General features: G+C 25.7%; 4 protein-coding genes across 4 annotated transcripts in view; 1 reads left to right on the forward strand and 3 right to left on the reverse strand.

Moving 5' to 3' along the window:
- The window catches only part of LOC145843851 (60S ribosomal export protein NMD3-like), a 13488-nt gene extending 11546 nt beyond the window's left edge, over positions 1 to 1942 (reverse strand). The window contains exon 1 of the mRNA XM_082951095.1: positions 1867 to 1942. Coding sequence (XP_082807221.1) covers positions 1867 to 1913 — 47 coding nt within the window. The 5' untranslated portion in view covers positions 1914 to 1942. The remainder of the gene's footprint in view (positions 1 to 1866) is intronic.
- An 18337-nt stretch (positions 1943 to 20279) lies between these two features.
- Positions 20280 to 28385, forward strand: LOC145845211 (leukotriene A-4 hydrolase-like). Its single transcript, XM_082952635.1, has 11 exons — positions 20280 to 20389; positions 21164 to 21353; positions 21753 to 21974; positions 22526 to 22761; positions 23451 to 23562; positions 24248 to 24392; positions 25722 to 25825; positions 26261 to 26386; positions 26733 to 26825; positions 27138 to 27328; positions 28262 to 28385. The coding sequence occupies exons 1-11, from the start codon at positions 20292 to 20294 to the stop codon at positions 28383 to 28385; spliced, it is 1641 nt and encodes a 546-aa protein (XP_082808761.1). The 5' UTR covers positions 20280 to 20291.
- Positions 28386 to 41787: 13402 nt separating this feature from the next.
- Positions 41788 to 48259, reverse strand: LOC145844469 (presenilin-1-like). Its single transcript, XM_082951872.1, has 10 exons — positions 48165 to 48259; positions 47470 to 47510; positions 46944 to 47061; positions 46398 to 46571; positions 44553 to 44731; positions 43900 to 44046; positions 43458 to 43633; positions 42792 to 42928; positions 42360 to 42527; positions 41788 to 42081 (listed from the first exon to the last, which is right to left on the reverse strand). Exons 1-10 carry the CDS (start codon positions 48239 to 48241, stop codon positions 42021 to 42023), a joined length of 1278 nt encoding a protein of 425 aa, XP_082807998.1. The 5' UTR covers positions 48242 to 48259; the 3' UTR covers positions 41788 to 42020.
- Positions 48260 to 64941: 16682 nt separating this feature from the next.
- LOC145844443 (ATP synthase peripheral stalk subunit F6, mitochondrial-like) lies at positions 64942 to 70288 on the reverse strand. The gene is made up of 3 exons (XM_082951843.1): positions 70131 to 70288; positions 66753 to 66866; positions 64942 to 65108 (listed from the first exon to the last, which is right to left on the reverse strand). The coding sequence occupies exons 1-3, from the start codon at positions 70263 to 70265 to the stop codon at positions 65031 to 65033; spliced, it is 327 nt and encodes a 108-aa protein (XP_082807969.1). The 5' UTR covers positions 70266 to 70288; the 3' UTR covers positions 64942 to 65030.
- Positions 70289 to 72089: the final 1801 nt, after the last annotated feature.

The following is a 72089-nucleotide window of genomic DNA, read 5'->3' on the forward strand; positions in this document are numbered from 1 at the left end:
AACAAATTCAAAGTTTCCTTAGTTTTACTGAGCTGAGTCATCCTGGGACTTTTTTAAATTTCAAAACATCATGAGTTATTCTGAGTGTCAGCAACCCTGACATAGTCTGGTAGTTTTTAAAAATATAATAAAACACATCAGTTTATTAAATCAGGGTTACTCAACTTTTAAATTAATTAAGTATTCAAAATCAATAAAATCCAAGCTTTTGAAAAAATATATTATAAATAATCAAAATATTAAAACTAAAACAACTAAATCATTTAGAGTCTAGAAGAAAAACTTTACTCTGATTTTCTTAATACCTTTAAGTATGATTTTTTTTTGTTTAAATTACAAACTGGCCTGATTCATCTTCATGAGAAGTTTTTGAAAAATATCAAACTAGCTTAAGTTAGCCTGAAATATCTTGACATAAAAAAATTAAACTGACTTGAGTTATTCTGAAGTTGGCAACCTTGATAGATGTACTTTTTATTATTTTTGGTTTATCTGCTATCATTGATTATATAGTAATGCTTTTGGTGTATTTTTTTGTCAAAGTATTTTTTTACACTTGCTTGGGATTATAAATTCAGAATTTTTTGTTATTTTAAAGTTTTAAATGTTGATATTATGTTTTACTAAGCAGAATACCACAGAATTATCAGTCTATAATTTTTATCATGTTATTGTATTTTAAAACACAGAGTTCTGAATTTTAATTCTTGACTACATACTGACCATGCCATTTCCATTATATTAAAATTTCATTGACTATGAAAATAATGTAGCAATATTTTAGCTTACTTTTTAAATTGTGATTTACACTTGAAATTATCACTGTTTTATTATTCTTTAATATTTAATTATTTTAATATTTTGAACATCATAAATTTTTTCTGTAGCTTGATTTCAATTTTTCTTTTTTCTATTAAATGTAACTATAACAATGTTGTTTTCAACAAATTGTTGCAGTTGAAATGACATAATCAGTATTTAGAAAATATTTAAGATTGAAAACTTGATGGTTTTAAGATTTACCAAATGATAGTGGGTGGAAATTGACTTTATTAATAAATTTTTAAAGTTTATTTTTTACTTAATTTTAACTTTATTAATAAATTACTGTCACTTACTATTACTGCTTTATAAAATAAAGATTGAGATATAAATATATGAGATATGATGTTTGAGAGTTTTATTTATTTCTTAAGGAAGGCACATTTTAAAAAGTAAAAAAACTACTTTAAAATCATATATCTACTCCTACACTTTTTTGTAATCTTTTTAAAACTTTTTCAGTCTAGTTATTATTAAATTAAAAGTATACATCTAATCTTTGAATAGTTTATTATCTTATTTTTCAAAAACAAAGAGTTTACAGAAGACATGTCACAGGAGGTTTTTAATTAGAAAAGGTATATTCAAGGTTAATTGAGGGCAATCTGTTTGTAATTAAAATATAGATAAAATCACTACTCCTAATGTAATTCATCAAATCAACACATAATATTCTTACTTTATATTAGAGAAAAGTTATGCTGATGCTGTTTTTTTTAATATTATAATTATTTTCTTTGGCATAACATAAAAGTAAAGTTTTTAAAGGTAAAACTGCAAAGTTTTAATACGTGAGTTTTTAGTTAAAATTTTTTTCTTTTTATAAATGATATTTTTAACCCCTGATGGTATAGGGTCCTAATGGCGGATTTAAAAACTCTCTGAGCTGAACTTTGCAAGATCAAAACCCATGGCTGACAAATGTACAAAAAAATACAAAAAAAAACAATATCACCTAGATAATAATTAATTTTAACCATTTTTTAATTAAAATTAGGCCACATTTTTTAAAAATCACTTATAATTAAAAATAATTGAACTCACATCAAAAGTGCTTGACTATTACCAAATCCATTCGTGACATACTCCATCCTTATTATTTTCTTTAGTCTTTCTACTAGTATGTAAAAATAAATAAATTATTATAGAAACCTGTGTGTTTGACTAAAATGGGCTTTTTTGTATTAAAGCTTTGGTGAACAAAAAAAAAACACAGGGCAAAAACCAGAACTTAAGTTATTTTTACAAACTGTATATTATTAAAACAGTTAGTTTTATTAGTTTAAATCAGTAAGTGTTAGCTTTTAAAAAAATTTCAAAATTGAAACCATTATTTATTATTCCAAAAACTCAAATTCTGTATTTTTTATATATAAACAAAAACTATTAGCTGACTGTAAAAGACTCTAACTTGTCAAAATCTATAGTACCCAAGAACAAAAGGTGAGCAGCATTATGGCAGTTGTTTGTTAAAATATTTTTGAAGTATTCTTTTATTAAAAAGGTAATCATTTTGGAAAGAACGCACGAGCAAATTTACTCAATAGCGGAAAAGTATACTTAAAGTTCAGTCTGATTTATATATTTGCTGAGTCAGCATTTTTTGTACACCATGACCATGTCCTTAGACCAAAATTTTTGAGCGCTTTTTTTTTTTGTTTAATCGTTCAATAAACAATACTTTTAAAGGTTTTTTTTTTTCTTTTTTGTTTATACCATTATCCGTTACTGACCTTACCCAAACATGTTAGAAATAACTCAAAGAACAAAATTTTAATAATAATTAACACCAAATGTAACATAAAAAAAGCTTTCTTTTATGATTCAGCAAATATTCAAGTTAGACTAATCTTTAAGTATACTAGCCTACAAAAAGTAAAAACATATTATCATACAACGTTTTCTTCGCAAAATTAAACTTTATTTTTTTCTTTATCTTTTTTTTTTCATGGTTGCACAGGAAGCTAGCCTAAACACACCCCTAATATGTACTCATCATAACATTAATATTTAAAACGACAAAACAACTTGTTTAAATGTTTTATGTATACTTGGTTTATTAAAAGATTTAGTTTTACATTATAAGCTGTTATACTTAGCATTGCAATCTTAGCTACAACTGGTTTATAAAACTCCTTATTCTATAATACATTTGTGTTTTTAGATACTTTTGGTTAAAGTTTCCAATTAGTGTCAATTAGTGTACATTTAACTCTTAACAATGCATTGTAGTCTTATAATATTTTTTTCACCAAAAATATCAGTCTGAGAAAAAAACAAAAAATAATTTTCAAATTAACTATTATTGTGAACTGTTCAAAAACTATGTGATACTAGTCTATATATCTTGATAACAAATCCATAATATATTCTTAAAGTATAAAAATACAGTTGTATAGATTTAAAACTGTCAGTCAATCAACTTAATACAAATAAATATAAAGGTAAAAATTTAAACTAGTAAAAAAAATTATGACTAATGAAATCAAGAATACTTTATATTTTAATTCTGGATACAGTTCTTTTATTATGGAAGAGGGGGTTCAAAATTATTAAACTTGCGAACCAATATTGTAATAATGGTTGTAACAATGAAATATAACAACTTTAGTATAAGTTCTGTTCAAAAATACATCTTAACTTATGTAAATATTTATAACACAAGTATTAAAAATAAAAATAGAAACTTCATCTACACTTGAATTGTAAAACAAAAATCCAACTAAACATCATAAGATGTTACTCTTAGGACTCTTAGCTTTTTCAGGGGTCGCTCAGTGAACAGGAAACCATTCTAAACAGGCCCCTGCTGTAACAACCTCTAACATAAAAAAAATTAAAGTGCTCTAACAATAAAGATAGGCGGAAATATTACCAACACAGTTGCTCAGTTACGTTTATTTGGTACAACCAAGTTTACTGATTAAGTGCAGATCTTCAGGTACAAAAATATAAACAATGATCTAAAAAAACTTTGCATATGTAGGTATATTTTTAATTAGTAATGATAAATATCATAAGTGTTTAGAAGTATATTTATTTATTGTACAAAAACAAAACTAGTTTTCAAAATGTTTAGTGAAGTTTCAATGCGTTAAGCATATTAATTTAACAAATAGATTTTATAAAATAGTTCTTATGTCCTAATAATTCGCTTTATAAATAATCACAGTTATTATATAAACTTTATACATTGTCTATGAAGAAACTGTAACAAAAATTTTAAGAAAGGTATAATTTTATAAGTTTTTGTTGAAAAAATATTAAAGCTAGTATAACCTAAACTTAGAAAAAACAAAAAAAAAATTTTTAAGTGTTTAATAAAACTGTCTTTGTACAAAATAACACAAGCAAAAAAGAAGTTTTCTTGTGATAATATTTACGATAACTTTACTCTTTCTTACCTAAAAGGTATGTATAGCAAATTCTAATATGTTAAGTTTCTTTAAAACATGACAGTTTTTTCAGACTGGTGGTTGATTTTAAGTGGTCACAACTCACAACTGACTGATTAGTTTTAGTGAGAACCTAACCTTGGTGCTAGATTACCGAGATATTAGATTATGGGTATTTGTTGTTAAGAAAATCAAAAGCTTTATTATTTAATATATTTTAACCACCAAGAAATTAGGTGAAAGACTTTTGAATAAACTTATATTAAATAAGCTCTCCAACCTTTATAAAAGAGATAAAGCACTTAAGTTCATTTAGTTTTTACTGATGTATATCATAATCAGAAATTTGTATTTTCTAATAAACTTTTAGAGAACTGATAAAAACTTGAATTTAAAAATAATCAAAACTTTGTAGCAACCTGTAGAAAGTTAAATTATATTTATTTAATACTTTAGTTGTAAAAATACTGTACTATAATAAGTTATAATCAAATAAAAGTTTAGTTAGTTTGTCGTTTTTAAAGATTTAGAAAAAAAGTTAGTATAAGCAACATTCAAACATGAAAATAACAAGCTAAAAGTTTTAAACTTTATCAAAATAGTTATGAAAATTATTTAAAAATTAACATTGTTTTATTTATAAATTTATAAAAATGTACAAAAATCAGTTTTTTGAATCCAAATAAATTAGAACAAAGCTACCTCTAACTGATTCTATTATTTAAGACAAACTAAGTTATAAAAGTCTACATGTATTTAAAAAAAGCATCACTTTAAAAAATAAAAGGTAAGTAGACAACGAAATAAATTTGTTGAGTTTTTAATAAAAAAGAAAACTACTTACCTGTTATATTTAGTTGAAGCAAGGTACTCAGTAATTTTTAATTGCATTTTTGAAGCTTAGTTGTTCCTTTATTTGATTATTTAAATAATTAAAGACTGATTTTGTAACTTAAAGCTTCAAGCTAGTTTTAATGCAGTAAAAATATGTTTTAGAAAAAGTAAATATTAACGCATTAAAACTTTGAAAAATTATTCAACCCATAAATTATAACACAACCTTCAGTTAAAAGTATACTCACTTGAAAATTAAAGTATTTTTTTAATGAAGAAGCTGAGTATATTTTATTAAAACAAAAGAAAAAAGAAATTCAAGACGAGCTAAGTCACAATGAAAAATTATATCAAAACTTAAACATTAAAATGGTTCAATAAGTTTTTAAAATACAATAAGATGAGAAGTTCTTATTAAAGCTATACAAAAAGTAACAGCTTTAACAATTGAAAACTTTATTTGCTTTTATTTTTACATTTTTCTTTTATGTAGTTTTTAACAATAATAACACAAGTTTTTACTTTAGTCACCTGTAATTAAAAACTAGCTGTAAATTTTATAGTTTCTCTAGGAGAGCTATAAAGTTTGACAAAAAAGTATAAATCTACAGTAGAGATGTGTTATAACAAAAAAAACAGATTGTAAATGCTATGTTAGTATGATTGTTTTAAAAAAATTGACAGAAGTATAAGAATACCTGGTTTAAATGTCTAACAAAATAGACAACAAAAATTTTTTACATGAAGTAACTTTGATTAAGATTTTTGTATTTAATTTCCTTTTTTAGCTATAAGTTTTTAAATATTGTTTTTAATTATACGTGCATTAAACGTATGTATTAATTGACTTTTTTTATGTGTATGTATTTAAAAGTATACTGTAAATGTAATACTTTGTTTTAACCTTTATATTATTTCTATCAATAAAGGTTTAACATCTAATTTTGTTATCTTAACAAGTTTATTTTTAATACTTATTTCATTTAGATTTCCGTTGCCAAAATATTAATTATGTAACTATAAAAGTTATAAAGTAACTTAATTAATATTTTGGTAAAATAATATGCGTTTAAGAACTATGTTATACCAAATTATTCATTAAACATTAAATACTCTTGCATTGTGTAAAAAGTCTTATGCGTAATTTTTTCGTTTAAAGCACTAAAAATGCTTATTGAAGCTAAAACTGTTTCTATATACTTAGACTTTTACTCAGTATGAAAAAAAATTAATTAGCTTAAAGATGATAAGTTATAGAGATTTAAAAGGAAATATAGCTTTTTATTTATATCAAGTATCTCTATTATTTAATGTTGTCCAACTGTTTAAAGAAATTTTTCAACTAGATTACTTCGTAGAAAGCTTCATAAAAAAACATTCAATTTTCATAATTATAATTAAAAAGCAAACATAATAGCAATAATAAAATAACTATAAGCTGTTACATGGTATTAAATTAAACTAATATTAAACAGTAAACATATGGTAAAATATTAGGCATGCATATTTTTTTAAACAAACCTACGTATCGAAGATTTCTAAAAAGTGTAAAAAATCCGAACTGAATTTTTATTTTAGGAGAAAATAAAATTATAAATTGTTTTAGAATAGCTTGTTGTATTTTAAGTATTTTATTATTGTGAACGACCACATTACTATAAAAGTTTTTATTTCAGCATTTATATTATAGCATTTAGTTGCAAAAAATTGTGAAAGTTTGTTTTCTGCTATTAATTTAATAACATATTTAGTATTTTTTTTTTATAATACTGTACCTTTAAATAGTATTATATTTTAACAAGTAAAAAAGTAAAGGTAATAAAGTTGGTAATCACAAGGTTATTTCAATATATACTTTAATAACTTGTAAACAAACTAGTTTTTAGTACAATATTTTTTATTATATAGCTTGCTTAGTATATACTCATTTTGAAATATTGTTTTCTAGTAGAAACCTTGCTAAAACTTTGTAAAATGAGTTTAGTTAGAAAAATTTTTTTGAAATTTCATGAACTTACTTGTGTTAGTTTATGTAGTTTTATTTTAAAAGATCCAAGCAGTCAATAAGTTTTTACCTGTGATTTAAGCGTTTAAAAATAACTTTTAGAGGTTTATTTTTTCAACCAAAGATTATTATCACAACTTCTTGTTTATTTGGTTGCATGTAAGTTATGTTTTTGCAACTGAGTTTAATAAGCCTAAATCAAACTGTAAATTACAAGGTTAAAGTTTTTTGAACATTTTTTTTGTAAATAATTGAAAAGCAAATTAACACCAGCTTCATTTTAATTATTTTTTAAACTGTTTACCGTAATTCATAAAAAAAATTAATTTAAGATATAGTTGGGTTATTTTCAATCGAAAATAAAAGGTTTTATTAAAATTCAACGTAAAGAATATAACTTTTTATTTTAGATTCATGCTAGAATTGTATTTTGATAAACTTTTGTCAAGACATAAACTTTTGTTTTTTTTTTAAGTTATAAAAACAAAAGTGCTTAAAAGTATCTATAGTCGTTTTAAAATAAACCTAAAAACATTTTAGTATCTAGTATAATAGTATTAGAATTAAAAAAAAAATCTAAACCAAATGAACTAAAGTTATTTTTGTTTATTTTGTAGATATAATGTTTAGTTTTTTGCAAAAATTAAGTAAAAAGTTAAAATAAAGTATTTTTTATGATCGTCCAAATTGTAATGAAAAAGTTTAGTTTCTTGCATTTTATATTTTGTTTTTAGTGTCAGTGTAAAAGTTTCGCTGAAGTTTTAAATTGTGTTTAATTATGTAGTAAAATATAAAATTTCGTTTTCCTATGGGAGTTTGTAAAAAAAATTTTATGAAAGTGATTAAACATCTTAAATTGTAATTAAACTCTTTATTGGAAATATGATATGATAATAAAAAGTTTTAAGTGAAGAAAATTTCATTAATTAACCTTAGTTGTTCAAAACCAGTTTTCAGTCCAAAAATAAAAGTTAAAACTTTTTAATTAAACGTTGTTTATATAGTTTAAATATTTTTTCAGACGACAATTAAAACAGTTTTACATAGTCCAAACAAAGTCTACAGTAGGTGAAATATTTTTTTATTGAATTAGTTAGTCTTGGTTAAACTTAAGTATATCGAGCAAACTAAAATATGTACTTATCCGCCAAAATAACAAAATGATTTTATTATGTTTAAATATTTGAAAAAGGTTTTAGATAATAGTGATTGTTGTGCTTTTAGCATGAATAGTTAGAAAGTAAAACTGTAGAAAGTTTTATTAGTCAAAAATTATAAGTAGACTCTTTTTTTTATTTCTTTCTGTCAGAATAGTATGAAAATAGATTTTATAAGAAAATAAAAAGAGTTTTTGTGTTGAAAAGTAAAAACTTATCACCTAGAATACAGCAATACAGTTAAAGGTCTGCATAATAAAACTTAAAACTGTTAAAAAAACTTGAATGCCTAAAAATTACAGCTGAAATATCGTTTGTGAAAGTCTTAAAATAAAAAAGTTTTACGACATAACAAAACTTAATGACTGTTTTTATGCAAAAAAAGCTAATTTATTTTTTAAAGCTACAAAATTTTGCATATTTATACTTCAAAGCTGTTTTACAACTTATTTTTACTTTCTGTAAAAAAATAACTACTAATATTTAGTAAAAAAAATTACAAAAGCTGTATAAAAAAAGACAAATTATGTTTTTTATAGGCTGGTTTAACTAGTTTAAGTATGTTATTACACTTGTTTGTATGAACACAATTTTTACAAAACTACCATACTTTGTAACGTTAAAAAAAGACCAAGCTAATAATACTATTAAAATGTTTAAACTTATCACAACTGATGCGTTGAACATAGAAAGCAGTAATTATAAAGTTTTAGACATAATCCGAAAGTTTTAAATTATTTTTGTGTTTTAAAAACCAGTTAAAATTAAAAGTCATTCAATGTAAACTGAATTAATCTAAAACTTTTGTGTTTCAAATGCAAGAAAAAATTAACAAAGAGGTTGAAAAGTTTTACAAACGCTCAAACTTGTTTAAAAAAAGTATACGGAAAAGTTCTTATTAATAAAATTTTATGTAAATTTGTAGCTATATAGCATATAAAAATCATCAGCTAATAAAAAAGTCAAAGTCACAACATCATTAAGTTTACATGTGTTTTAATAGGATTTTGAGCAAAAACTTTTATACTTTTCTAAACACTAGTTTCTAAATCCTTCTCTAAGCATAACTGCAAATAGTTTAGGTGTTGCATATAAAAGAATAGATTCAGTTTAATACCTTACATAAACGTTAGTTTATTTTAAACAAAAACTTTGAAATCAAATAAAGTATATCGAGTTATATAACATTATGTTTACTATTTATAGGATGTATATACTTCACAGTAATAAAGTATATATAAATCATAAATTAATAAAAATATTAAAAAAATCGAAAAAATAAAGTTAAAATATGTAATAACAAAAGAGTTATAAAAAATATACATTATTTTAACTACAATTTCCGAATTTTTATTAGTACTTAATTTTATATTTTTTCTGATTCAGTTTTTGCTAAGTGTATAAAATTGTTAATTATCTTAACATAAACAGTTCTTGTTTTTATAAGACTTAATGAATTCGAGTAGTAAATTTTTTTATAACAATTTTGTTATAGTTAGCCTATGACTATAAACATTAGTTAAAATATTAAAATAACAAAAAATAAGCACTTCAAGACATAAAATTTAAGCTAAAAGTTTATTAACACTGATATTAAAACTTTAGTATATTTGCAACTTACTATAGTATATTGCTATTTTTATTATAAGTAAATAATTTTTGTTTCGTTTTAACTAGATAAAATTGACATTCGTCTAACAAAACAATTTTTTACAAGAACATAATTTAGTGTCTTAAACTAAAATTAATAAAAATCATTTATTTAGATGCTAAGCAAAAAACAATTTTCAAGTTTTACTATTGCGAAAATTGGTAAAAACAAAGACCTTGAAAATATTTGTGAAAATTTGTTGGGATATGTCTTTATTATCAACAACTCAACGTTTAGTGAGTTTAAACAGTTTTTGATTAGCTACAACAACAGTGCACAGTTTTTATTCATAGAAGATGAATCGAAAAACCAGTGTTGTAAACTTTATGACGCAAAATCAAGAAAGCTAAGTAACTTGTGCAATAACACTTTCCTACCAGACTATAATGTGGTTTGCACAGAATATGATTTTTCGTATTTGATTTTCGGTCTATGTATTGGGTTATTGGTATTAGCAGCATTTTTGTGCGGGATACTAAAAAATTTTTACAAAAAACGTCAAAAAAGAAAAGTGAGTGTAAGTAGGTAGAAAATGATTTTTTAGAAAAAAAAAAAGATTTATAGATACGCTTATTTTACATAAAATAAGTGTTAGTACCTACTACCTGTATTAGCTGCTTAAACTTGATGAATAATGAAATTTTTTTAGCTAAAGAAATGAAAATTAAAACTAAAAACAGTTAGTAACAATATTGTTTAGATTTTGTTTAGTTTTAACTTTCATTTGAAAGTTGTTAAACTATAAAACTTTATGTTTAAGATAAATATACATTTTAATGTCCATAAAAAAGTCGATAATGCCTATTTAAATTAAGAAACACAATCTTCTTATGAAACAAAAAACAGTTAAAGAACGTTTTAAAATAAAACTTATAACTTAATTATAAATTGTGATTTTTATTACAACTTCTTTTACGACATGACAGCATTAAAAGCTTCATATTCTTTTCGTACATTATCTTTTTCTTCAAAATATAAAACACTTTTAAGTTTTTTGTGAGCAAACTTTTATTCTTTTTCGTAAAAATCTAGTAAAAAACAAATGATAAATTAAAAATTTTCTTTTTAAATATTATCTTCAAACAATTAAATGTTTAAAAGAAAACTTTTTTGTTATCTACGATGTAATTACGAGTACTAAGTACGTAACATTTATTTGCACATAATAGTCGCAGACTGTAGTTAGTAGAAAAAGTGTTTTAGAAAATCTAGGTTTCGATCTTGTCATGTAGTAAACATTTTATTTTTTAGGGGTACACACATATTATTGAAACTGCGGAATTAATAAAAGATCTTCAAGGCACGTGCAAGTTACTGACTCCTTCGAAGTTGCCAACTCATCCAGGAAGCGGCATGCCAATTTCCGCATCCATGAAAATCCCCTATCCGAAAGATCATTGGAGGTTGAAGGGTCAGGAATGGGAAGCAGTGAGATATTTCAAGCTAAAAGGGGATTTTTGAAGTTTTGCTTTTATGGTGAAGCCGTTTTGTGTGTAACTTTAGATTCACTTTTTTGCAATTAAGCATATATAGTACATGAATTTAAAAATCATATATTACAAACAAAAAAGTATAAGTGATTCATTAATTTAACATAAGCAGTTTAAACTTAATACATAAATTGGTTTACTTTACAGCGTATAGCATTAAACACTAGACATATTTAACTTCGTTATCTTTTTTTTTTAGTGCAAAACATTTTCAGCTCAGTTTAATAAATGTTAATAGTATGTAAAACTAACAAATTTTTTATAATGTTTTGTTTGTTATAATTAAATTAAGTCGTAAACTTGTACGTAATGGTTATAATATTACAACAACTTTTTAAACTAATTTAGATATAAACTTTTATTATTGTTCTAGTAAAACACTGAGTTCTTTTCAACTAAATTTTTTGTCAGTTTTGTTAATTTTAGACATTTTTGCAGTTACAAATTATTAAAACTTACACCTTTTTTTCATTGCAGTTATAAGTAATATTGAAATATTTAAAGCCAATTATTTATAGTATTAAAAGTCTTAATTTTAAAGTACTTTTGCTTGTATATACTTTTGTCTTTGATCAAGTACATACTTCTTTTTATACTAAATCAAAAAAAAATCATGGTATTATTTATTTTTGCAGTTGTTTTGTACAGTGCAAAAGCTAAATATCAAACTCAAAATAAAACTTTTTTAAAATAATGAGTTGTTTAAATTAAAGACATTTGTGCTAGTTGGTTGGTGTTAAATATTCGAATAATATATTTTCTTTGTATAAATTATTATTAAAATCAATAGTAAAAAGACTCGATGTTATTTTTAAAAATATGTCGCTTTAAAAAAAATTTTTATGTTTAATTGGCATTTAAAAGCATTCATACAAATAAAAAAATCAGGATTAAAATTAAAACGTTAAAATTAATTTGTTAACTTAAGAGTATAAAAGCATAGTTTGTTTAAACTGTAAAGAGGACTGGTAATAATACCACTGCAAAACTCTAGTTTTAAATAAACTTATAATCATTGAATCATTTATCTGAAGCTCTTAAAAACTTGAAGTTTTTTAAATTAAGCAGAGTTATATTAGCTTATTCTATAGTGTTTGAATAAAAGCCAATTAAAAATTAAAACTAGCTTATTTATTTTTACATGAAAACTATCTATTCCTTGAAATCAAACTGTACTGAAGCTTGAGTGGATCACTGAATGGACATTTTGAGTGCTATTTTTTGTTGGTCAATAAAAAGTACCTAAAGCGCACGTGGACGTACCTTTTGATTCAATTAAAAAATAAAATCAATGCCAGAATTTTATGCTTGTAACAAACGACGTAGTATATTTTTTTAACGTTAAATTAAGTTAAAAAAACTATAAAAAACTAAAAATTATTTGTACTCGTTTTTCGTTAGATCTATGAGTTGTTTTACATATAAGGCAGAACTATTTTACTTACATACAAGCTGTTTACTGTCGTTAACCAGGTGCTACAAAAAATAGAAGAAAAGAAGCTAGACAAAACAATGGTAACAAATCAACTAAAATGCAGTACATATTTTAATTATTTTCAAAATACTAGAACGGGTCACTTTGCACGAGCACACTTTTTGCATACAGGGTCACTTGTGCACGGCGTCACTTTTGCACGTAGTGGATATGATTTTATAATGACTTTCTAAACAAAATTAATTTTAAATCTTCATTATTGCTTTAGTAAAACACTGAGTTCTTTTCAGTTAATTTTTTGTCGATGTTGTTAATTTTACACATTTTTGCAGTTAAAATTAATTAAAACTTAAACTTTTTTATCGTTGTTATTGTTAGTAATACTAAAATATTTAGAGCCAATTACTTATAGTATAATAAGTCGTAATCTAAAAGTACGCACCCGCGTTAAATTACGCGTTAAGTACGCGTAAAGTACGCACTTATTGAAATAATAATTAAAACAGAAAACCTTTATGGTGTACTTAATGCGAGTGAGGTGAGTACTCTATGTGGGTGTGGACTTTTCGCGGGTTCTTTTGTAAGATTATTTTAAACAAACTATTAACTTGTAATATTGATTATTAAACTAAATTATTTTTATCATTATGGGTTTTAATAACTATGCTTTTTTTGTTGTTCATTGTTTAACGTTAAATTGACATTGTTTATTTAAATTTTGATAGTAAGAGAATAGATAAAACTTATTGAACTTTAAAAATTATTTTATAACTTTTTGTTAGTTTTTTTAAAGACTTTGAGTCTCCGACTATTCATGTTTGATTAAAAATAGCAACATTTAAAGTTTTTGTTTTGAAATGTTTTAAAATAATGTATATATTTTTTACTATTTTTTAATTCTGCTAACGTCTGTAGTAGGGCATATTTTAGTACATTGGCTAGTGTTCGATTGAGATTTAACTTAAAGTAGTAGATCTTATCTTTTCCATAAAATTGAATAAACAAATAAAGGTAGTAGGACGGTTAGTATGACAAGTAGTAGTTTACTACTTGTTTCTAAAAGTTCCATTTGTGCTGTTGAGACCGGTCATAAAAGGTAGGACAACTTTTTCCTCAACACCGCGTGTTTTTCTTTTCACTACTTTATATTTAAGGACGGCATGCTGCTGGCCCATTGGTCAGTGAAAAATTTGAACGCCGCAAATTCTTGCGTTTCTTCCCGTCAAAAAAGCGCTTTGTCTACGAAAAATTTTTTGTTCATTGTCTTTGAAAATGTCATCCATGTTGTCCTTGACATTGAGGATTCCGGAGGCTCGTTGTATTTTACAACGACACCTAGTGTTTTTGTCAGCGCTCAGGTTTCGACTTAGTTTTTGATTTGACTATTCTCGCTTAACATATCTCTCGATTATTTATTGTGTTTTTGTATTTTTAAGTAGTTTCAGTGCGTACTTTGTGCAAAAGTGTTGCCGTGCAAAAGTTTCCTCGTGCAAAAGTGATACCCACCGCAAAATATAGTATCTGTTTTTCTAATGTTATTGAAACTTGCTTAATTTACAGACCTTAAAGTATTAGTTTTAAATTAGGGTAATCTTTACTTTAAAATTGTAAAACAAAGCCATTTACTCATTGACAACAAATTTAAAGCTGAAGTAACTTTCCATTTTAAATAATTTGTATCACTTGTATCAGTGTTTGCAAAGCCTAGACATTTTTCAGCAATTAAAGTTGGTATTGGTGCAACTAATCACGTCCTGTTTCACAAAATAACTTATATTATTGTTTTGATTTACATTTATTTAAAAAAAGAAACTTTTCATAGTTGCATTGCTTTTTAACAAGAGCTTAACTTGTTGAAGTCTTATTTTAAGTAGAACTAAACACAAAAATTGTCAACTTTTCTAAAAAAATTATATGTCAGGTTTTCATACATAAAACTCCAGATCTATTAAACTATTATCTCCAGAACAACAAAAAAGTGCTCTAAACAGGGTTGCCAAATACTCAGGGAACTCGGGGAATTTAGGGAAACTCAGGGAGTTTTCAAGTTATAGAAAATCTTAGGGAAACTCAGGGAGTTTTCAAGTTATAGAAAATCTTAGGGAAACTCAGGGAGTCTTCAAGTTAAAGAAAATCTCAGGGAAACTCAGGGCAGTATTGGTTTTTTCTAAAAATTTCAGGGTAATTTTTTCTAGATCTAGAATGAGATTTAGTTAATCCTGTCTCAATATATTATTGAAAAAATTTAATTTTTGTTTGCCTGTATAGAAATTTTATAGCCTTGAGGCTAGTTCTTGAATATTTTAGAATTAACATTGTAATTTTTTAACAAATAATAACATTTTTAAGGATTTGAAAAAAACTCAGGGAATTTTAAGGTCACTCAAGGAAATTTTTTGACTCAAAGAGTGGCAACCCTGTCTAAAACTTTAATTGAAGGACCTGGTGTACAAAAATCTGTTAGTTATTGTGTCATTCACCATGGATACAGTTTAATTTCTTTTTGGTGACAAATCCATCATCTCACTATCATTATAACTTCCCCAAGTTTGATTTATATCCTATCTGTAAACTAATACTAATTTTTTTCACAATATATTCAGTTTTTTATTAGAATTATATTTCCTTTGGTTCAGGTCTCCAGGCTGTATGTTGTAACAATTATGAACTTAGTTTTAAATCTTCTATCAAGAGGTTAGTGGAGTGCATAAAATTTAAAAATTTAACAAAATTAATGAACTCGAAATAAAATAAGATGATCACTTGAATGTTTTTGTGTAAAAAACCCAAACCTTTGAATTTGGCACATGATTGGACTGTTAATGTGTTTTTTTTTCTGTTGCAGATACTTGCTTAGGGATTTAAGATTCATGATTTTCCCACACTTTCTGGTTTTTAGTGTTGAAAATTTTAACCTTAAGTTTAATTTTCTACAAAAAAAAGATGGTTTGAGTATTCAAAAACCTGGAAGAGTTTTATAAAAAACCAGTGGCCACCCTTTCTACTTCATAAATCAAAACACCTTTAACTAACTTAAGCTAGCTTTTTTGCATTAAAGATCGACAGTTTGGTGAAGTAAAATAAAAGTGTTACAAATTACTTTGTAATACTTACTTAGTAAACCTTGTAAAATGTTTTAAGTTGTTTTTTTTCTACATTTTATCAGAAACTTTAATTAAAAAATATTTGTTAATGAAACTCTTGTTTAGCAGAAAGTATAAACAGAATTGTAGCTAAGAGAGCTTTGAGTTACAGCTTAAAATGTAAAATTCATTTAGGATTTTAAAGAATCTTAATACAATATAAGTATGTTTATGTTTTATAAATAAATTGTTTTGATGAATTATAATTCTTATTTCATGAGTGTGTGGGTTTAAAACTTATTAATTAAACTATTTAAACTTGAATAATTTTTAAAGTTTTACTTTTTCTCCTCATTCTTTTAAACATTTTTATAAGCTCATACTGACTCCAGCTAGTTTGGTGTAACTAAGACTAGTTATTAGTCATTCAGGTGTATTGGTGCCTCAAAATAGGCAAACCTGTATTATGCTGGGAACTGACTAAACTGAAAAACTCTGGAGAAAGTTTTTATAAAACATAATTCAAGACACCTTGAATATAAAAAAAAAATCTTGGTTAAATTATGCATGACCAAACAGTTTTAAGGTCATTTTAAATACTAAATCTTGTTATTTTTTATGCAGATTTCAGGTTATATTGGATATTTTAGAGATCTTTTGCTAAGCTAAATGGTTTTTTCTTAAACTTATATTTTACTCTAGATATTAAGTCATTTTTTGTTTAAATGCTTTAAGAATTAAAGTTTAATTGTTAGTATTTTATTTTTTATTTTGGTATTACTACATAAGTTTGAAAAAAGTTTATATTGACTATTTTGCTTCAAATAGTGTCAACTGTGATGAATAACAATAAAAAACAATAGAAAATTCCTAAATATTATAAAATTGTTTTTGTTATACATTAATTGGATCTAGTTACAAATTTTAATCAAAAATATTTAAGTAATGAAACTGTAATTTAGCAGATAGTATTTAACAGTTGTAGCTAAAAGATCTTTGGGTAACAACTTAGGATGCAAATCTTATTTAGACTTAAAAAAGTTTATACAAATCAAATATAATTCTATTAAATAATTTATTTTTTTGATGAAGTTTAATACTAATGCTGTTCAAGCTTAAATAGTAGTATTTTTCAGTTTTTTGCTTTTACATATTGTTTTTCAATTTTATCAAAAAACTCGGACTAGTTTGGTGTAGCTCAGGTTGGCTTCGGCTTGAAAAAAGGTTCTTTGATGAAGTACAAAAAAGCACTAAAATGTCACAAAATTTTCATGGTTATTCATTTATTAAGCATAGTTAGAAACTTTATTCAGAAATATACAGGAGATGAAACTGTAATTTAGCAGTAAGCCTTTAATAAAATCAGTTGTAGGAAAGAGACCTACAACAGATTAAAATGTAAAACTCTTCTAGGGTATTTAAAAAAATATAGATCAAGTACAGTTCTAGTTTATAGATTTTTTTATTGAACTTTAATGTTCATCTTATGAATACGTATGTATGTATGACTAGATGGGGGACGGATCAGATATGCACTAAGGATAGTTTGGTACAAAGACACTTTTTCATAAAGGGAAACTCTTGCATGAGGACACTTTTGCACAAATAAATTTTTGCACTAGTGATAACACTGTACAATAGTAAAAAAGAAAAACTGAAAGTTAATAAGAAAATAATCAAATACAGACTAAAGTAAAGGTTAGGGCTAACAGTGACAACAAAACAATAAAAAAAAATTATTATTAATAAGAAAAGTAAAAAACCTGCCAAGGGTAAGTTTAAGGGTAACAAAGAAAGTCCAAAAATAAAAATAAAAGATATTAATTAATAAGAGAAAACAGTTACCAACTAGAGTAAGGGTTAGCGGTAACAGTGATAAATTAATGTATGTTATATTAAAAAAAAGTTTCAACCTGTGCAAAAATGTCCCTTTTAACTTTTTTGACTCGCTTTGATCAGTTTAATTAACATAACTTATTTTTAATTACTGCAATTATTAAGAAATTTTTATACTAAAATACTGCTTTGCTGCAAAAAAACTTTTTTACCATAAAGAGTGCATACCCATTTTTTCTTTAAAAATTTTTTTTTTTGAGTTAATTTAAATAATGATACTTGCAAAAAAAAACTATTAATTGATAACACTTTTGAATTTTTATTGATCTTAAGTTTATTTTTTATTGTTTTAAATGAAACTGCTCAAAAATAATTATAAATTAAATGGTGTGAGGCTTGATGACCAAAAGGTCTTTCTCCACACCAATCCATTGACCATAGTTGTGAGCGTTCACATTTTCTTTCTTTCTTTTATCCCTTTCCCCCTGTTTCATGGTAAAAAAAATAACTACAACCAAGTTTAAGTCAAAAAATCTTATTGACATAACTAGCTATACTTTTCATGTTTTCCAGTTATATTTTTTGCTTTACATTTCTTAAAAAATTTAAAGAATAAAGATTTTTTGAAAATAGTGTGTGGAGTATAAGTTGTATTTGTGTACTTATAAATAACTTAAAATTTTTGAAATCAATCAGACTGGTTTTTGGTCACTAAGGCTGGCTTTTTTCGTCTCTATGAGTGGCAACACCGTTAAGAGTAAATGATAAGATGATTTTAATATTAGTAAGTTAGAGTAGTTATTGCTTTTCAGTTTTATATTTTGTTGAACATCTAACGTTTTAATAGTTTTATAACTGTAGTTAAAATAGAATAAAATCATATGATAATCTTTTTAATTTTATACTTGACTCAATAAAAGACTTTTGTAAGCTTTTTAATAGCTATTTGTTTCTATTTTTAGTGTTAGCAAGGTAGACCATTCGTTTTATTGGCTATAAAACTTTTTTATTACTGAACTAAAAATGTGTTTTTTAATATTTTTTGTATTTATATTGCTATTTGATGTTTTTATAAGTAAATGAGTAATATAAAGTTGATTTTTGATTAAGTTCAAAACTTTCACATTACTTAAAATTTAATTAAACTTTAAAAAGCCTGAATATATTTCTACAAAAAAAAAAGCAAAATTGATGTTGATCACATAAGTTTATCACATAAGTATATAATTTAATTATAATACATTATATAATTTAATATAATTTAATGTTATTTAATTTAATTTTAGAATGTATTTAATTTGAATCAAATAAATGTATTTGATTCAAAGTAAATACATTCTAAAATTAAATTAAATAACGTTAAATTATATTAAATTGATATAAATAATTTAAAAGGTAAGCATTCATTTTAAAACTTAAATCAAGTTTAACAGCAGTGGTTGAAAGTTTTTTCATGTAGTAATTGTATATTCATGTTAAAATATCAGAATTTTATAAACTACTTATTAAATAAATTTATTGATACATAAGTTATTATAAAAATATTTTTCATGCTTTTGTACATTACTTTTTTTACTTTATATTAGTTTTGCTTTCTCTTGATATCATCTAATTTAAACTATACATTTTTAAAGCCTTTTTAAAGTACTAATAATATACTATAAATGGACTATTGTGTTTTGGCTTGTACTTAAGTCATATAACTGTGAACACTTAAATTAGTTTTACCCAAGTATCATCTAATTAATCTAAGTTTTAGTTATTAAATAAAGCTGATTTTTGCTTGTTTTAAAGTCATGTAAATGTGCACTTAAGTTTCATAAATTTTCTACTCTATTATATGATATAATCTATAAGTTTCTGAAACAGGTTTTAAGCTAGGTATTAAAAATATAAACATGGACCCATGCTCATACTCATATTGCGATGTGTTTTCAACAAACCATGTTGACATCGACTGGACAATTGACTTCAATGAGACAAAACTTGTTGGTAAAATCAACATGCACTTTGAAGTATTAAAAAATGATGCAAAAGAATTGGTTAGTTTCACTTGAATTATTTGAAAATAATAATCTCAAAAATAGATTTGTAATTGGTAACTCTTAAAACCGTATTTAAATTAAATTTTGGTTAAAACCCCGCCTAACCTATAGTGTAGTAAATTAAAAAAGTATTTTAGATTATATTAGTATTAAAGCTTACTTAAATTTTTTTAGATAAACTGATATGCTATAAATCTTGCTTTTTTAAAATAATAGTTTTACTATTATGTTTGGTTTAATATTTTACTATAGTTTATATGTCCTGGACAAGACATTAAAAGGTATCCAAGTGGTGTGCGACTCCATAACCGAAAGGTTTTTTTTGTGTACCAGGTCTTAGGACCAAACATTTTGAGAGCTTTTATTTGTTGTTCAATATACAATACTAAAACTACTAAAACAAAAAAACTAATAACACAAAAAGCAAAACTGCACCATAAAAGGTAGAATTAGGACTTTTCTTGAATCACGTAATAGAGTTACTATTTCTATCTTCGATTTTCAGGTTTTGGACAGTCGCGACTTGAAAGTTTCAAAGATGGTTTGCGAAGGAAAGCAACTTGAGTATACAGTTGGTGATAAGCATGAAGCTTTCGGCTCGAAACTTATCATTCAATTGCCCAAGACTTATAACAAGTTAGATGTAGAAATTTTTGTTTTTAATAACTAAACTGGCTGATGTTTGCTTTAGATTAAATCTATATTAGTTTTAACTATCAACAAAAATGTAACAGCTACCAGTAAATAAATTATCACTAAGTGTTATTTATTAGGTTTTATATGTTTTTAATATTTCATTTTTGTTGAAAGTTTAAAACAAAGTCATTTTTTGACTTCAATTTTTATTATCTGAATTAGATTTTACAAGATTTTTAATGCATATGAGTTAAAATAGCTTTATAAACTTTAAAAAAAAAAGTTAAATTTCCAAATAAAGTTATTAAACTCATATAAAGCGCAATTTTTAAAAGTAAGCTTAGTTGTACTTGAAAAAAAATTATACTTGAAAACTCAATATTAAAATATTTTACAAAGCTTTAGTATTTTATGTCGTAACTTTAGTTTAATCACTTTAATTTACCTTATAATCATAAAATCAATTATCAAAATGTATTAAAACTTTTTTATATAGCACACTTAAACACTCTAACTAACGGAAGATTTGAGTGATTAACTTAAATATGTATATTTTATAAGTATGATATGTATATTTAAAAGTCTTAAACTTTTAACACTGTAAACATAAATGATAAGATTTATGCCAAAATGTTCTACAAAACGTCTAACAACGGTTCCTTTTTTGTGTCTTGACTTTAGTAAATATCATTGTGTAATCATATTATGAGTAACTTAGATTTAAGTGTCACTATGATAACTTCATGTAGTAACTTACTAATAAATTCAACACAGATCCGACAAGTTCAATGTGGAAATTTTCTACGAAACATCATCCAACGCCTCCGCCCTTCAGTGGCTGAAACGCGAGCAAACGCTGGGCAAGGAGCAACCGTACATGTTCTCGCAGTGTCAGGCCATCCACGCCAGATCGGTGATACCGTGCCAGGACAGCCCCGGTGACAAGTTCACGTACAAGGCCAATGTTAGTTAAATAATTTAAATATTAGTTTTGATACTTTGTTGTTCTACTGTATTGTGTCTTTAAAGAACATTGGTGGTAATTTCATTTTAGTTATTAGTTGTTTTAACTTAGTTTTTGTTTTCATACTTTCGCTTTCTATTCTATACTTTAAGTTTATATTTATTATATTTTAGTATTTCATAAATATTCAGTGTTTGCAGCTTCTTAGACTCTCAAAGTTTTACTCAAGAAATAATTACAAAGAGCTCATAGTTTCGATAAACTATTTGCACTTTTACATGTTTAAAATAAAGGTAAACAAATAATAAACCATTGTAACAAAGTCACTTAAACTTCATGTATAACAGACAACATACAAAGAAAACTCTTACTTGATAATTACAAACAAACATTCAACAGGTCACAGTAGCAAACCCGCTCGTGGTACTCATGTCCGCCAACGACGCGGGTAATACCCAAAACGGAAACACCACAACCTACCACTTCGAGCAGCAGACAGCCATTCCCTCCTACTTATTGGCTGTTGCTTGCGGGCTGCTTCAGAGCAAGAAGATCGGACCCAGGACTCAGGTGTGGTCCGAGAAGGGATACATTGAGAGGGCTGCGTATGAGTTTGCTGAGGTTAGTATTTTTTGTATAATATATATTGTTTATTTTTTTTTAGTGAAAGAGCTTCCTGAGGATTTTTTTTTGTAATGCTGAGAACATTAATGCTGAGAACGTACTGTTGAGATAAAGCTGTCTTGCATATTTTTATAAAATTTTATGCGTATGAGTTTGCTGAAGTAAATGTTTTTTGGTTTATGTTTTATATTTTTTATAATAATTGTGTGTATTTTACGCTAAGAGGACAGCTTACTGAGGTTCTTAGTTTGTATTAATGTAAAGTGTTGTTATGTGTTTGTTAAGATGAAGCTATCTTTATAATGAATTATAATTTTTTAAATGATGTAACTAGTAAAAATTGTATTTTTTTATGAGTAAGATAATTTTAATAATAGCTATTTTTTTACAGATTAAATAAACTGTTAATGAATATGTTACTAAAAATAAATCGTTTTTATACCACATAAATAAAACATTTAAAAGACTAATTTTAAATCAGTTTGTTTCAGTGATAACATTTATAAGATCTTATCATTATAATAGCTAACCATAAAAAATTCCCCTAGACAGAGAAGATGCTGCAAGCCGCGGAGAAGATAGCCGGTCCTTACGTGTGGGGAAAGTACGACTTGCTGGTACTTCCCCCCACTTTCCCCTACGGGGGCATGGAAAACCCCAATTTAACTTTCGTCACCCCGACACTGTTGGCAGGTGACAGGAGCTTGGCCAACGTGGTCGCCCACGAGATCGCTCACAGCTGGACTGGAAACCTGGTCACCAACAGGACCTGGGAGCATTTCTGGTTGGTTTCTTGTTTTAGGGGAATTTTGTCGTGCTATACACGTTTGCCACTTTACTTGGAAATACCTGGAATTTAATAGTTTAGGTAAAAAACCTGGAATTTCCGAAATTTTGAAAAAAATGGAATTTTTAAAAGTTTCAACATGCTCAGTAAAAAAATTCTATTTGACATAAAAATCCATCAAATAGATAAAAATTTGGTCATCATCAATTTTTTTTTATTAAAAAACACATTTAAAGTAGCTTTACAGTATCTTACCAATGTTTTTATACAATTTAAAACACAGTTTCTTAAACTTAACTTTAAACTAAAAACAGACCCAAAAATGTGTACTTTTTAAAACCTGGAGGAAATTTTGAAAAAACAAGTGGCAACCCTGTCTATAGGTGTGGTTCAGGCTCGGTAAATTTATTTAATTTAATTTAAATGCTACTGCTGTGAGTTGTTTAGCTTTTTTAACACTGCTTTTTACCAAGTCCGGTCTGGTTAACAGTTATAACAGATGTTTAAATAGCAGTTGTGTACATAAAAATATTAAGAAAATACTGACTTTGTAATTAAAAATTTAAAACATTTGCAGCAAAACTTATTTGATTAATTGTTTGTGATAAAATACTGTTTATACTTAAATAAAGCTTATTTTCGATCAGGGGTGTTGTGATTATATTGAAAATTATATATTACTTTAGGTTGAACGAAGGTCACACCGTCTTCTTGGAGAGGAAAATTTTGAAGGAGTTTTACGGCGAAGAGACCAGAGCTTTGTCCAATCTCGGAGGACAAAAGTCTCTCAAAGATTCGGTAAATAATTTAAAGTAGTTAAAGTTTTAAAATAAATAGCTATTAGAAAAGTATTAAGTATTTTCAAGTTGAAACTAATAAATGAAAATATTTTAGTAGACATTTGTTTCTATTTTAGCTGAAAATATGTCATATGCAGTGTTTCATTAATGCTTTACATTTAAAATTACCTAAAGTTTGTATGAATTTACTCAAGTAATTTGCTTTAAGTATGATTAGATATTAAACAAAATATCCAATATTTATTTTAACAGTTTATTACTAACAAAACAACGTTTCACTCCTATACTTGCATATAGGAGATCCTCAGTTGTTGTAAATAGGTCTGAAAAAATTTTTTTGAACAAAATAAATGGAAGTAAAACAAAAATTAAAATTAATGGTTTAAAAACAAAAATAAATCTTAAATATACTAAACTTTAAGTTTAAGATTTATTTCTGTTTTTAAACCATTAATTTTTAATTTAAGTCGAGAACTTTAAATTGTTTAATCTAAAACAAGTTACAATATTAAACAAAATATAAAAACACGCGTGGTTTGGTTAATAATTGGACGATTTATAAATATCAAAGTACAACAAATATAAAAAACCAGCATATATAAGATTAAACTCATAAAAACCAGCCAACTTGCCTGGTAGTATCATAATAAATAAAACTAAATGTGAATTTTATTTCAATGTAGGTTGAACTATTCGGACACGAGAACCAACTGACCTGCCTGGTAACCAACCTGAAGGACATCGACCCTGACGACGCCTTCTCAACCGTCCCTTACGAAAAGGGGAGTTCCCTGCTGTGTTACCTCGAACAATTACTCGGTGGACCAGGTACATAGTTAAATTATTTACATATGTTAAATAGAATATTACTTATTTTTACATTGAATTAAGTTTGATAAAGATATAAGTTTTCTTACATAAAGCTTAAGTTTCTTTGCATCATAAACAAGCAGGGTTGCCACTTTAACTGGAAACCTGGAAAAACCTGGAATTTGACAATTTAGGCTAAAATAACCTGGAAATACCTGGAATTTTGATCAAAAAACCTGGAATTTTTAATAATTTTAACATTTTCAGTTGTAAAATTTGATTTGACACAAAAAATCTCTCTTATAATTAAGATTTTTGTCATCATCAAATTTTTTTTATTAAAAAACACATTTAAAGTAACTTTACAGTATCTTATCAATATTTTTATACTATTTAAAACACAGTTTCTTAAATAGAAATTAACTTAAAACTAAAAATAGGCCCAAAAATGAGTACTTTTAAAAACTTGGAAGAAATTTGAAAAACCTTGAAAAAAATTTGAAAAAACGAGTGGCAACCCTGAAATAAAAGAAAATAATTTGAAATTGAGACATATTTTAAAAGTTTAAGACCAATTAAAACTCATAAAACTTATTTTTAGTTTTGTTTTTAATGTTTTATTGAGAGGTTAACGTGTAGATTTGGTGAGCAGCCAATTATTTTATATTTTTATAACAAAAAGTTTTTTTTTGAACATGAGAAAAGTTTAATTGGTCTTTTGTTTAAAATGTACTAGTTTACTTAAAATGCAATAAACATTTATAACCTTAAAAAAGTTTTTTTCAAACTTAAAACTTGGATATTATAATTAAGTTTTTTTTGGACGTTTAATTTAGCGAACAAAATCTTAAAATTAATTTTTGAGTTATATAAAACTAGTTTATTTACATGTTTTTTCTAAAGGTACAGTTATTTAGAAGCTTATTTTTGTCCATTTAATACCACAAAAACTTTTGAAATTGTGGTGAAGATACAAGTACTTTAATCTATTATAAACTGTTAACTTTTTATTTTCAATTTAAAAAATTGTACAATTTTTTTTTACTTAACAGTGTAATGTATTTTTAAATTTTTTAAATTTTAAGACTTATAAATTTTTAGTTTAAAAATAACTAACGATAAGGATACTATTTTGTATTAAGTGCACAAAAACACGGTGCTTCCTGCTAAATTTAGTAAAAATTAATTATTTATTGCGTTGAAAGCAAATATTTATTTAACTTTCCATGCATAAACAAAAATATAAACTTGAAGTTTTAATGCAAAGCGTACTTTGCTCGCTTATTTCGTAATAACTAACAACTGTGTTTTTGCTACTGGAAACCTAACATTTTTTATTTAAAACAGAGAAATTCAACCCATTTTTGAAGGCTTATGTGAAGAGGTTTGCCTACAAAGCGCTTGATTCGTATGAATGGAAAGATTTCGTGTATGAGTTCTTTGCTGAAAAAGTTTGCTTAAAATTTGTTTATTGCTTGCTTTTGTTTCAGTACAAGTTTTTAAACACAATTTCGTTTTTAGTTAACTGAGTTCACTAAAGTAAGTATCAACATTTATTTTCTAGTCTTAAATAAATGTTGTATCAAGTTATTACAAATTTAATAAAAATATGGAAACTATTTTGAAAAATATGTAGTCTGAGAGTTAGTATAAGACAAGCGTGTTTTAGAGTAATTACTTGAAGTTACCTCTTATTTAATACAGTGTAGAAAACTCTACTTTTTCTACCTTGAAATGATTTTTTATTCTAATGCTAATTAAATTTAAAGTAAATATAAACAGAAAGACTTATAAGGTCAAACTGTGAATATTATATATGAAAACAAATACAAAGAGAAATTAAATCCATTAGAGTATATTTTATTGAACACAACAAATACCAACAGAAAGAAACACTTGACACAGTTGACTGGGAAAGTTGGTTGCACAAACCAGGTATGTTGCCGGTACAACTGACATTTGATGACACTTTGTTGAAACAATCAAAACAACTTGCTGTACAGTGGGCTAATGTTGGTTGTGATATATTAATTAATTTTTAGTATTTATTTACTTTGTATAAACAATCAAAAATACTTGCTAAACAATGGACTAGTATGTTTATTTTATTACTAGTGTTTGTACATTTTTACTTTATGTATTTTAGTTGTGATAAACTTGTTATTATTTTTTTTTTATAAACTGTTGCCTGTGTCTCACAGAGTAACTCAGATATTTAAGTAATGCAATGTGTTTGTTAAAAAGATCTTATTTATGCCACTACCTCAGAGTAGCTCAAGTTTTAATTATACATTGTTAGTAATGCTTCTATACAAACATTTAGATAAAAGTTTCAAAATAATGATAACAATTTTGCAGGCTGAAGATTTCGGCAAGTTCAAGGAAAGTGACTTGACTTCGATGACAACAAAACAAAAAATTGAATTTCTCGCCGAGTTAATCAATAATGAGGTATGTTGTTAAATTAAGACATATGATTTTTCACATTTATAAACGAAATCTATTTATTAAAAAAAAAGATTAATGAAGTTCAAGCTCAGCAAAAGTCAGTAATTCTTTAAATTTTTTCAGGCACCTTTTTGTTTTTTATATGTTTCATTTAAACTTGCAGTAAAGATTGCAAAATGCAATTATTTCTTGTTCAGAAATCTAAAACTTTTGATTTTTACAAAAGAGTAATTCCTACCCTCTAACAAGTTTTAATTCCCACCTCTAAAACAACAGCTATATTTAAAACAAAAAATATCAAATCCACCCTAACAGGGCGAGATGGGCATTGAAGCGTACCGGAAATTGGGCGAAACGTACAAACTGCACGCGAGTGAGAACAGCGAGATAAAGTTCAGGTACTTAATGCTGGGCCTCAAGTGCAAATGCAAGGAAGCTGTTGAGCCGGCACTGAAGATGGCTGCTGTTGATCAGGGGAGGATGAAATTCACAAGACCGCTTTTCAGGTTTGATTAATACTTCAATATATTACTATTTTTATTTATTTGTTTGATTTATTCAATGTGATTATTTTTTGATATAGTACAATAAAGTACACAAGAGCTCTTTTCAGGTTTTTTTTTTAATTTTTATTAATGTTTTTTGTAATAATACTTTTAAAGATTGGTGTTGGATAATTGAGTAACCAGGCCTAATTTGAGGTTTGTTCTCCTATTTTAATGAAGCAAAATAACATGAAAATTTTTGCACAGTTCGTTGAAAAAAAGCCGCCCATACTAATATTGATACTGAAATTTGAACAAGTATCCCCAATATTGATACTTAAATTAGGTTTTTTGCAACCTTGCAAATTTAATAATTAGTTTAAAATGCAAATGTAATTTAAAAACTTTGTAACCATAAAACTCGTGTAATATTTTTTTTAGTCAGTATAAAAGGTTTACATAAACTCTCTTTTTGGTTTCAATATTGTTCAACTTTCAATGTGTACTTTTGTTCCATTAATTTTCAACCAAAACTTCTTTATTTTTAATCACCTCACAGGAGTCTAGGCGCATGGTCAGATAGCAGGGGTAGGAAACTATGTTAATTATTTTTATTTTTTCGATCAGAAAAAAAAAACTTTTTTGTTTTTGCAAACATTTCACTTTTAGCTTCTGTGTCATTAGCCTTCTTTTTAACTTGAAACTTTTCTAACACAGGAGCTTAGGCGCATGGCCAGACAGCAGGGGTAGGGCGATTGAAATAACTTTATTTCATTGGTGTCTATTTTAACATAAACTTTAATTATTGTAATCGTTCCACAAGAGTCTAGGTGCACGGAGTTGTAGCAGGGGTAGAACACTGTGTGTGTTTTTTATTTTTGCAAACATTTCACTTTTTTTGAAAGTTTTGTGTCATTAGCCTTCTTTTTTAACTTGAAACTTTTTCTAACACAGGAGTCTGGGCGCATGGTCAGAGAGCAGGGGTAGGGCGATTGAAGTGTTGAAGAACAATCACAAACAGATGCATTCGACCACTGCCACATTGGTGGCTAAAGACCTTAAAATAACCGCTTTCTAAGTGCAATATTTTTAATGAATTTTTATATATCTTTAGCCTTTTTAATAGTTAATTATTTATTTCGTTGTTTTAATTTTTATTGTTTTTAGGATTTTTTAAAAAGCAATGATTTGTTGAATAGATTAATTTTGTGTATCAATCTTTGTTGAATTGTTTTCAAGTTGTGTTTATTAATAACTTGATCACAAACAAATTTGTTTTGTTTTCGACATGTAATTTAGTGATATTATTTAGACAAATCGCTGCTGAAATAAAATAAAACAATTATAAAATTAAATTTAAATGTTTTAGAAAGTCTGTTAAGTTAATTGAAGTAAAAAATAACGAAAAACTTTAAGTTATTCAATATATTCAAGTCAAATTAATGGTTTAAAATAAGGAGATATATTTAGATCTAATCCAGGGTTTCCCAAAGTGGGCCATCACAGATACTCCGGGGGCCACGAGTAGCAAAGAGGGAAGAGGGGGGCCATGAGCAGTAAAGGAGCCACAGGGGGGGGGCATAAGGCCATAACTCGAAACTTACACTAGATATTCTTGAGTTGCAGATGAAGAGCAAAAAAAAAGTCTTTGGTTTTTTTTATTTTAGTTTATGAGTAATCTTGTTGAAGGGGGCCATTTGCAAAAAAGTTTGGGAAACCCTGATCTAATCTAACATTAGCCATTATAAGAAGCTTACTTTAATAGACAATTGTTGAAAACTACTGTTTTTTAAGCTTACTTGTGTACAGTACATTAATCAATTGAAAGCTTGTATTCCATAACATTGGTTTTGTCGTACACAATGAGTCAAAGACACACATAACCCGACACTAAACTACCAGTTTGATTGTGTATTATTTTTAAATATTTGGTTTAAAAAGTTTAACACAGGAACAAATTCAAAAAAAAAATATATCCATATATTTAAAAACACAATTTATTTAAATATTTACAGCTACTCAGCTTCACTTTAGTTACTCGTATATTTTGTCATTTTGATAATAATTTTTATTGCCCAACAACAATTTGAAAATCTGTTTTGCGGTGAAATTTGCGGTAAATTTTTTAATAAATTGTATTTTCAAATATAGTTCTTTTAGGATAAAGAAGTATCTATTAGTTATTTTATTAAATTCAAAAACGTCTTGCATTTGGAAGAACTATGTTAATTTTGAACTTGTTAAAGCTTGTCTTAATTGGTTTTATTAGTAAATTTTCTAAAGCTTTCCGTTTTTCTACTACTAATATTATAGCGTTTTAAACTTAAATATTTGCCATGCATTTATACTAATTAAATAAGAAAATTTTAACTAATTTATAAAATTTACTTCTAAAGTTGTCAAAACCAACCATCGATGGATTTGAAGTTGACTTATCAGTCAACAAATACCTAGCGTGCCCTATAAAACAAACTAATACATACATAATTGAGTTCCAAACTTTTTAATTAATCATTATACTTAGTTTTTCAGGCTACATGATTAATTTAACTGTAAACTTAGTTATAAAATGATGCGCTCTTCTCATATTTTAATAACTTGGTACCACTGCTAAATTTATTACAAAAAACAGTAAAGTAATGAAAACAACTAGTTTCTATACAAATTATGCTGTTTTTAGCAAAATATCTCTTTCTTTTCAAAATCTGTGCACGGTAAATAGCTGGAAAATAAGTTCTGTGCACGTTGGATTATAAAGATAAAAACTTTTGTTTTAAATAATCTTTTTGTGTTACTAGGATCTTAATATACGAATAACGTGTTGAAAACTGTTAATTATTCCATAACCGCTTTTTCTAACCAAAAATTTAGCAAAAATTCATTTAATTAAAAAAAAAATTATCTCACTAAACTTATTGTGCACAGTAGAACAATTTCTACTGTGCACGAATGCACACCGTAGGATTCACTGTTGGCTTAGACTGGGATAGGGAAACGTATATCCCACGAGCTAGCAAATCAAGCCAGCTAAACCAAATTTTGAAACTTACCTTACATTAAGGGTCGGAAAACTGCGGTTTTCTTTTAAACAATGTTTGATGCGGTTAATTAAAGGTATATCTTAGGAAAAACTTAGGAAACTTACACTAGATATTCTGAGGTTTGAAATGAAGAGCAAAAAAAGATGTTTTAAGATTAATCTAGTAATTTTCTCGCACTAAATTGAAACGCTCCAGCCTGTCAAGGACTAATATTTTCACATCTAGCCCACTGACTTAAAACGTTGCAAAACCCTAGCTTAGACCAAATTCATTTCAGCTGGTTATTTAGTTTAAATATTATACTTATATACAGTATAAGTTTTCCGTTACTTTTATTAATATTGTTTTTATTAAAAACTGTACATTTCCTAAAGACTTTGAGGTCCAAAACCACTAACAAACAAAAAAAACTAAAACCTTTTTTATTTAGTAACTTTCTTTTTTTACATAAAAGTTGTTAAAGAATATTTATTCTTAATCTTAAACCAGTCAGTCTTAAAAAAAAAAAAAAATTATTTATACGGTTACAATTTATTTCATTGCTATAATTTGTAGAAAAAAAAGTCAATACTTTTTGCAAAGCGTAAATTTGAAACAAGTTTAACTCTTGATTAAGAAGAAACATAGCAAACTTCAAAAATTCTTAAGTCAAGAAAATTGTAGTTTTTTTCAGGTTTTATAAACCTTATTTAAGAAAAATTTACTTAAATTAGCTGTGTTAGGTCAAAAAATCATATAAAGGTATGTATATATTATCCTATATATTATCCTATATAAAGATAAAAATCAGCAGTTTTTTATAAAGATTAAAATAATTGCTTGTAGATTGTGACTTAAATTCTAGTTAAACGCTAATTTCGTTTTCTTTACTCTTAAGTTTTATTTGTTGTTTTAAGATCACCAAAATCAGTTCCAATGAAAAACTTTGTACTGATTAAACAGAAATAAAAAATTATTTGACGAAGCCAGAAGATAAGTTATTTTTAACTAAAAAAAGATAAGTTTCTACGCCTATTTTTGAGCAAATTAAAAAACTAAGAAACTTATATTTAGATATTGTATTCACATAAGTTAAGATGCTGTTGAAGTAGATTTCTTATAAATTTTAATGTCTTTACTTTTACAAGTAAACAATCAGTAGCAATGTAAGGTATTGTTATACCTTGCAAAAAAAAAAAAGTAAACAGTATTTTTAGGTATTAAGAACAACTATAAGTGGATCAGTACTTAAAAAAAAACAGTTTAGAAAATTCTTAAAATAATAGTTTTTATAAAACAACCAAGTTCTCTATCCTAATACATTACAGCAACAAAATATTAATCAGTTCACCAAATTTATGTACATTAAGTATCTGCTTTTTAAGTTTATATTAAAAACTCTTTAAGTGTGTAGTTACTAACTTTTTTAGTAAAAACTTTTAAGTTGCTAAAAAGACAGTAGTTTTAATAAATTAACATTTTACAGCCTTTTAAAAACTTACTTTTATTTTATACTTCAATAAGTTTTAAAACAAAATTTTAGAAAATTGTTGAAAAAGTCTATTAGTCTTGTATTTTAAAAACACCATTTGCTTTAGTGTGTGTTTCTTTAAAATTTTAATTTGTAGTATTATTTTTTTAGTTTTAAACTTTTGGTGGTAAAAAGAACTTATTATTAAAGTAAATAATAGGTGTCTTGCTCGATGACCGAGAGGCTTTTTTATACACCAGGTTATTTTCAGGGTTCTTTTCTTTACCGTATTCTATTATCATCTTTTTAAACATGTTAACTTGTAAAAAATAAGATATTTCAGTTTATATATTAAAACAACAATAAATTAGTAATTTAGTTCAAAAAGTACAAAAAAAGTTTTAAACATATAATTTAAACATATATGTTGTTGTTTTAAAAGAGCCATATCTAGTTTACAAAAGCTAAAGCTAAAATCAAATTTTGTTTCTTTGATGTATAAAGTTAGTTATGTATCAAAAAACAGAAAAGATTTATTTCTAATTCATGCTTTACAATAACTGATGGTTCAAACTATTAAAAAGTCACACTGAAAGCTAAGCACAAAAATTTAATTAAACGCTTCACATTCAGTAAATAAATATTCAATTTCATGACATGTTTATTAACACATACGTTATTGTGTTTTAACATTTTAAATTTAATACAGTATACTATGAAAGATTTATTATTCTGTACATTATAAAACACTTTTATTGGCAGTTTTACGGCTTTATTAAAACGCTAGTATTTCTCTAAATGTCGCAGCTGTTTTCTCAACTTAACTTTCTGTTTTCACTTTTAGTTTTTGAAATGAGTTCGATCAAGTTTCCAAAAACTTTCTAGACTCTCCAGTACCTAATCGCAAAAAAAAACAAATTTTGGTAGATTTTAGTCTCATAACTTACATAAAACAAAATTTACTTTATTATTGGTATAAAAAAATATTTAAAAAAGAAGCTTTTCTGTATACTAAATTATTTTATCATAAAACCGTACCTTTTAAGCTATTATTTCTTTTTCTTGCTGGCATTGCTAGGGTTAGTTTTAATCGAAACTTTTGCTTTGACTTAACTGGCCATTTCACAATAAAACTTTTCTTAAAATTAAATTTCAGTGTTTAGTAAAATTGAAAACAAGTTAGGTTAAAAGTAATAGTATTATTATTATCTAAAATAAAGCGAGAAAATTTTAAAAAACAAAATTTTAACTAATAAACAAAATAACTAGAATAGTGCTGGAAATAAAAAAAAACAATTAGAAAGTACTTTACTTCGACAATTAGAAATGTTTTTATTTAACGGCATTTCGATTAGCTTTTATTGTACACTTTTAATACATATTTTAAACTAAATTATATCTTCACTAAAATCGAAGAAAATATTGAAATATCTTTTATAAAGGCTTTTTTTTAGTTTTTTTAGCTTCAAAACAAAGTGCAAAAAGATAACTTTTAAAACGAACAAATTTAATTAAAAAACACTGATTTTTATAAAACAAACTTTTAATATATTTGAAATAAGTTGCTGTTTTGAGCTTCTTTTAAATTTTCGTAAAACTTTTCTTGAAACTACAGCTATCATTTTCAACTTGCCATCCACAGCGTATTTTGCAGCCTATAAAAATATTGTTATCAGTATTTACGTAACAATTAGTTTTGCATTGCTTTTTAAATAACAATTATTTTTGAAGTTTTCTAAAAAGTCGTTTTTATTTCATTTTACTATTAAAGCCGTTAATTTGCTATTGGATTCTAAATTTATTACTATAATTTTTTTTTGTACAGTATATGTTTTAAGATTGATATATTGAAAACGTAATGAATATTTTCACGCTATAAAACACGGTCTAATTACACAATAGAAATAGTGAGAAAATAGTACAATCAAAACAGTTTTATTGATTAGTTTAGTTCAAATAACGACACTTTTAAAGGTTACTAGACAATTTAATGAATACAGTTTTATGTGCTAAAATTCAAATATTTTAAGTATGTTTTTTAAACATAAATCAGGTTTTATTCGTTGAAAAATAATTAGCCTATTGAAAATACATAATATATAAATTTATAATAAAAACATTAAAAATGACTAAATTAATATTAGAAAACACAAACTTTACTTGAAATAAAACTACAAGTTTATCCTTATATTATATTATTTTCAATACTTTTATACAAAAAAGAGTTTAATCAAATTTTAAAACCAGAATCAGAACTCTTACAAAATTAAAAATTTTCAACTAGAAAGAAAAGTAAATTTTAACCAACAATTTGAAGTATATGCAAAGTTCTAGCGTCGTGAAACATTTCTTCATTGTAAACGAGTAGCAAAAATCTGTGGCTTTTTCTTAACTTTTCATGGAGCATTCCTTCATTGGCTTAAAATTTATATACTTACGATGTTTTGTATTTTTGAAACACGTGTAAGAAAACTACTCGTTATCTCTATTAAGCGCAAACTTAAAAAACACTTATCTAAAAATAGATAAAGATTACGCATTAACAAAAGTTGTTGTACATATATACTTGTTTTAACTATTTAACTATAAATATATTAAAAAAGCTAATTATATTTACGTATATAAAGTATCGGATTTATAATTAAGTTTATCGTTGTTTTACAAAAGAGCAAACATCAATAATAAACTTAGATTAAAACAGCTATTTAAAAATTAGATTCTGCTAAATAAAACCAAGAATGATATGTTTGTTTTATTTTAAATACCTTGTCCAGGTATACAGTCGTTTGGGTCAAAAGTTCTTGTAAATTTTAATGATTTTAGTGCCTTGAGAGTTGCTGTCAGCATTTTTAAAAGTTCTTTTTTGTTATTTTGCTTTGTTGGGACAAGATAGCATATAAACGCGTCGTAAGAATATCCACTTTCTAAATTTTACAATAAATTAAAAAAAAACAGTTTAAAAGTAAAATTTCAAAACCATTTTTATAAGTTTTAATTTTAAAATGCTAGCAAAATTTTGAAGAAAATTTAAAATATTAGATTCTATTTTCATTCGCAATGTTTTCTTAGTAATTTTTAAGCTAGTTTAAACAAATTGATAAGTATACCTTCATTCTAGCTAGGTTGTTTTAAATAATAATGCTAAATGAAAAAATCCCAAGTAGTTTTCAAGTAATAAAAGCCTTAACAACTGATTAAGCGAAACTTATTTTATACATTCGTGTACTTAACTAGATGTTTTACTATATCTTGTGGCAAATATAACTAAATAAAATTTAATGTTTTATGTTTTTACTCAAACAAAAACTTTAGTTAAAGTTATGCTGTAATGTACTTTAGTTTAGGAAAGTTAAAAGTTTTACTAACCTCGCTTTATAAACCCAGAAATCCGTTTCATGCACACTTTGAGATAAATTTTGAATATGAAGCATAAAATTACCACGACCATCAGAAAAACAGAAAATCCACCAACAAAATAAAATAAACGTTTTACTTTTTGCTTGTTTTCTTCAATTGAAAAATCAAAACAAACGTCAGAATACTTGTGCCCATCATGGGCTATAAACTTGTATTTTCCAAATTTGGAAGTATCATCGAGTCTGAAATTAGAATTTTTTTTACGGTTACATAAAAATTAACGGGAAACTTTGCACAGATAATTAAATTCTAGAATGCAATTGATTGGTTATATAAAAGGGCTTGACTTACTGGAAAATAATTGTGAAGCAAGTTCCTTTTATATAGTGTTTGATTGAATTATTTCGCAAACAATCATTCTTTTTTCGTCCAATTTCACTGTAAAAATGTTTATTGTAAAGTTAATGTAAATAAATAACAATATTTTTGTTTTCGATTAAGACTAAACAAACTTAAACTTCAAATGCAACGTACAAGGTACAGTTTCCGTTATATGGTGGTTGATTTAAAACTATTGTCTCCGCTAAGTTTGTGTTACAGACTTCATGAGTCTACAAATGAATTATAAAACAAAGTTAATAGTTTTAAACCTCTAATAAAAGTTGTTTTTACTAAAAAAAAAATTTTTAAGAAAATTAAAATAAATAATGTTTTTACACTTAAAATACCATTTCTGTACGATTTTCATTCACTTTCACAACTTTTACTATGTCTCTCAACTTGTATAGTTTTCCTGATATCCAGCAGTTAAATCTTAAAAATTCTCCTTTTATAACGTTGTAGAGTTTACGATTGCACAATACTTTCGGTTTATCATCATCACCATCATTATCATCTAAAAAGAAAGTAGTTTTTGATAGATAATTTTGAAGTTGTTTTAATTTTGTTTTTACATGGATGCACAAAGTAGTACAATAAAACCTACCTTAACTTATCATTGCAGGTAAAAACCTTTTTTTACAAAAATTTAACTTTAATTTAAAAACGTATATGTGTTAAAACACAGATTTAAACAAAAACATTCTATAAAACAGAAATTTAATTCTTCTTAATTGACAAAATTATCAATTAATTTTTATTTAAAACTATTATATATTTATTATGAGGTTGTAATGAATCTAAAACTATTAACAAAATAAATTTGAAGTTTAATCTAAAAAAAGTAAGTTAGTCTATTTATAAAATTTATTTGTTAGCGATGAAAACATTCTGTTATAGTAATTATTAATAAACTTTTAAAAAATGAACGTATGTAACACCCAATTTAGCAGCTTTTGATTAAACTCCCTTTTAAATGCTTTAGTCATTGGCTTCAGATAGAAAAATAAACATTACAATTACTTTTATTCTAAAATTGAATTAAACTTATATTTTAAACAATTTCAAGTTTCTGTCTACCTTAAAAGGAACATGTTAAAATTCATACTACAAACAAACCAAAAGTAAAATTTTTCTTACTACATAGTCAAAAGTCATTAATAACTTTATAACCGTACTTAGTATCTTTATTAGTAATCAGGAAGTTTTTTTAGGTAGTGTGCTTTTAAATTTCTTCAAGCTAATAACAGAAATAAATTAAAAAATGATAATGATTAATTTTAAATTAACTGTTAAATATTCAAGTTTGTTAAAAATGCTTTTACTTTTGAATTAGCTGTAAAAAAGAGTATAGTATCTACTTAGATAAGTAAAACAAGGTGTTTTTGGAGTTTAATACTATAACCTATTGAAAACAATCATTAAGTTTGGTTAAGTTTAAGGTAAGTTTAAATTTGTGTTAATTAAAGTACTTTAAAAGCAAAAAAAAAGTTAAAAATGTTGAGTTAAAATAAAACTACCTTTAGAATGGTTAGAATGAAAAGGAATTGAATTATTAATCAGAATAACATTATACTTCTGTAACACAAGTATTGTATTGTTGTATTTCGCAACATAAGAATATTTACCAACGTTTTCATAACTTGCATCTCCAATATATATCTAAAATTAAAAAGTTTACTTTTAAGGACTAATCATTAAAAAACAAAACACACTGAAAACAACTTTAATACTTCAATACAATTTTACAGTTATAACGATTACAAAATGATTAAAACTTACTTCATTATTGAGTTTTATCCTTGCACTTTTTGGAAGTATTTCAGAGCAATTATAAGTCCATTGTTTATTTATTTTGTTCAGATATAAACTTACCTCATTTATCAATGATAGCTGCGTTGATGCTTTGTTAAAAGTAATTTATTATTTAGAAATCTACTTTTGTCTACTTAAGTCTTTGAAAATATAGTTTTAGGTTATATGCAAATGTAAAACAAACAAAAAAACTAACTTTGCTTTTTAAGATATAAAGCTTTTCCAAAAATTGAGTTTATACTATTTTGAAAGTTTAAGGACGCTATTTCAGCTTTAAAACATTCGCTATAACGAAGTATTTTTGGTTTGATATAAACATTTGTCTTATGGCAAACATTCAGTTCGTTTACCTTGAATAGTTGTTTTGGTGTTATTTTTTATACTAGTTTTTTCAGTGAATAAAAATATTTGTAAAATCTTCTTAAAACTGACAAACAAACAAATACAATTTTTTTTAATTCTTATAGTCTGATTATTTTTATACAATAAAAATATATAAACATACTAACTTCATTCATGTAATCTTATCTAAACTAACCGTCAAGACTAGATAGAGGACAATTGGTTGCTGAATTTTTCCTAGTTTGTAAGAAGCAAATCGAAAATTTATGGATTTGAAGTTTTTGTAGTATTGGTTAGATAAGGTTTTATTGAAAACCACATTCAAATTATCACTTTCAGCGATCGTGCACTTAAAATTTGATATATTTACTATCAGATATTATTTTTGCAGATTATTAAATCATACACCAAACCTAATTCGTCTTCATATATGCACATAAATTTATAACTTTTTGTTGTTTAATTTAGAACAAATTACAACGTAACAGTTTTACGATTTAAAAAACATAAATTGTAGCCATTTTAAATTTGTGACTAACTTGAAATGTGAGGTCTTTCATCTTAAGTTTTCTTTTTTCAACTTTGTTGTATTCAATAAGATCCAATTTAGCAGTAAATTTATAAATATGATAACACGAAATAGTAGCTGGCCAGTTAAAAGGAACTTCCCACTTTATGTAGTCATGGTCTTTGCAATCTTTAAAAATTAAAAACATACTTGAGAGTTTAACAAACATACCTATGCTACAAACTTGGTATCTTTTTAAAATTTGTGAGTTTAAAAACTGTAACTACTTTGTAACTTGTTTGAAATTAAAAAAATAAAGCTAGTTACCGTTTTCAAGCTTGCTTGTGTTTGAACACTCATCGAAGGCAAAAGAAAAGGACAGGTGAATTAGAATTATCAGGAAAAATTTCATTGCAACAAAATGTCCAATCAGTTTAAACTGTGTGTAGATGTATACTGTTTCAAGTTCTCTTTTTTGATGTTATTTTATTTACAAACATTTAGTTTATAGTTTGTACTTCATAAAAGTCTTGTATAACAGGTCTTTAAAAAATAACTTAGATAGGTTTAAGAAAAAACTTAATTTGGTCTAAATTGTTAATGGGCAACATATAGCCCGCGCGACGTACATTTTAGCTTAAAATTAAATTAATCTAATAAATAAAAAACTTAAATTTTAAATATTTTAAAGTTAGCTTTTAATTTGAACTTTATTACACATAAATACTTATTAAATGACTATTTCTTTTTTGTTATAGTTTCAAGGAGTATTATTTATTAAAGTAGCTTTTTTAAAATAATACAGCCCGCTTTATTTTGTCTACGAAGTCTGACCCGCAAAAGGTTTTTCTGTACTAAACCTGGCCCGCTGGCTCAAAAAGTTGAACAACCCTTAAAAAATCGACTTAATTAAATATTTAGAATGAAAACTAAAATGTTATTATAAATTGCTTGAAAGCTTGTTGTAGACATATAAGCTTTAAAAAGCAGTGTTTACAAACCTTTACCAAAGTAAAATAAAACTTTGAAAAAATCTAATTTATGAAAAGTGTTATTATCCGTACTTACATTATTGCTGATTTAAAATACATGAAAAGGTAAATTCATAACTTTATCTTTCTATGAAAAAAATTCGAAGACAAAAGTTTTTTAATTTTATCACCTACTTTTAAAAGTATTATAATCTATATATTTAAACAAGTATAAAAAAAACACAGAAAAACTTAGAAATAAAAGTTATAACAAAATCTAATACTTCTTTCTTTTGTTAAAGGTATTCAACTGTTTTTTGCATGTACTAAATCAATACAAACATACTGACAAAAGCAGGTTTCAACAAAAATAAGAATGATTACAATTTTAAATCTAACAGCTTGTCTTAACTTTTACTACATGCAGCTTTTTATCTGTAAACAAAAAGAAGATAGTTTTTAATTCTGCGAAAAAATACTACTGCATCAAAGTAGACAGCGCTACCAAACGGTGAAAATATACAGTAATCAAAAGTTGACTAGGTATCATTTAAATATTTGTAGTAAAAAAAAACTTCTAAAGTAAGTAAAAGATTTTTCTTGTTGTTAGTAACTATTGATCATAGAGTAAAGTTATTGGGGATACGTTCTAACAAACTTCAATTTTAAAAAGTAAAGCTTTTTTTCTTTATATAAAACAAAATTAATTTTAAAGTAAAAACTATGTTAAATAAGATAAAAGTATTGAAAAGCTTCTTTAAATGTGTATAACTAATAAAACTATACATAATACAAATTAAACATTGCACATAATATTTTTTTGTATCTATTCAAAATTTCATTGTTTTCACGTGAAAATTCAAGGTATTTTAAGGATTTGTTCAAAGTTCTATGCTTTCCAATTTTTTTTTCAAAAATTTCTTCTCAAATTCCAGATTTCTTGGCAACTATTACCTCGGGAACGGGTCAAAATTGCACGAAGAAAAAATTGCACGAGAACAAAGTTACACGAAGAAAAATTTGCGCCAAGGGTAAATTTTGCACGAGCTACATTTTTGCACGAGAATTAAAAAAAAATAGAAAAAAAAACCAACAGATAAACTAATAAAAAAACAAAATTTTGCACGCAGGGTAATTTTTTCACGAGTGTAAAAAAATTAAGTGAAAAAATAAACTTAAAAATATTACCGATCAAGGGTAAGAGATAACACAAAAAAAAAGTTACTGACCAAGGGTATGGGGTAACAGTGGTACTAAAATATATTAATAAACCTATAATACTAATATAAATATATTATAAATAAATTGATAAAAGTTTCACCCCGTGCAAAAGTGGCCCTTCGTGCATTTTGAAACCTACCTACCATCATTGCTTTATAGCTGGCAATTACAAAAAAGTTAAACTTTACTGGTATGTGTAGTTAAAATTTGTGTATAAATAAAGCTTTTTTTTCAATCTGTAAAAATTTTTGTATATATTTTTTATACTAGCTAAACTTTTAACTTCTGCCTTCCTTTAGTTTTCTAAATTATCTAACTAAACATATTTATTTTTATATACTAGGGGGAGTATATTTTAAAACGTGAACAGTAAAATATAAAGTTTAAATTAATATTCCATTTAAAAAGAGTGATTAATCTTATTTTGTTTATGGTTTACATTAAAAGAATTTATTTTATTTTGAAAAAGGGAATTTATAATAATAATTTTGTATGCATATTAATTCAATTACTGCTTTTTAGTTTTAGTGAAAATGTTTTGCAAAAATAAAAAGAAGAGTTACATTAACTAAATCATTGTTCTCGAAAACAAAAATCGGCCTGCGGGTCTAAACACCAAGAAAAAATGTATGGCCCGCAACGTACTTTTTAGCTAAAAACACAACTAATGCAGAAAACACTATTTTAACCAAGGATTATGAATGTGCTGTTTTCTGCTGGTAAGTAAACTACGATGCCCATTTTATCTTTATAATAGCACAAAACTGCTCTTATATGTATCTCTTATTTTCAAGTAAAATTTTTCAAAAATTTTATTTCCCGCAAAAGACTTTTTTCAGTAAATCTGGCCCGTTTCTCATAAAATACTGCGGACCTCTGTGTTAATTGGACAACAACTTCTTAAGCTCTGTTTTAGTTAAACATCTTGCAACTAAGGAGTATAAATTAGAAATTAATAATTTCATATTTAAACTTAAAGAGTAAAAAAAAATTTGTTACTATTCTAATTTATATTTTTTTCGTATGAAAAAAAATTGTAATAACAAATGCATCTTAGTTGTTTAACTACATTTACATTGTTAAACTACCAACTAAATGATTAATAGACCGGAAAAACGCAGTTTATTTTTTATTCAAATCAAATTGAAATACACTAACAGAAATTGTAGATAAAGTTTTAGAAAATAAAAAGTGCAGTTTATTCATGATGCAAAGAATTCTAAAAACGTGATACACACAACAGAAAAATGGAATAAAAACTACTGCGATATACATAAATAAATACAGTTAAAATTATCATACTTTACAAAAACATTTATTTAAAACAAGTTTTCGTTTTCTACCAGTGTAACTAGAAAAAATTTAAGACATTACAAAAAACTTTAAGTCTTTAAATAGTTTTAAAAAGCAGCTTATTTCAAAAAAGCTGGTGTTGTTTCAAAAGTAAAGTTTTCATACAACGTTGTGTACTATAAAAACTTGAAAAGTCATTCTTTAGTTTAAAAAACATTTCCACATAGTAAAATAATTTGCTTTTTTTATTCTAAAAAACTTTTGGTCAGAAATAAACTTATTGCACCAAAAATGCAAGAATCCATTAGAAATTTTACATTTTTTTTTGTTTTTTTAGCTACAGAAACACTTGGTTTGAGACAATTTCATCCATAAACGGACTGATTACATAATTTGCACTGCAAAAAACAAAAATGTATTTCAAAAAATTTTATATATTACTTATATTAAAACTGTTATTTATAAATGTTAAAAAGCTTTATATTTTTTAAACTTAGCATTGAATTTTAAGATACTTAAAATATTTCACTTAATGGAAAAAGTATTTAATTTATATCATTACTTGGTTATTTTCTTGGCAAACTTGGAAGCATTTAAGCTAAAAGCTACAGCCTCGATTATTTTCAAGATAAGTTTTTTTTTAAACACTCAACTTTAAAAATAAAAAGAAACCAACCTGAAATAAAAAATGAGGCCGAGGAATATTGAAATTGGCAATGCAGGCAGTGCTTTCTGAAAGATGGCTAACAGGACAAGTGTGAGACACAATCCGACCAATATGGCCACAGTGCAAGCCATTGTGGTTGTCAGGTCACCGGTTGCCGCCGCTTTTCCGACCAAGACGCTGTTTTTTAACAGGTTATTACATTTTATTCTATATTTAATAGGTAAAAAAATTCCTGGTTTGAAACTTTGTGCGATCTGACACACGTAAAAGTTGTTTGTATGAAATTGAGTTTATCCTTGGGAGAAAGACAAGGTAAAAATTTTGTTTGTTATAGTAAACTTATCAACAAATATAACAATATTTAAAATGTTCATGAATGTGTTCATATAGGAAGGATTAATTAAATTCAACTAATTTGGATATTTTTCACAAATTTCTCACCTGTAAAATATGAAATCACCCAATCCCAACTTCACTCCCTTGCTTTCTTTCTCCTCACCACCGGGTGGCGCGTTGACGTTTGTGACGTCACCGATCTGCTCTCTGGCGCGCTCACGCGACTCCTCGGTCGTGTGCAGCTGGGTGGGGAGAAAATTAAATGACTATTTGTTGTAGTTAAATACATAATGTGTTAAACATTTACTGCAGGAAATTCGTGAAGTTACTAAATAGTATATTTGATATTTAATAAGAATAATGAAAATTGAGGTCTGATAAACAAATTAAAATACACTGAACCCAGTCGCATCAAAAACTAAATACTAAAAAAATAGAACAACTAAATCTGACCATTTAGTCAAAATTCGTCATTCCGACAACAACATTGCACAATTCATTATTTTCAGTTTGCCATGTTAGGTAGAAATATAAGTTTTAAAACTTTATCAACATATAAAATAACTACTTTCCGACAAAGAGTGAGCATTAGATAGTAATACCAATTTTAATATTTAAGAACATAAACATTTTACAACAAATTATCTATTTGTATATATTACAACAAACATCTCCGAGCTTTAAATCAAACTTGTGATGTTAAATATAAATACTGGAAAAATCATTTTTAATTATTTACGTTATAAGTTATAAATATATATTTCAACAAACGTCTCTCTGCCGGTTTCTCTGTTGCCACTCCTCGTCAAAACCCCCGTCATCGTTTTCGTTCTGGGGATTTTCCCCAACTTGAGTATCTTCCGGGTACGCCATGGAGGAGTAGATCAGTGCGGGGAATATCGGCTCGTCTCTCTCCTGCGAAAGTTCCACCAACATGCGCAATGGTCCTGCGAACAAATGTGTTTTAACTTTTTTGATTTTTTTTTTATGAAAGGAAAAATTTATCAAATTTTTGTTTAAAATAGTCATTGCTCTGCAGATAGAAAAAAGCTTCAAAAATATCAACTGAACAATAAAACTTTTTATATATGAATATGCTAAACTGACTCATTTTTTCTGTCATAATAAAATAGACAGTTATACATCAAAGTATGATTTTAAAACAAATGCGAAATAATATTAAATAATTGTTTTAAAAATAACTCAAACTGACCACTGGGGCAGAGCACAGCGAATAAGTCGTAAATAGAAATGAAAGCGAGAATGAGCCATGCAGACCATTCAGGAAGGTATTTGATGAACGTGAGCGCCATCAGTGCTGAGACTATTATCAGGTAGGCTTGTTGCATTAACAGTGGTCCTGTTTTTAAGATAATTATTTGCATTAATATATTTGGTTTACTTGGTTAAATTAATGATTAAAAATTTGTTTTATTATGTTATAAACGTAGAGTAAGCTTTTAAAACTCGAAATACTCAATATTCAATATGCAAAATATTGATGATATGTAATAATAAATGGTCAAAAAGAAAGAAATTAAGTTAAAAATAAAAAAGCAATCTATCAAAGCACTCAGTTTATGAGATTTATTTTGTTTGGCTTGCTTTTTTTTTTGCTGTCTTACTATTTTTCAGAACCCATAGAACTGTGCTATTGAACTAACACAGCGAAACATCACCATTAGTACAAGTTGAGTGAAGATGTATAAAAATTTAGACATACCTAAAATACAATTCTAACTTTTCCAATGCATGCACATCATTCCTAAACTTACTAGCAACAGATAAAAAAATTAAAAATTTTTATGATAAAAAAGATACAATATTGTTTAATAACTTCATTCATAAAAGTATTTTCAAGTACACCTTTCCAGTGTATGCACATCATTCCGCACACCCCGAAGTTCCACAGGAAGATGGCCACGGTGATGTTGTCGCTAACAATGTTGTAAGTGGTCAGCAGCGTGTTCAGGTACAGGAACGTGAAGAGGAACAGGAGCATCAGCGACGACATGATCAGCCAACCGTGAATCACCTTGTACCACCTAGTGGATGAAAAATAATTAACTAAAATTTAAACTTAACAAAAAATGAAAGTGAAAAAACTTTTTGTTAAATTCAGCTATCCGTGAATAACCTTGTACCATCTAGTGGAAGAAAATTTGATGAAGTTTAATGAATTTATTTTGTTTTATCAAATAGTAAACAAATATTTAAAACTGCTGCTTGTAACATTTCAATACCGTCTGGTTGAGGAAAAACTTTGATAAAATATAGTTAAATTTACTTTAAACTACCTAGTGTATGAAAATTAATAAGATTTAGTTAATTTTAATTTGTACCGTTTGGTGGAGGAAAAATTAATGTAAATGAGTGTCAATAAGTTTTACTATATATTTTGTACATGTAAGGTTGCTAGGAACAACCTTGCAAATATCTTATAAAAATTATCACATTAGCTAAGAATTTATAGTTAATATTTTAGGCTTTTATTTTAATCTAATGAAAAATAAATTAATTACTAATTGTTTTTTTAGAAAGAAGCATATAAAATCCGTGGATCACTTTGTACCATATGGTGAAGGAAAATTTGATAAGATTTGTTTAAATTTACTTTGTAATATCTAGTGGAGCGAAAGCAAAAATAAAATAACTTGATTCTCAAAAGTTTTATTAGTTTTTGCATATTAAGTTAAAAGATCAAATATTGTAGAAACTTCTTAAAAATATTTGAAAAAGTACTTTGAAAAAACTAGATAGTTAAAATTTAGTAAACAAATACTTATAAAAATATTTTAAATAAAACAGCACTGCTTATAATCTTAGATAATGCATACACTGTAACAGTAGAACAATAAACTAACAGTTAAGTAATTATCAACAATGGCATATATTTGGCTGCTTACTTACTTATGTACTCTAAAAATTATTTACAATAAACCATTATTTAACAACTTATATGTTTTACATTATAATCAAATTGATACTACTTTTTTTCTTTTTATGCTTGCAATTCTAAAGTTAATGCTATTTGATAGTTTTGACATTTATTAATTTCAACTTTGACATTTAAATAACAAAACTTTTACCAACAATGAAAGTACTTTAAAAATCAATTTATAAATATGCTTGTTATGTGTAATTATCAGCAAACCATCTAGTAAATATATACATTTCTAAAATATAGATAGCATATTGTTTTGTTCATATTAGATTTAAACAATGCTAAATACTAAAAGATAAAATGGAAAACATTATATGTAGAGATAAATGTATATAAAGAATGTCATAGTGATTGTTAACCAACAAGTGATAAATTGTATAATAATATTCAGCCATTGTTTACTGATATACTACAAGTGTTTAACTGTTAATACAGTTCATTAGTTTTTTTAAACCGCTTAATACATTACTACAGTATCTGATGAATAGTATCAATAATTGTAATATAATTGCAAATAAATCAATAAACATCAGCTACATATTGTTGAGATTATACTATATACGAAAAGTACTATAAGCAGAATATATAGAAACTATTGCAAATATTACAATGCTTACAAAACACTACAAGCTTTACTTATAAAGACATATATTTTAATTATTAATTTTAATCACTTTATAAATAAATAAATATATATATCATATAAATAAATATATATATATACTATGATTAAAGAGTTCTTGCAAAATATTTTAATCAATACCAACCTGTATTTGTAGAGACAAACCAGCAGCACTGTCATCACCAATATAACCGAAATCATGATTATTGCATTCAACAAGGTTTCCCAAGCAACCTGACCGTTAGAGGCGCCAGCTGTGTGAAATGGGGTGTACACCAAGTAGTTGCCGTCCGACTGGTCAGTGTAGAATGAAACTGACCTGTGAAATTATATGATTTGTGGTGGATTTTTTGAAAAACTATTAAGTTTTGTGACTGTAATTACTTACTTTTTACATTCGAAACAACCAACACTTTTATGTGGGTGGGCTAAACACCTTACTATGTACGGTTATACATTTAACTGTTTTGTTGATTACTATTAAATTGAGATGAAATTGAATCTAAGATATGAAAACAGGCAAAATGCTTGATAACTTTATATTCGAAAAACAACTAAAATTAAGTTTTGTTACATCAGTTGGATAACAATTTTATTTCTTAAAAATGTTTAACAAACGACTGAAGTAAAAAAAAATGCAAAATATAATTAAATTCAAATAGTGAAAGTAGAGTATACTAAATAAACACACATGACAGTTGCCACAACTACAAGCATGCAGATTGTGACGGGAACAAATAATTTGATGACTGTTTCAGCTCCGTATCCAGGCTCAGACTCCTCATCTTCTCCATTCACTTCCCTCACTTCTGTTTATATCATTTGTAAAACATTACCTTGCAGAAGTAGAATGATATATTATCAACACAACAATGTGACTGGACTACTTTGATGATTTTAAGATGTTACTTAATGATTGTGTATTTATAAATACAGTCTTACTTTTGTTTTAAACACTTATAAATGAATGACTTTTGAATGTAAATAAACAAAATATTGTCATAACTATTTATTTTAAAATATATACACTAACCATTGGTTTTTAAGAAAACTTTTTGTTATTCATTTTCAATATGTTTTTAAATTATAAAAAACTCACCCCTCATTTAACAAATAACTTATTGATTGCGTATTTTTTTTAAATGTTGCATAAAAAATTTAATCAGACACATGCAATCTTTTTAACAACCTTTTTATTAACATTTTTAAATACTTACCTGGTGATTCCCTATTTCTTAACTGCTGCTGGCTTTCACTCCTACAAAACGTTAACAGGTCATTTAATATAATAAAGAGCATAAACAAATGTTTAAATTATTAATTTTTTACAAAAGTGGTTAATTCTAAAACTATTTACTTTAAAAATGTTACTAAGTATAATCAGAATCGATGAAATGTACTTGAATTAAAAAATAATAATAAGGAAAGTAAGTTTCAATTAGAGTTCAACTAACTGATTGAATTAAAGAGAAATACAAATATTTAAACGGAACATAAACAGGAAGCCTTTTTTTCATACTTTATAAGAGTCCTTAAATAATTTAAAAATAGCCTTATTAAAAAAATTTTTAAGTTTTATAATTTTGATGTCTTTACCTTATACATAGATTTTTACTTTAAACATTATGATAAAATTTTATTATCTTACTGCTCAATTTTTATTATAAGTATGTATTTTTAATCTACAATTTGAATTTAATATTTTAGTGCTTTCAAGTTAAGATTTTCATAATAGAATATTTAAAAATTATTGTTTAAATGTATTCTTTTTATATTAAAACATATAAAGTTTTACAACTGAAATACATCTTCAGACAAATTCACTTAGTTTGATTACCTTCTTATCTTGTACAATTTTTTTATACTAACTACCACTTTATTATTTTTATTTTTATTTATTGTTTAAACTAACAATGGAGGTCTTGAAGGAGAATTTTCTTCAGTTTGAAGAAGGGAAGTCATTTCGTCCTCACTTGAACTTATAGACATATATTTAAATTTATTAAAAACCTTTGAGTAACTATGTTTTTTGGTCCTATTGATAATTGATAAAAACCTCAACAAAGCTAAGTTTGTTGATTTTATTGATAAATGTTAAAACTTTTTACAAAACCAAATTTGTCAGTTTTATTGATAATTAGTAAATTTGACCTCAGTTTAAAAGAAAGTTCAAGTTCTTCAAGTGTGAGGAAATGAGTGTATAATAAACACCTTTACTGACTTTTTCTTAAACTTTCTGACATGTTTTTGACTTTTTTACCACTTAAAAGACCACGATGTAAATTTTAAATTTATAGTGTTTTTAATTAAGCTTATACTTAAGGACTGAAGTATATTTTTATATTTAAAGACATGTACACTTTTATTTATTACATTTATTCAAAATGTGCTTAAAACAACCTAGGTTGGCCTAAAACTTGGTTAAACAAGCTGAGTTAGCCAACATTATATGCTTATTTCAATGTCCATTAGAGTGCAACCAATATACTGCAACCTTTGAGTTTTCAGCAATTTTTTTTTGCAATTAGCAAATACCACAAAAACAACATGTGCAAAATTTTAGATGATTTGAAGATACTTTCACCTTTGCAGAATTAAATTTTCTGAAAATCCCCGCAATGCAAGTTGTATTGACCCAAAAAAGATTTACCTTATAGTTTTTAGTTAAAAGTTTTTTTTTACATGTGCCAATTATCACCAAAACACATTTTGCACAATTTTAGACAATTTAAAGAAAGTTTTAAGGAGGCACTTCTTATTTTTTTGAAAAAAACTAGAAATCCAAGAAGACTTACTTTAAGCAATTAAAATTACATAGAATCAAGAAGTCACATTATGAAACTCTCTTTAAATTGTCTTAAATTGTCTACAATGTGTTTTTGTGATAAATGCTAAATGTAAAAAAATTTGCAGCTCAAAACTTTAAGGTTGCATTTTTGGGGTCCTATACAGTTTGCATTGGGGCGGTTTTCAGAAAATCGAATTCCTCCAAGATGAAAGCTTCTTCAAATCATCAAAAACAATGCATATAATGTTTGCCAAGTGTAAAAACAAAATTATCTAAAAACTCAAAGGTTGTCATACTTATGAGGACCTTAACTTTTTTTGTTGATTTTTATTACAGTTTATATTTACTGGTATGACATTTAAGTACTAGATTGATGACTTGAAACTTCTTGTAATAAAACAAACAGCAGAAATTAGTCTCTCACCTTCAACAGCAAATGAAGTGCAAAATTCAAGCAAACAGGTTTTATCTTAATTTTAAAGTCTGCTCCTTTCTAATGGTTAACACTAAAATATTCAAAAATAAACACAACATTTTAAATTGAAAAACATTAAATTAATCATTTGAAAAGCAGTCAAGCTTTAAATCTGTACATTTAAAACCACTAAGTGTGGAAATATCCTGAAGCAAGTGTTGTTTTCACTGATGATTCAGTTAAAAGCACAAACAAAACAAATACATGACAACTCCACAACTAACATTTTTTTAAAAACATAATGTATGACTTGGAAGTATTTTATACAATTTTATGAACATTAAAAGATGTTTTATCATTAAGATTTGAAAAACTTAAGCGTTTTTGACTTACTGAATTGTTTTATTTTCTTTTCAACATTATTTATGAATTCTTTTTGTTGTTGGAGAGTTTTTTTGCTGCTGTATGTAATTTATTGCATGTAAGGTGCAACAATATCCAGGCTGCTGTCTAGGCACAAAAATACGACCAACAAGCTGCATCCCAAAACTTAATTTCTTGTAATTTCAGGTGTATTATAATTTTTTTTTTAATTGAGTGTGGCCTGATGGCGTAGGGGTCTTAATGATGGCTTTAAAAGCTCTTGAGCTTAATGTTGCAAGATCAAAACCTATGGCCTACACATATATTTAAAAAAAAAGTTGATTACTTTTTCAAAATATTCTTAAGTAATAAATTTTAATACTTAGTTTGCATTCTCCAATAACTTTTATTAAGTCTTATTTTCATTCCAGTTGTATGTGTCTATATTTCATAATCATGTTATAAAAACTTAGCTTTGGTTGAATGAGCATGTAGATTATTATAAATTGTAAAGGTATTTATTTCAACATAAATATATTCTTCTGTTGTATTTATTCATAAACTTTTACACATTTTTGTTTTTTTCATCACAATGTTAACTTACACAATATATTTTCATTACAGGTACTTTTGTTGGGTTAGTGGATTCATCAATTTTTTAATTGCTTGAGTGATTACAAGCTACTAACCATTCAACCTTCAAAACACTTACTTACGTTTGGTACTTAAGCTAAAATGAGGAAAACCAAAACTTATTTAAAAAGGTTTTATAAATCCTTTTATTTTAAAAAACAAAGACTTTCACACATATATCTTAATTTGTTTTAATTTGAATAAATAATTGCAAAAATATATAAACTGGACAACAAGTATATTAACTCAAATTTTAAAATTTATCGTCAAAACAATGTTTCACTCGTTTGAAATAAATCAATAATTCAGCTATCATATTTTGATGTAATTATAAGTTTTGCTTAAAAAACCTGATAATGTTATAAATTTGTGGTTACTTTTATGGGTTTTAATATTTTAGTTATTGTTTAAGTTTTTAATTGTTACGTCACTATTAAAATAAGCTACATTAAATTCAACTCAATTTTAAGCTCACTTTATTAATAAAACTTTTGCTTAAAGAACGTTTGCTCTGTAAGTTAACTAGAAGAAAAAAGAAAGCTACATACAGCTTTTATTATTATCATTATTGTTTTTAAACTGATTTAAAAACTTAACTAAAATTCAAAATTCACCTAAATCTCAATCTTAACATTAAAATATGATTTATTTAGTTTCTTAAGTAAAATTTTGAGTAAAAAATTGGTTTTATTTCAATTTAATTGTTTTAAAGCTATTTTCCATGACTGTCACATATCTTTTTTTAGATTTATTTAAGCACTGACGAGATCTTTGACCGAAATTTAGTTTGTTAAATAAATTTTTGAAGGAATAAATTCATTATTTCTCCTCCAGTAGTTGAGATATCTTTATTTGTTTTCTTAAAACCAACACATGTAAAATTTTAGTTATTGTAAATTTACGTTTTAATTTAAACATTTCATGACTGAAAACCTTACACACTATTATTATATTAATATACTTTTATAATATATCTTTTATATAATATTTTATATGTTTTTTTTCTCACTCTTAGATCTTCATGTAGTAGTAATTAGAAAAACGAGCGTGAACTTGGCTTGAATGGCTTTTTTTGTAATTTTTCTTTAACCAAACTTTAAAACTAATTATTTTTAATTTCTTTAATGCTAAATTGGAACTTTTTTTTATTCTAAACAACGTTCTTTTGCTTAGCTTTTCACATTAACTATCATCGAATTGGGGTTTTACTTTTGTAGAATATATGACCCTTTAAGTTTTACCTAAATTCTTAACATTTGATTGAGAAATCCCTCAAATTACGTAAACAAGAAAATTAGGTAAAATTTGTATGGGTCATATATTTTAAAAATAATGACAAGTTAGAAAAAAATATAATAACTTTATAAAAACTAATTGTACAAGTCTGTTAAAAATAAAACTTATTAAAAAAATAATTTAGTTTTGCTTATTAAACCATGTAAAAAAAAAAAACAAAACCGTGCAAATTTGGAACTTTTCTGAAAAATTTATTTAAGCATATGTTATAAAAAAGAAATTTTTGAAAGAAAAAAATTAAGAACGTCATAAAACTCTATTTAATAAGTATTTAATAATAAAACATTTAAAAAAAAAATTTGGGAGAAAAACGTTGCAAAGTGATAAAAATATTTTAAAGGGGCCCAACTACAAAGGTAAAACCCTAATTCGATGAAAAATAATTGTGAAAAGCTAAGCAAAAAAAAAAAAAAACGCTCTTTAGAATAAAAAAAAGTTCTAAGTTAGCATTAAAGAAATTGGAAAAAATTGGTTTTAAAGTTTGGTAAAAAAAATTACAAAAAAGGCCATTCAAGCCAAGCTCACGCTCGTACCAGAAACTTAGTTTTAAAATAAAAAAGTTAAGCTGCTATGTTTCTAAACGTTATGTTTACTAGCTGCTGTGCTCTGAAAGCACACAAGCTAATATTTTAAGATTCTCAAACTTGTAAACGACAACTATGTTGCAAAGTGTAGAGACAATTTAAATTTTAAAACAGATGTTAAGGTCTTCTTATTTAGCTATCGTCCGAAATGGAGTTATAATAAGAATTTATGCCACTAATAAAAGGCGGATTTCCATGTAAAAATTTCCAGTTTGTGGCGTGCTTTTTAATTTTTAAACAAATTATGTAAAATAATTTTAAAGCTTACCGAGATCTTGTTTGCATGTAAGTAAATTGTGCTCTTTATTTTATTATTGAAGTTTATAACTTCTTTTGCCAGCAAAGTACTTTTTTCATTAGTTTTGGCTCGTTTATCATAATTGCCTAGCCTACCCTTACCTTAAAGAAAGGTAAAATACATAATAAAGCCGATATTGTTAGCTGAAGCTATTATAAATTATAGTTTTAAATTACGAAGAGATAGTTTAAGGTTTTTTATTTGATGTTACCTTACCTAACGAAAATATAAATGTTGTGTACTAAAAACTATATTAATAAAAACGTTTTTAGTTTTTACCTTATTAAGTCATGGTGCTTGTTAACAATTTTTGCGGCTTTAATTTAAGTAGTAATTAATAAATTTTAATTTTTTTAAAAACTATTAAACTAAAACATGTATAAAGTAAATGTTAACGTAAAGTGTAAGTTGCAAAAAATTTAAATAGATTGATTCAACTGACTCATATAGTAAATTACTATATTTTGTTGGGAAACACTAAAGTATCTAGAACTTTCTTTTCTCCTGAAGTATGCAGATGAAAACTTGACAGGATAAAGTAAAGCTTTTGCTTATAAAGTTACTACAAATAGAAGAACCTACCAAAAGTGAGATGTTAGTTTGAACTAAGTACAAAATATCAGATATGTTACCAACTATGAAGTAAAATTCTTTCTTTACTCTGGGTGTTCACTCTACTCAAATAATTATATGACTATCATTTTAGCACAGGTATCAATACATTTTGAGGTACTATTGATACATATAAATTATTTTTTTAACAATATTTATCTGCTTAGTTAGCACTTTTTGTGTTTTCACCATTTGTTGTGTAATGACTAATATATGTTACAACCCCATTGCCTGTATATATGAGTTCAAAGATGTATATCTTTTTTTGGTAAATAAACTATAGTCCAAAGCAAAGATGCCACACACTTAGGCCAAAACAGGTTAGTTTAAATCTTTTGCAGGTTAATTGAAACTTCAGGCTGACTCATGCTTATTGTTTTTATTTTCCTTAATATAATGTTTTTTTTTAATATTATCTTTTTGTAACTTCATATACTTTAAGATTTTTATTTCAAACAATGCTTCACTCAAAAAAGAGATCATAAGTTAATGATAAAATCTAGAAAAATATGGTAAACAATAAGAAGACATTAGGCTGAACTTAAATTTAATATTTTGTTGTTATTGTAACTTTCAAAGATTTCACAAAATTTATTAACAGTAAATTTGTTAGATACTGGCACAATATTTTTTAAAACTTGTTTTACTAACTGATAGCTAAACAAACTGAATCAGGATGTACTTTTGACACTCAGACTGGCTTTTTCTTCAAACAGTGACAAGCTTGATAAAATAACAATAAGTACCATTCAGCATCAAAACTTGGACAAAATAGTTATTTTTACTTTCATTGAATTTTTATTATAATCTATAATACAATACTAATATTATTTCATTTTAACACTATCATTTCATTTCAACAACTGTTAAGTTTTGTCACAGTTATTTAACTAAATTTTACTATATGACGTGTAACTTAACTGAAAAAAAGAGAAATTATAAACTAACTAAACATAAAAACTTGTCACTCTTTGAAGCATAAAAAAAAGCTAGCCTAAGAGACCATAAACTGAACTGATTCATTATATTATTGAGTTTATTTTAAAACTTAATGGATTTATTCTTAGTGTAGCATACACTTGGCATAGCAAACTCTTTAAAAACAGCATGATAAAAGTTTAGAAACTCTAAAAGTTCTAAAAAGTATCCCTATAAACTCCTATTAGAAGTAAGTAGAGAATAAAAATGAACAGTAGCTTAAGTAAGTGGTTCAATAACCTTCAAAAATCTGGGAAAATTAGATAAATGTAAGAAAGTACTGTCCTCACCCTACTGTTAAATTCATATATGATAGCTTTATAATTAATTTTATTTTAGGGTTGTTAAAATACTTAGAAACCTGGATATACCTGAAATTTGACAATATAGACAAAAAAACTTGTAAGTTTAAACAATCTTTATTTATAAAAAACCAAACTTTGACTAGATAAAAAACTTTATCAGATACAAAAGGTTTTTTCTGTATTGTTAATTTGTTATTAAATTATAGAACTCATTTAAAGTGGCATCACAGCATCTTTTCAATACTCATATACCAAGTAAGATCTTGAATTAATTTTATACTGAAAATAAACTTAAAAGCTTGTACAATCAAAATCTAGAAAAAATTAAGGAAACCTGGAAAGTTTTTTCAAAAAATCTTTGGCAAACCTTTTATTATAAATATAAACTTGGTAAATTTTGTAAACTTTAAAATCTAATAAAAAATATAGTGAATACAGATTCAGCTAAAAACATTTTATTAAAAAAAACTACAATTCTATCAACAAAAATGTTTTCTAACCAAAAAAATTCTTTCAATTCTTGATTTTTCTTTTCAAACCTTGGATTAAAAAATATATATTCGAAATCTGTAAAATTAAATATTTAGGCATTTTCTTAAATTTTTCATGAATTTTCCTTATTTCAAGGTGCCCACAAAACCTGGAATTTACAATTTTTTTATATGTTAAATAAAAAAGTTTTGATTTGACATGAAAAATCTATCATGTAAATGAAAAAGTTTTGTCATCAAAATAATTTTTTTATTTAGAAAACACATTTGAACTATTTTTTCAATATTTTTATACTATTTAAAACAGTTTTTCACCTTTAAGATAATTTTGAACTGAAAATAAATCCAAAAATGTGTACTTTTATAAGCCTGGAAGAAATTCAGACAACCTGGAAGAAGTTTCTCAAAAACTAGTGGCCACCTTATTATTTGATAAACAAAATACTTTTTATTAAAATTTCTAATACTAGTTAGTTATTAGATAACTACATTTTATATTACTACAATGTACCTATAAAACCATACTACCTTAAATATTTTTTGCAACAAAATGACTATGATAAGTTCTGGACAAATTTGTAATAATCTTAAATTTCGTTGAATCTCCTTTTATTTGATATTTATATAAAGTCTTAGACTTTATAAAACACCTTTTAAAACTTTGACTGTTTGATAAAAGCAGATAAATACATTTTCTCACATTAATTTGTGTGTATATAAACTGTTTAGATTAATATTTTTCTAAAATTAAAAAATTTTTTGTACTAAAAATGCTAACTTTTCAATTAGAAAAAAAAGAGGATTAGTATCACATTACTGTGATAACTGCTTTCTTACATTTGTTATCTGGAATATACAGAAGGTGAACACAAATATTAGTAAACTTAGAGCTACAATGAAAAATTACTGTTAAAATTTGTGTTAGTTAAAAAAAAATGCAGTATCTATTTGAAGTTATTTTACCAATGAGGCATGTCCATCATCAACGTACTGAAATGTTGTAACAAAAAATGCATTAAAAATAACATAAAAATAAACTCTTTAATGATATTAGTAATATAAGAAACATAAAGTATTCCAATAGTAAAGATGATTTTGTTATCCATACCATTTATAGAACTAAGGTTATTTTACCATGTTTATTTACCCCATTATATTATATTAAGCCCATACAAAAAAGTGTGAAATTTTACTAGAGTGAGTAACTTGATCACCATATAAATGATGTGTGGTCACCTTGTTCTACCTTCTATAACAGGAAAAATCGAGATAAAAACTCTTTAAGTCAAGTTTTTTTAAGTTCTTAATGTTATTTAAATTTTAAAATAATGAAATACTTATTAAAATTGTAATAAATTCAATTTTGTAGTTAATATAAACAGTTGAAAATTTCTGAAATGAATACAATTTGTGTTTTAATTAGTAGCTTTTACTGAACTTGGGATACATATTGAACCACAAGACATTTCTACATCTAAAAAATGCAGTTAAAATTTTGTACAATAGATTAAATTTAAATTATTTTATGATTTTATTTTCAAAACAGTGTTTCATTCAAAAAAAGAGATCATCAGTTAGTAATAAAACTGAAAACAGTATGGTAAACATTTAAGAAGACATAAGACTTAACTTATAAAACTGTCAATAAGGTTTGAAAACAAAAAATTTAATTAAAAACGGAAGTAACTAGTAATTCAGCAAAAGAATTTTTATTATGTTAGATTAATTTAAAAAATGTTTTATTTTTATTATTACAAACAACTGATCGATATAAAACTTTAGTATACTTAAGTATGATATAAACATTTTGACTTGGTTCGTATTAATTTCATCAGTTTTATTATTATAAAAATTGTCTGAGCTGGTGCCTTTTTAATCTTTAAAATAAACAGGGTGGTCACTAAACCTGGTATTTTTGAAAAAAAACCTAGAATTTAATAATTTTTACATCTTAAGTAGTATTTTTCAATTTGGTACAAAAAATCTATCATATTTATAATTTTTTTGTCATCATTAAAAATATTTTCATAAAAAAATATTTAAAGTAATTTACAGTATCTTTTGAATGTTGTATACTATTCAACACATTTTTTTTACCTTAGACTCAATTTTAAACCAAAAAAAGACCCAAAAACGTGTATACCTTAAAAAATCTGGAAGAAATTTTCCAAAAAACCAGTGGCCACCCTGAATATACCTTGAGTATTTAATTTTTACATGAACATTGTTCTAGTTGTTTGACATCGTTTGGAAACTTGTTGCCAGCCATGCAAAAAAAAACCAACTGGATGGGAGCTGCTGCTGCATGTTTTATGTATACTTTGGTCGTTAAATACATTTGTTGTTTAATATTCTTAAAAACTTTATAACTAGTTTTATCTAATGAAGTTTTATTAGGTCTTATTTAAAACCATGTCAACGTTCCAAATGCGAATTTATCACGTCAAAGCCGAGGATCTTTTCTACTTGATCCCGCACAAAGGCATGAAAGATTTCAAACGAGTTTCCAGCAGAATAGACATTTGTTGGGTTGAATCTTTAAGTAATAAACTGGAAGGAGAGTTGGAAAATATTTTGGAAATTTTTCACTCTTTGTTGACGAGTAATAGTGAATTGGAGGAAATGTTCAGATCAGCATGGAAAACTGTTTTTTCATCTTACGCTTGTTCACTTCACAGTAAGGAAATTAAAGAACTACCAAACGGAAAAGTAACTTTCATTGAGAAAAAAAGACTTTTGTTTTTGAAGTATGTGATGTTGGAAGAACGCCGAGCACTACTTGACGACATGAAAAAAGCTGCGAAAGTTCAACCAAGCATTTCGAAGTGGCGGGTCATTGACGAGCTATCACAGCTCCCAAAGTTTTTGAAGCAGTTTGAGCTTAGCAAAAGCTTTCAAGAGATGGAAAGGAAAGCGTTGAAAATGTGTGTAAACAGCAGATCCTTAGAAATACCTCAAAATTATTGGGTCGTTGTAGACGTTTGGACAAAGTACAAATCGCGATTAAACAACCTGGAGTCTGCATACTATGACGTTTTCGAATTGCTCAATGACTCGAAGCTTTATCGCAAAAAGGCAAAAGTTCTTTATGATTTCGTCGACTTGAAGTACAAGGCTGATAAAGTATTTTTGAACAACGAAGAAATTAATGAGCTAACTGTTAAAGGTTTTGCTGCGATAAAACTAGTAATTAAGATGCAAAACAGCATAACGGAATGCAAAGGTGTGTGTGATGGCCTGATTCATTTCTACAAAATTTTTTCGAAAATCTCAAGCAATGAAAGTAAGAACTGAAACAATGTATTGTTATGTTAAGAATATAATTTTAAGTATAAGCAATATAGGAATGAGTTAGGTTCGTATAAAAACAGATCTTAAAATTTTACTGTAAATTTAAGTCTGTTTTGTTATTGTTACCACAGTTTTAATTTATTTACTTTAACATTTTAAAAGCATAAATATATAATATAAAGCTGTAAATGATACTTAATAAAATCATAATTTTAAACTTAACTAGACCAGTGTTAATGTTTTATTATATCAACGAGAGTAAAATATGAATATGTTATTAGTATAAAATTCATTACTTTTCTTTAGACATTTCATTCTTTTTTCATTTTTGAAAATAGATAAGACATGATATTCCATTACTTTGTCAACTAAAATTCTTGATATTTGATATCATCGTGTACTATTTTTTTGAAGTCAACTTATTTTATTTCAGTACTTTGTAAAACTGATTAATTTAAGTATTTAAATAACATATAATATCGTAGTAAATGTTTAAAAGATATAGGTTAGTATTTGTCAAAAAATTTCTCAACGTTTGACAGAAAAAAAAAAGTTTTTTTTAATAAATTGAATTTTGGTTACTTTAAAATTCCAAAGGTTATAAAAACAATGTTAAAAGTAGTTTCAAATTCAGGTTGAAAAATTGTTATTGTATAAATGTACTGTACAAATACCATTTTAGTTTTATAAACGTTAATTTTAAATGATAACACCAAAGTAAATTTATTAACGCTATTGTACAAAAAATTTTTTAAGATAACAGTTCTAGTTTCTAAAATTTCATCGGTGTAACACCTTTTCAGCTTCTTTATAATTATGTCATCTTTGCCATCATTTAAAGTACACTATGTGAAAGCAGAGAACCTTTTTTGCTTAGTCCCTCACAAAGGGGTGAAGGACCTTGATAAACTCTCTATAAACTCTTATGACACATTAGACTTTGTTACGTTACAATCTGTACAAAATAAATGTTTCAATGAATACAATTATTTCATCTTATCTTTTGGTGCTTTAGTGAAAAGTAATCTTAAACAAAAGAATGATTTTCAGTTTGGTACAATCACTGAACTTTGGAGAAAAATGTCTTCGTCTTTCTTGTATTCGCTCTATAGGAAAGAACTATCTAATTTAGAAAATAAAATGTTTAAAAATAACGAAGAGATGAAATTTTACACGCCGAGAGAAGTAATTGATTTCAAAAGGGTTTCGTTTTTGTCGTATATTTTGAACAAAAAATTACGAGCACTAGTCGATGATTTAAAACAAATCGCCAAAGTCAAGCCTTCAGTCGCGAGAGGGGAAATACCGGAAAGGTTATCTGACCTATCCGAGTACCTGAAGCGGTTTGAGTTTAGCGAGAAGTTTGAAAAAATGGAAAGAAAAGCAATGGGAATCCGTGGGACGAAATGTGGAGTCTTGCTTCTAGACCAGTTCATTACTTTAAAAACTGTATACAAAACTTACAGCTCGCAGCTGACGAAGCTCATCGACGTGTTTTTTGACGTTTTCGAGCTGCTGAAAAACCTGCCTGTTTTCGTTGAGAAGAAAAAAATCCTCTACGAGTTGCTAGATCTACGTTGCGACGCCTACCGAGCGGAAATGACTGCGCTTAAGACGGACGAGCAGCTTGAAACCGTGGACCTGAGGAGGATTGGTTGCGGGGTGCTGATGCAAGTTGGTGTTGCAGTTTGCAAAAAGTACCGCGGTGAGCTGCTGCATTTCTACGAAACGTTTGCGAGAATGGCCGACAACCAGTTGTTTTGTCACTCTCAGACTATCAATATCTAGGAAGTGAAACTAAATTGATTTCTAAATAACTATAGTTTTGCATTGTCAGCTTCTTTCATTTAGTTTTTTATTGGTATTTTAGTTAGCACTATGTTTGTTATAAGTAAGTAGTCTGTTACGGGTATATATAAAATAATCATGAATTATTAAGCTGTATATATGGTTGATTAAGAATAATGCTTTAAATTAAAGAGTGCCAAAAGTAATTTTGCTTAAACTAACTAGTGCTTTTTCGTTTCAACAAGGTAAATTAAGATAAATATGTTTGTATTATGATCAGACGTTCATTAGTCTTTCTTTATCTATTTCGTTATCTTCTTTTTAATAAAAAATGTAGCTAGTATTTATTATTGTTTCACAGTAAAATGTAACGGTGGTGCTAGAGTTTGTTATTAGTTTAAAGTTATTTGGTTACATCTTAATTCATTTCAGTAACAGCTAGAGCAGTTAACTTAATTTTAACCTAGGGTGATAATTTAAGTTACAAACTGATTAGTTTTTATTAACAGCGTAACTTATACCTGTAAACAAAAGTTGAGAACAAATTTAAGTTGTTGTTTAGATGTGCTAATAGTTTGAGGTTAAGTTTTAAAATTTAAATTTTGTTGATTTAAGTGATTAAGTTGATAGCTATATTTTATACTTCCTAGGTACAAATACTATTTACTTAGTATTTTTAAAATTGAAACTATAAAACCTTAGTTTTCGAAAACTTTAGTCTTTTTACTTTACAAAGTTACAATTTGCCACAGTTTGAGTTATTAAAAAAATATTAAATTGATATATTTTATAGCATCTAATATTTTCTTTTAATTTTCCATATATGTATTTGGGTAACTTATTATTTAACTTTGTTTTATTCGCTAGATACCAGTAGTTTTGCCAAATTTTTCTAAAAACACGATATTTCGAAAAATATATATTGTTAAACTTTACATTTTTTACGCGACTAGTTTTACTTTAATTATAATAGTCAATACATATCAACAATAAAATTTTTATTAATATATGAAAAGAAAATTAGTGGTTTAGATTAAACAAAATACATATGTGACTATGGATCAGAGCTTGTCAAGTTAAATCAGGGATCGGCAAGCAGTTGGTAGTCGCCAGTGAAATTAGAAAAATAAAAAAATTGCGGAATGTATTTACAGTTTTTGCTTTACATTTAAACATAAGAATGTATAGTGTACACGTAAAACCTTTTTTTTACTCTACAGTTTGAATGCTTAGTGTAACTTCAAATTCTTAATTTACGGGCGACATTTACGTGCTTGCAGGTAGCTTTTTCCAGGGTTGTCAAAAAACCTGAAATTAGAAAATTTAGGCGAAAAACCTGTAATTTCGAACAAAATCTGGAATTTAAAATAACATGTAAAAAAATGGAACTTTGATAAGATAAGAAAAGCTTTTGTAAAAGTAGTTTTGTATCATTAAAAAATTTTGCTAAAAGATACATCAAAAAATTTTTTTAATGTTGTTATACCATGGAAATGTTTAAATGTAAATACTATATAAAATTTACAGCTTCCAATGTTTTAAGATTTTATTTTCAAATCAATGTTTCACACAAAAAAGAAAGATCATCAGTGATAATAAAATCTTATTCAAACAAAGTTTGTAAGATTTTATTATTAACTGATGATCTCTCTTTATTTGAGTGAAATATTGATTTACAACAAGTCTTAAAATCTTTGAAGTTATATTATTCTCTTAAGCAATAGGTTGAAATCTTTAACTGTTATTTAAAAAAAAACTGTAATAAAAACTTACAATCATAGCTTGTATAAGTATGAAAAAAAACTAACAGATAGAAAATATAATATCTAAACAAATTTTTACACTAAGAACAGAGCAACGTAAATATTGTTACTTGTTTGGAAAAAAATTGCAGATTTGAGTTTAAACTACCATTTACAAATCTGTTAGTGGCTTTAGTTGATAGTTAACAAATCATATTGTTTTCAAGAACTTTAAGTTGAATAAAAAAGTCTTTCGAAAGTGTGATATGTGTTTGTACTTAGACTTTTAATGTTTTTAGTCTTAAAGGAGCTATTAAATTTTTATGTTAAAAAGAAAAAACTACTAAGTTGTAGGTAAAAGTTTTATAGTAAAAGAGTAACCTTTGAAAGAAAATTTTAATTATCACTGTCCGTATTTTTTTTCTTCCCAATGTTCTGCAAAGCTTCTATTAAGCACGCACAATCGCCCTTTTGCAAGCAACAATCTTTATTTATGAGAAACTTTTCTATTCATAACCAATGGTTTTCTAGGTAATAGACATTCACCCCTTAGTTTAGTTTCTTAGAGTAGTGTAAACAATTATGGACAACTTGCCCGTCAACATTCGTTTTAAAAAATTTGTAAAACACATCTACTAGAAAAAACAACTCTGTTTTAAAAAACTATGATGACAAAGGTATCTAATACATAGAATAAGTACATTTTAATATCTCTTCGACTGTAAATTTCTGAACAGTTTTTTAGTTATTAATTTACAGTATTCCCAAAATAATAGTGAAACATTATAAGATGTCTATATATTCTCTCTAAAAAAAAAGTTAATTAAGTTTTTAAACTTTTATTTAAACAGTTTTGAAATAAGTAATTTACAGTTGATCTAGAATTAAAGAGTTTTATATATTAGAACCAGCATTAGTAAACCTAAAAAATCAAAACGTATCAAAATCAGTAAGTAAGAAGTTTACAACTATGCTAACAGGGCTTTGAAATAACAACATTAATAAGCAATATATTTAAACTATTTAATCTTTTTGTAATTATATAATTAAAGCATTTAAAACTATCCAACTGATAAGTAAATATTCGTTATAGCATATCTAATTTTTAAAAGTTATCTTTTTTTTTAAACAGCACTATTAGATTTTATCAAATACATTTAAACACAGAATTTATAAATATTTTAGAAAATTAATATGTATATACAAACGCAATAAAAACTTATGATAACTAACTTCGAATAACTGACTTCAGAAAATAGTAGCTCCTAAATAACATGTAAGATCTTTACATACATTGTTTATAGAAACTTATAATATAAGACTTTATCAAAAAAGATGTCCTGGACAAGATGTAAAAGTATCTGTAGTGTACGACTCGATAACCAAAAGGTTTTTACGTGCACTAGGTCCTAGGATTAATTTATTTTACGTTTTTTTGTTAATACTTTGATTTTATTTTACTACAGAATATATTTAGCCATTAAAGAAAAAGTAAACCTAGAATTTTAAATGAAAAATATGTTTTACAAAACATTCAGAAATGTACGCAACCTTTTAGTTGTATATTGTCAACATAAATTTTTTTCGATATAGTTCAACATGCAATTAAATGAAAGAAATTAGTAAGAAGTTCATTTTGAAAACCTGATTTAACAATTCAAGTAAAAATCTTCTATGCACAGCTAATACATAAAATCTCTTTTTTTTAACACACAATAACATCTTCACAACTCAAACTTTAATTAGAGAAAATGGATTTAAGTAAAATTTTACATGTTTAAAAAATTGTTTAAGTTGTGTTTCGAAAATCTTTACTCAAATTTTTCCTGTCACAGCTTTTTAAAACTTAAGATAACATAAATACCGTATAATCTAGCTTGTATGATATAAGCCTTAATTAGAAAGCTTCGAAAACATTTTCTTTGATTGTTTAAGTTTTTACTTCACATCCACGTTCAAAAACTTTTTTAATTTATTTACAAATTCAAGTTTTAAGTACCAGTGTAGCTACTTTTTAGAAAATTACACTATTCTACAGAACTATGTATAATTAAACGTCTATATGCAATAATGACACTAAGATAGCTCTAAAATATCCTTATGTAAATTTAGTTTATTATCTGTAAAGCAAACTTTAACTTATCTTTGATGATATATTTGCTTTAACTAATAAACAAAATTTTACTTAACTTTAGTTTTAGATGGATTTTATAAAATTTTATTAGAAGACAGAAAATCACTAAAAAAAAAATTCTTATTTGTAGGCTCACTGTACAATGACTGTATTACTTACAAAAAACTACTTCCAAAAAGGTGTGCATTAACTTATTAAAAATAATCCTGTAGTATCGCCATAAAACGAATCATCTATTTAAGAAAAATAACTCAAATATTTTTTATGGAGAAGCGTTTAAATATTAATTTGATAAAAAGTGTTTTAGAAGGTAGTCTATGTTTCACAAGTTTAAAGAGAACGTTAGACTTTTTAAAGCTAAAGTAAATCTAAAATTTATTATGAGGATTTACTAAAATCAAGAATACCCAAGAAAACATCGCTCTGTATCAAACAACGTCAGCTACATTAACTGTCAGGATTGCCATTTTTTTGTAAATTTCTTCCATGCTTTAAAAAAAGTTTTTTGGTCTACTCTAGTTTAAAGCTGTGTTAAGTAGTATAACAACATTCAAAAGATAATGTAAAGCTACTTTATATGTGATTTTTAACTAGAAAAAAAATGATACAGTTTTTTTACATCTCTAAAATGGATTTTTTTCATATCATATCATCTTTGTTACATGTGAAAAAAGCTTAAAATTCCAGGATTTTTTGTGACTTTTGTTTAAATTCTCTCAAAATTTCTCATATTCCAGGTGTTTTGCCTAAATTGTCAAATTCTAGTAGTTTCCGTAGGTTATAATTTAAAAATTATACTTTAAAATATAACAAAATTCATAACCTCTATTCTGTTAAATAATAGATTTAAAAATATTTAAAACTCTTGAAATTAATTTTACCATACATTGTTTTTATTTGTAAGTTCAAAAAAAAATTTAGTTTGTTATATTTTGAACATATTTATAAAACAACAAAAATAAGCTTACATCTGAAACTTGTTTCACCTTAGACCATTTATTAACAATAATTGTGGAAAATATTTATTTACTAGAATAACATAATTAATTAAAAGTACAATTTAATTCATTGGGACATCGTCTTGGGTCAAATCTGGTTCTTCGAAAGTGAATGTTGGGAAGGCTTCTGGGTCTTTGACCTAAAAAAAATTAATATCAAACATAAAATTTTTGATAATATAAAACAGAAAAAAGCTAATGTGGTTAATGCATAAGCTTAATCAAGTTTGTGAACATTTACAATGCTTGTTTATTAAATTTTGGGAAAGATTCTGGGTCTTTGACCTTAAACAATTAATATTAAATATAAAACTTTTGATAAACTTAACAGAAAAATTTAAGCTAATGTGGTTAATGCATAAGTTTGATCAAGTTTGTGAACATTTACAATGCTTGTTTATTAAATTTTTAGAAAGATTCTGGGTCTTTGAACCTAAACAAAATGAAACATAAATAAAAAATTCTGACAAAATTGACAGCAAAATTTATGTGTTTGATGCGTAATTAACTTATTCAAGTTTGTGTACCTTTGAACAGAAGAATTATATAGAAAAACTTTAATATACAATTAATAAATTTGAGCTTTAATCATTTGTAGATTTGGTGTTGCAACACTTTACAATATTAGATATTTATACACCGTTTCTCGAAACTGGAATAAAAATAAGAAAATCGATAAAACTTTAAAAACCGTTTTTTAACAATTTATTTTTTTGGTAATTAATAAAAAGTTGAAGAAAGTACAAACCTTAAGCTTCTAAAAGACAACAAGTTTCAATTGAGACATTTTTTTTAATTTAAAGACTACAACAAGACAAAAAAAAAAGGAAGTTAAATACTTCTTATATGACAAAAATGACTAGTGAAACAAAGCAACAGTTCTATAAAAGTGTTATAAATAAGATAGACCTAAAATTGATTATGTATAAATGGCTATATAATATTTATATAAAACATTTATTATATTATAAATTTTTAACTTCTAAAATAAATAGTACATTTACTTATATTATTAATAATTAGTATAAGTTCTATATTTATGATAATTTTTCAAAAGAAAAGAAGATTTTTTAAGAAAAATAGAAAATTAAATTGCTATAACTGTAGTAACTATACAGCAGAAATTTTAAACTAGGTTTATATATCAAAATCAAAATAATAATATTAAATTTCAATTATTTATTGTTAATTGAATAAACAAGTAAAAAAGTCATAATAAAAGATAAAATATTTAAATTTCATAATAATTGAAAAAATAAATTTTTTAGAAAATAAAATTATAGTTTTTTAATAATACTATTTGATAATTTAATAATAAGTATTAGACTGAACTGTTAGACCGCATCAATTTTAAACATAAATGCCAGACTAAAAAAAAACTTTATAGTTAAAGCTAACACTATGAAAGCCTTTAAATTTGCTCTAAAAATTATTTTAACTATCTTCATATACATTTACAAGTTTTAAAGTAAACGAGACCCTGATGAATATTGGTAAGTATATTGAAACTTCGACTTCATAAAAACGCAACTTTTACAATTTTAACATTATCATTTTTCATGAGTAAACAAAAATTTCCCCAACATGAAATGCTTCTAGGGTTTATTTATTAACATTTTTATTACTTAACAACCTGGTACACGTTAGCCAATATTTTAGTAAATAAGTAAATATAAATAACTTAAGTCAAAAATCATAAAAATATGTAATTTTTGGGGTCAAATTTAATTTTTTGAGCGGGGAATTGCTTCTACCGTTTATCAATATTTTTATTACTAAGCAACCTGGTACACGTTGGCCAGTCTCTGGATGGCCTCAGCTTTCTTCCTGTTGTATTCGTCGTCGATGTGGACCGGACCACCGCCGTTGGCCTCGCTCAATTCCTTGTACTCTTGGACCTATGAAATATATTATTTATTAATTATTTTGCTTAAAAAAAATTCCTGTGTTAACATGCATAGTAAGAACATGAGAACTTAAACTAAGTAAAGAATAACCTTTGAACATGTTTAAAATTTCATTATTGGTTTTCGTTTTCTAATCAAATGTTATAATATAATAAGTTTAAATATGATAAACTATAAAAGTCTCTGGATAATAATAAAAGTGCTCAAACACAAACGTGACCGACAACAATAAGACAAAACATTTAATTAGTACTACCTCAGTTTCACTGCTTTACAAATCTTCAGGTACAAATGTTATAATATAAATGTATCTAATAAATTTACGGCTTTTATTCTTTTTATAATATGAGATAAAAATGGAATTGCAGTATTAGTTTCGAAAGTATTAGGCTTTTAGTAACACATTTGTTAAAAAAAAAAAACTATATTAACACATCAGTTATTATTTTGAAAGCCAGCACAAAAAAAAAACAAGTATTAAACAAAGTATACTACTATCAAGTAAGTATTTTAAAATAATACAAGAAAACCATATAGTAATTTACTTGAAACTAAATTAAAGTTGATACAAAATAAATACACCTGTTTTAATGTTTTCTAAGTATTTTGATAAACCTGAAGGGAAAAGAACAATACGTTCTCAAAAATACTACTCAAAACATTAGACTTTTCTAATAAAAAAAAAACTTTATTTTAAGCTTAGAATATAAAAAAGTGGTATACTGACAACTCCCACCCGCGATCATTTTTTTTTCGTTTATTTACTCCTTCATTTTTGAACATTTTGTTTTAATTTTATTTATTTTTTACTACCACCGTTATCCCTAACCCTTGGTCGGTAAACGATTCTCCCATTTGACCGGGTGGGATTTGATTGCGGGTTGGAAATAAGCGGTTCGCAAATAAGTAGATGCCATTAAAACTGAAGCAGCTTTATACGCAATTTAAGATACAACTTTCCTATGTTTATAATTATTGACATTTATCTATATTTTAACTTTTTTAAACTACATTACTAAATTTTCATGAAGATATAAATTGATCTTTATCAACAATTTTTTTTATTTAGTTTTGTTTTAATTATATTCATAACTTTTATACTAAGAAATAGTTTTCAAAAAAGATAATTTTAACAGATCAAACAACTGTCTTGGCCAAACATATTTGTTTTTAGATAACTATTCTATACGAACAAAAATATTCAAATAATTGTTGAAAATGTTATAAAAAGCTAATTGAATTAATATAAAATATTTCGCAAGTATAGTTTTACAAAAACCTAGTTTTAATATTTTTAGAATAACTCAAACTTAAGGAGAAAGACTATTATTAAGCTGGATAAAGTTAAAATATAAAACTTTGGTTACCATATTTTAATTAGTTAAAGATTATCTTAGGTAAAAAATTAAACTAAATATACCTCTTTAAAATTACAGCAATTTAATTAATCATTCATTAAATTAAATAAGCTTAGATACTTTCAAAACTATTAGTTAGACTTAAACTTAATCAAGGGAATTAATGGTATCTACATATAGAAACAAATAAATTAAATTTGAAAACTTAATATTGAATCTTGATGTACCTGACCCTTAAAAAAACTGTTGAATAATAAATAATGGTAAGTTTAAAACTATTTATATTGAGCAACATTCAAATTTTTAGTTTCATAGTTTACTTATGGAAGAAGCAAACTAAAAAGGGCAAAAATATTTTACTCATAATCCATTATCTATAATAATTTCATAAAAATGTTTTCTTTTTTTTTTTATATAATTTAAATAAGTATCTAGATTAGAAATAAAATAAATTTTTAATCAAAATAATTTAAAATTTACAATATTTGTCTAAATACTGTTAGGAATATTTCCTGTATGTTTGAGGTTTTGAGAGCAAAAAATAAAAATATAGGTAGAATTTTAGTGAATCTGAAAAATTAATGAGAAAAGTAATCATTAAAATATTGAAACTTTGCATTTGAAACTTTTTACAAAAACGAATAATTGAAACTTTAACATTATACAAAAACTAAACTAAAGCTAATCATACTTCAAGTTTTTATTTAGGAGCAACTTTTATTTTTGCTTACTAATGTTTAATACATATGGTTTTAAATAAACCATAACTACAACACAATAACTTTATATCTATAAAAAAGTAATAGTATGAGAAAAGAATAAAACACCAAGTTTTTCAAAAAATCTGAAACAAAATAAATTAATCTGGTATAATATATTAAACACTTTTAGTTTGTATGTGGCAACCTTAATAATGAATACAAAACATTTCGAAGGTGTCGTTTGAATAATTTCAGTTTTCCAAAATTATTTATAAAAATTTTTCAATAAGTTTTAATAAATTTTTAAAATAAAATTAACTTGCATTAAAAATTTAAACAAATCAGATAAGTAATAAATGAACTGTATCTTCTATTTAAGTTTATTTTGACAAGTCTTGGACGTTATGAAGTTATTTCATATTACAAAAATTTAAAACTGCCAGAAAACCCAAAATTTAACCTACTTAAAAATAAAAATATCAAGGGCAAAATGTTAAAGCTTTAAATTTAGTGAAAGTTTTATTTAGGTAAAAATTTTAGTTTAGCTTTTAAGAAACTTTATACAAGAGAAACTAGTAGCAACTGTGAATTGCACATAAATATATATTTCAAAATATCATTACCAAAAAAAAACTAAACCGATTAGGGAACAAATATAAGTAAACTACATTAAGTTTTAAAAGCAATTTTTTTTTCAATAACCTATGATGTTTATCTAAAATATTTTTTCATGATTGAATAAATAAAAGCAAAGTTTTTTTTAAGACTACCAATTCAATTGTTATAAACAAGCATTGAACTAGTTTTGATAAAACAAAATATAAGAATAAAAAATTTAAACTAGTTAAATTTCTTTTAAATACTTATATTAATCAATATCAAATGCTCAAGAATAAAATTATACTTTTCTACAACATTTTCATAACTAATTTTACCACTAAATTAATACTGAAATCTAATGCAAGCATGATGCTAAGATGAGCTAGAAGGGTTCAAAACATTTTGGTGTTGCTATATATAAACTGAATATGCAAGTATCAACTTCAAACTGCCTTACAAAAAACACTTGTAGAGCTTGAATTAAAGAATGAAACTAAACATAAATTTTAAGTATTTGTTTACATAACAACTATTTTAATTGAAATGCTTTAAAATGGCAAAGTGATTCTCAATAATATTAAAAGTACATCACCAACCTTTTCAAGGAAGATCCTTTGAATGGGGTCGACTTTGTTGTAAGCGATGGCAGTCAATCCCATGTTTCTCCTTGCAAGTTGCTGGGCTGCGTTTGCAGATTTGAGGAAAGTCCTGAGTGCTTGGTTGAACAGCATTTTGATTTTATTTGTCTAAAAGTACTGCTGTAAATATTATGTCATATTAAATGAAAATTGATATCAGCAAAAACATTTTTGTTTTTAAATTTGTATTTAGCCAAGTAATGTTGTTTTATTTTTGACAGTTCTTATTATTAACACAAACTAATTAAAAGAGAAAAAGTAAGTATAAATGAAAACATAATATAAAGTATGTATTAGATAAAAATCAATGTCTAATTTAGAACATATAATTAGTTCACCAATTTATGAAATTATTTGTTTTAGTATTTTGAAAATTTTCAAAATTGTAAACTTTGATAGTTTTTTATTTATAGCAAATCACACTGAGCCAGGGTTACCCAAATTGGGCCGTATGCTAAAAAAGGGGACTGTGAGTAGTTGGGGGCCATGATGCCATAATTTGTAACTTTATATATTCTTGAGTTGACAAAAAAAGGTCTTAGGGGCCTTTAAAACTAATTTTTAAGAAGTTTTGTGAAAGGGGCCTTAGGTTTTCTTATTTCTTTAATGGGGGCTTTATGATAAAAGCTAGAAATTTTACATTAAACACTCATTTTAAAGTTTAAAAACTAAAATACTTTACATATTATTACCTTATTCCATATTATAACTTAAGCTTGACAAGAAAAAAGATAATAAAGAAAGTCATCAGACTCAAAGCCTGGAATTTTGTAATTATTTTTATTAGTAAATAAAAAAGCCAGTCTGAGTTACAAAGAAATAGTCAAAAGTTTTTTTGAATTTTTATCCAAGTATTGGAAAGTACAAGTTTTTACTCTACTTTTAGTATGAAAATTAAATTTAAAGTCTTAAATGGTATAAAAGTATTGAAAATATACTGGTATGTTACTTGAACTGTGTTTTATAACAAATAAAACTTATATAATACAAACAATTTTTATTCAGGAAACCCTAAAGTTTTTTGAAAATTTCTTTATGGTTTTCTGAATTCCTTCAGGTTTTTTATAAAGAAGTTATTCAGTTCATTTTTAGTTAAAAAATTAATTCTTAGGTGAAAAATTGTCTTAAATGAGCGACAGTGGTAAAAGCTAGAAAGCTTTTTTTTTTGTGTTGCTTATTTATGTAACTTGCCACTGGTGCTGGTGTGCTAAACTAACTTGCCACTGGTTTCTCAAAAATTTCTTCCAAGATTTCTGATTTCTCTTTAGGTTTTTGAAAGTACACACTTTTAGGTTTATTTTAGTTTAAAGTTAAGTTCAAGGGCATAGGATGGTTTAACACTTTTTTTCACAATTTGATCTTATTTTATATAATTTTTATCAAGCTACACGATAGTTTTTACAGATTTTAAAAATTCAAAATAATTCATAAGATATATCCGGTCAAAATTGGAGGCAACAAGAGACGCAAACTAAAACAGCTAATTACTAGAAATCACTAAAAATCTATCTCCTACTACATTTTTTGAGATAACTACATCAAACTTTCAGGAAAGGTTTCTTGCAATGTTTAGAAAATTCTATCAGAACAAAATTAAAAAAAAATTATAACAACAAAACAAAAAAAAACTGTTTTTTTTGTTTTTTTTTTTATACAAAATTTTAATTTATCAATTATATCTGATTGATTTTTCATAGCTAATTAAAATTTCATCTTTTTGCACAAAAAATTGTTTAAAATTCCAGGTTGTTTATTGTTTTTGTTTGAAATTCGAGTTTTTTTTTTGCCTAAATTGTAATATTCAAGGATTTCAGGTTTTTTGGCAACCCTGCTGTGTTTATAAGAAAACTGAAATAAAAAGTAGTGAGAGCCTAAAACTGAAAAAAATCTTAAATACCTAATAATAAAATTGAGAAT

Source organism: Thalia democratica, chromosome 9 (genome assembly GCF_965202585.1).
Source record: "Thalia democratica chromosome 9, ktThaDemo2.hap1.1, whole genome shotgun sequence".
In the NCBI taxonomy this organism is placed as follows: domain Eukaryota; kingdom Metazoa; phylum Chordata; class Thaliacea; order Salpida; family Salpidae; genus Thalia; species Thalia democratica.

Bases quoted from the DNA above. Each gene is read 5' to 3' on its own strand.
- LOC145845211 (XM_082952635.1), top strand. From the start codon at position 20,292: ATGGTTTGCGAAGGAAAGCAACTTGAGTATACAGTTGGTGATAAGCAT. The intron at 20,390-21,163 runs GTTAGATGTAGA...AATTCAACACAG, and splicing joins TTGCCCAAGACTTATAACAA to ATCCGACAAGTTCAATGTGG. The intron at 26,826-27,137 runs GTATGTTGTTAA...CCACCCTAACAG, and splicing joins CCGAGTTAATCAATAATGAG to GGCGAGATGGGCATTGAAGC.
- LOC145844443 (XM_082951843.1), bottom strand. From the start codon at position 70,265: ATGCTGTTCAACCAAGCACTCAGGACTTTCCTCAAATCTGCAAACGCA. The intron at 66,867-70,130 runs GTTGGTGATGTA...TATATTTCATAG, and splicing joins AAAGGATCTTCCTTGAAAAG to GTCCAAGAGTACAAGGAATT. The intron at 65,109-66,752 runs GTTGCTTAGTAA...AATTTTTTTTAG, and splicing joins GACTGGCCAACGTGTACCAG to GTCAAAGACCCAGAAGCCTT.
- LOC145844469 (XM_082951872.1), bottom strand. From the start codon at position 48,241: ATGTCTATAAGTTCAAGTGAGGACGAAATGACTTCCCTTCTTCAAACT. The intron at 44,047-44,552 runs GTGTACTTGAAA...TCTTAAAAACAG, and splicing joins GATGTGCATACACTGGAAAG to GACCACTGTTAATGCAACAA. The intron at 43,634-43,899 runs GTCAGTTTGAGT...ATTTGTTCGCAG, and splicing joins CGCTGTGCTCTGCCCCAGTG to GACCATTGCGCATGTTGGTG.